Source organism: Amblyomma mixtum, chromosome 1 (assembly GCF_055824585.1).
Source record: "Amblyomma mixtum isolate Tamu chromosome 1, ASM5582458v1, whole genome shotgun sequence".
Taxonomy (NCBI): Eukaryota; Metazoa; Arthropoda; class Arachnida; order Ixodida; family Ixodidae; genus Amblyomma; species Amblyomma mixtum.
Window position 1 is genome coordinate 82,741,356 of NC_143012.1, and position 72,089 is coordinate 82,813,444.

At 47.7% G+C, this 72,089-nt stretch overlaps 1 protein-coding gene across 1 annotated transcript; it reads left to right on the forward strand.

Moving 5' to 3' along the window:
- Positions 1-11,175: 11,175 nt before the first annotated feature.
- On the forward strand, positions 11,176-45,326 carry LOC149366989 (uncharacterized). Its single transcript, XM_089572478.1, has 8 exons — positions 11,176-11,271; positions 13,669-13,763; positions 18,154-18,355; positions 23,744-23,795; positions 29,009-29,112; positions 35,431-35,492; positions 39,910-40,129; positions 45,213-45,326. The coding sequence occupies exons 1-8, from the start codon at positions 11,176-11,178 to the stop codon at positions 45,324-45,326; spliced, it is 945 nt and encodes a 314-aa protein (XP_089428604.1).
- Positions 45,327-72,089: the final 26,763 nt, after the last annotated feature.

A 72,089-nucleotide genomic window follows, 5' to 3' on the forward strand; every position in this document is an offset into this window, starting at 1 on the left:
CCATCTATTAATACCCATATGTCGCTTTCGGAAGTATAAACAGCACAATTGGCATTTTTTTGTTCAATTGAGGCCTGAATAGCCATTCTGTGCAACAAACAAAGGTGTTACTACAAGTATGCCCTTTCTGAGAGATATGATTGCGTATTTTCGCTAGATTATGCACAAAACACAATAAACCGCACCTCGCTGGGCTACTTTTGTGTAGTCTAGAGGCATGACCATGACAGCAACCTTGATCACTGCAAGCGTCTATTTGGACGATGCACTAAGTAATGAAACCTCCACCAGCTAGGTTGAACACAGCTTGGCCTGTTTCTTTTTTTCTTGAGACTGCTGATGATGATGGTGACGTAATAGTGGAGATGTGCGATTACTTCTTCCTTGTGATCAGTACATGATAAAGTCACCGTGTAGGAATCAATCACCACGTGTATGGTGTCCCAGTACACTGTGTTGCAGTCAGCATATTCAACAAAAAAACACTCTGTTTGCTTCAGAAGATAAAATATGTTGAGGTTAGGATGAGTAAGACCTCCTGTGGTCTCCACATTTGTGAGAGCTGCTTCAGAAAAAGAGTTAATTTGCACGCTGAAGGCCGATAAGCAAGTAGAGCAACTTGGGGGCTTTATTGGACCCTGCTCCGCAGCGCCTCCGCGTCGCTGCGGTCGGCGCATGTACTAAAGGGCGAACAAGATCTGTACGCGCTCTTCGCCGCGGCGGGCGGTCAGTGTCAACACTTAAATTATTCTTACGCCGTGGTTACGACGAATTATGCGTAAAGGCGCGTTTCCTTCAGCTGTGATGTATCCATGCCTTTGCATCATCAAAAGGATTCAATTGAGTGCCCCTGCCCCTCAGCTACTGATTACTTACGACCTCTTGTCACAGCAACCATATGCTGTACCTGCATTCAGTCCTCGTGCGCCGTGAGCAGTCGAACTGTACACCAGCTCTGCAATCTTGCGTCCACGCCGGAAAGTAGCCACACGATACGACGGGGACCGCGTCACGAAGCTTTGTAGCCTTATCTTATCTCTACAGGACTCCGACTCAAGGAAGCACAGAGCTGCTGTTGTGTCCTTTAATAGGTAAGTCCTAAACTGACCGGAAGCACACAGACTGCGTTATGAACATGTCTGAAAGGGGGAAATCAGGTACTTTCGTTGAGATTATTGTCCTTCCTTTTATAGAATAACTGAAGAACGCATTTCGTGGTACGCTGATCAGTTCATTTATTTGGTGAGTATATTGAAAGAAGGAAGTGTGGGATTATACCGGCAGAATTGCCGGTCTACAATAAGGAAGTGGCAATAGTAAAGAAAAAAAGCAAACAGCAAGGACGCATCGACTGGCAGCAACCAGTCTATTGCGTCGTGCGGATAGCAGGGAGCTGATATTTTGTGTTGAGAGAAAGATTAATAGAGGCGCACCATAGAAACTGGCGCCGAAAGGATGATGGCTGTGCGAAAGTCAGATACCATATAGGCACTCGCATTAAGGCGAAGTAACTTAATGTAAGGAGATTCCGCGGCTATCATTTTGCTGGCCAGTGAAGTTCGCTGACTTTTGCTGACTATCATTTTGCTGACTATATCATTGCTGGCTATCATTTTGCTGACTTCGCACTCATTCGAAAACATTTTCTCAAAAGTTAATGCGCTTGGTCGCGGGCCGCTGCATTCGTAAAACTTGCTGTGCTCACGTGATGCCACAGTGAACGCCGACATGAGCTAGTATGGGGAAAATCCCCCCCCCCCTTTCGCAAAAGTACAAAAAAAAACAGAGGAGGCACTTAATCTTCGCCGTAAGGGTATGTCGCGATAGCTGAATTAGTTTTTGTATCAACATTAACTGTCGAAGTATTGCAATCACAAAACATTGCAGAAGAGCTGGAAAAACATTTTTCTTCTATAAGCTAACTGAAACAAAAGCAGTGTTCGCAATCTACTATGTTTTCCTAATTTCTTCACTCTGTGATGTATTTTTCGAGTAAAAATTACGGGCCTGCTTGTAATTTCACATGTGTGGCTCTTGATGTTTTGTTAGTTACTGTGCTGGTGCCAGAATGTACTTGTTTGAGTAACACTGCTACACCCAGCATTGTTTTTCTTTAGTGTTTATTGTTGTTTTGCATTGTCACACATTTCACTATATCGCCCCTCCTGCTAGGGCCAGTTTTCGGCCTGCGGCATCAATCGATCAATAAATAAATAAAAAGTCTCGCCTTTTCGCCGTGGCAACAGCTTCGCCACGGCCGCACCATGACCTTGAGCCGTTGCCTAGCAACCTCCGCAGCTGGCGGCCGCCGCTCGCCGCGCCATCTGGCGTGACGTCACAGAAGGAGCCGGTGCCGCGGCGTGCCGGCGCAACAGAGTTGTCACAGCTGTACGCATGCGCCGTAGGAGGAGGAGGGGGGTTGGTGCAGCTGTATATATATAGAAGGCGGCTAGGTGTAGCCGTCGGTAAATATGGATAGAGAGTCGGAGAGACTGGAAGAAGCCAGGCTTCGTCGTCGGAATGAAACCAAGAGGAAGCAGCGACACGAGGAGACGGAGGAAGAATGAGCCGTACGCCTCTAGATGCATCGTAAGCACGACGCGGCCTGGCGAGTGGCAAGAATGGACTCAGAGGGTGCTTCGTCGTTTATTTCCACGTCTGGGGTGGAAGCCAGGGTTCTACGACGGAACGAAGGCAAGAGAAAGCGGCGAGCCGAGGAGACAAGGGAAGAGCCTGCTCAGCGTCTCGGAAAGAGACGGAAGAGCGGCATGGCTAGGAAAGCGCGCTAAGCTAAACGAAAAGGTGTGATCAAGTTTAACCGTACTCTCGCTACGTATATCCTGGCTTAGCTGAGCTAAGCCACTGCCATTTTTTTCCCTGACAAGAATTCGCCATTCTGTACTCTAGAATGGTAGTTCCTGGAGCTGGTCTTACCATTTCTGGCGCAGTGGGGCAGCGATGCACTCATCCCCTGCCTGAGATATCAAGCCCTTCCTCCGGTGGGACTAGTGAGACCTCGGTTACTCTTCCCGAGGAACCTCTAGCGACCAATCACTACTTTAACTCCCACCTTCCACGGTGGGCAGTTTTATCGCAGTCCGACGGGCAGGTTATACTTAATAACAAGCTCACATGACCTAGATAGCCCCCGAGGAATTTCCTCTGAGAATTTTTCCTGAATATTTTGTTCACGATCAACAACGCCGCCGCGAACACCGAGGACAGGTTTTTTGCGACATGAGGCCCATAACGCTATCTCGGTAAAATAGCAGGACGGTTATGAATGTGTAACGCGACTGTTTGAGTGTTAACTGCGGCGTGACAGTAAAGAATTTTTCAAAGCCATCTGTTTTTGTTTTTTCTCGTAAAGTCAGACAGTCGGTGGAGCATCTGGACAAGCCGAGGACTGAAGTGACACTCTTCCCTAAACTTTTTCGACCAATCATTAAACAGTCACAGTCGAAATACACATCTGTTTGACACGCTAGTTAGTACGTAAGAACTTGAAGCTGAGCCCTGGTGTGATCACGGTATTGATCACACCAGGTGCTCGAGATTGGGATTTTCCCGAAAGGGCCTCTACCAAGCACACGGTGCTTCGACTGCCAAGCGCAGGAACGGGGAACGCTTGTTCCTGCTCTTGTCCAGCGGTGGGATTCGAACCAATAACCTCCCGCAGCCAAGGGGGTCACGTAAGCCACTTGTCTACCACCGCTGTTCATCCTCTCCTTTCTTAAACTCTTCTCTCCTGAATGTTTAGCAACGAATTCTCCCTCTAAAGCTTTGCACCCTTAGTACCCTTCAACCTCCTTTCCTTCTCTCCCACTTTTTCTCTCTGCCTTCTCCCTTAAAAACTGTGAGGGGGATACCCTTTCTGCCACCTGCCTCCATTGACAGGCGGCAGGTGGCGCTGCGGACGCCAGCGACGACACGTGCAAGTACTGCGCAAAGCTGGAGAAATAGCTAATTAGAGATAGCTCTCTAAAACGGTATAATGCGCCTAATCAAGCATTCAGGCAGGATGCTCAGCAGCGCCAAGTGGGCGCTTTCTGCGTATACACGAAATTAGTTCCACCTGCCCAGGTCCGCGCTTAGCCGCCGCGGTGGCTCGGATGTTCGGTAACGATGCTCGGATGCTGAGGGAGAAGACACAGCTTCGATACCGGCCGCGGCGGCTGCACTGCGATGGAAGCGAAAGGCTAGAGGCATCTGTACTTGGCGAAGTGAGCGCACGGTAAAGAACCCAGGGCGGTCGAAATTATCCGGAGCCCTTAACCTTAGTTTGAATCGCTTTGAGACGTTAAAGCCCATAGACACCACGCGCCTCGCCGCGGAGCGCCGCCACCGTTTGGTATGACGTCACGCCGCTTGCCTCGTCGTTGCGCTCGCCTCCGCTCGCTTCGCCAGCTGTGTCGCATGCCTGACAACATGTCGGAGGATTGAAAAGGAGAGCTCGTGTGCGCCGCAACCACAGCTGAGGCGGCAGTATAGGCAGCGACAAGTCTGCTTAGCTTTCGCTACGCATATCCTGACATAGCCGAGCTAGCCTCTGCCAATTTTTTTGCCTTTATTCAGGTTAGGAATTTTCGCCTTTTTCCTTTTTTACCTCCTTTTTCATTCAAACCTTTTTTACTCAAAACTCGGCACACCAGTGCAAAGCATTATCGTTGTTCTGAACAAGTCCGCGCATCTAGTAACAATATCACCTGCGCTATTCCCAGCATGTATAGGTAATAAGTTCCGCGGATGACTTTTTAGCTGACTTGCGGATTTTGTTTGTGTTGATCGTTATTTTCAACATTTTGGTTAATTATAGCGACTTATTTAGCTGCCCTTCAGCCTGGTGCTAAGATGGAAACGGGGGAGGGCAGTAAATTAGATATTTTGTCTTCTCGTCGGCCTCCTAGGGAACCAAATTTTGTGCATTAATGATATAGCCACAGATATGAGTACGATCTTATTTTTGTAGTTATTGTTACCGAGCTCCTCACTATAGTGCGACAGATGAGAGAGAGTTCATGTTTCTTTATGAAAAGCCTCATTTATTGCGTAACGAGCGCAGAACACCGTATAATCTGTCTGCCCATCAACTGCGCTTATTAAATAATTTTGACGAAGCACTGTGTATTGTGGCGCTGTTCAGACACCGTATACGCGTTAATTTAGTTATGAAGGCATCACGACAAAGTTTGAAAGCTCCAAATTTTCCTGTGCAGCTAGAGGCAGTGCTGTCTTGCTCGTATATATCGTTCTTTGTGCTTTAACATTTCGATGACGGCGAACCAACGGCTCGCTTCCTTGAGCTATGAGATATCTCATAGCTTTTTATCACTCCTACTGAGTTTCTTTGGCACTTGCCTTTCGGCTAGTGATTACTTATGGCCTCTGTCATGGCAACCATATGCGAACCTGAACGGAGTTCTTGCCTATTGTCATCAATCGAACGGCCCACAAGTGCGCCGTATTTGCTATTTTGACGTCTAAGTGTATTTTTGCGCGTTTTTTCGTGTTTAATATGGTAACCAATTAAACCTCATCAGCCAAATTTTTCCCACGGCAGCATATTATAACACACTATCTGTCACAATCACACTTTGACACATTTATCTTAAGAGAACGACGTAATCGTGCGGACAAAAATTGCGGGCACGTTTTGCGGGCACTTTCTGCTGACGTGCCGGAGCCATATTATGCTTTCGCATTGTTGTTGTTGTTGTTGTTGTTGCGACTGAAAGAAGGATGAAGCGGAAAGTGCGCATGCCTGCCGACTGGCTCGAGCTGAGCCACAACCGTTGCCACGTGCAGACAGAGGAGAGTGAACGATGGCAGTGCAATGATTGAGAGAACGGACGCGCGTCGCAACCACCTCTGCCGAAGCGATGGCGCGGGCTGTTACAGATACCCCTCCCGCTATCACCCTCACTTTCGCGTTAAAAAAATGCGGGTATTGTCGCTGTTGTGACTGAGAGAAGGATGAAAAGGAAGTGCACGGGCCTGCCGACTGGCTCGAGCTGAGCCACAACCGTTGCCACGTGCAGACAGAGGAGAGTGAACGATGGGAGTGCAATGATTGAGAGAACGGACGCGCGTCGCAACCACCTCTGCCGAAGCGATGGCGCTGGCTTTGACAGATACCCCTCCCGCTATCACCCTCACTTTCGCGTTAAAAAAATGCGGGTATTGTCGCTGTTGTGACTGAGAGAAGGATGAAAAGGAAGTGCACGGGCCTGCCGACTGGCTCGAGCTGAGCCACAACCGTTGCCACGTGCAGACAGAGGAGAGTGAACGATGGGAGTGCAATGATTGAGAGAACGGACGCGCGTCGCAACCACCTCTGCCGAAGCGATGGCGCTGGCTTTGACAGATACCCCTCCCGCTATCACCCTCACTTTCGCGTTAAAAAAATGCGGGTATTGTCGCTGTTGTGACTGAGAGAAGGATGAAAAGGAAGTGCACGGGCCTGCCGACTGGCTCGAGCTGAGCCACAACCGTTGCCACGTGCAGACAGAGGAGAGTGAACGATGGGAGTGCAATGATTGAGAGAACGGACGCGCGTCGCAACCACCTCTGCCGAAGCGATGGCGCTGGCTTTGACAGATACCCCTCCCGCTATCACCCTCACTTTCGCGTTAAAAAAATGCGGGTATTGTCGCTGTTGTGACTGAGAGAAGGATGAAAAGGAAGTGCACGGGCCTGCCGACTGGCTCGAGCTGAGCCACAACCGTTGCCACGTGCAGACAGAGGAGAGTGAACGATGGGAGTGCAATGATTGAGAGAACGGACGCGCGTCGCAACCACCTCTGCCGAAGCGATGGCGCTGGCTTTGACAGATACCCCTCCCGCTATCACCCTCACTTTCGCGTTAAAAAAATGCGGGTATTGTCGCTGTTGTGACTGAGAGAAGGATGAAAAGGAAGTGCACGGGCCTGCCGACTGGCTCAAGCCACCACCGCTGCCAAGTGGAGATAGAGGAGAGTTAAGAGATAAAATGCGGGTCTTCTCATCATCCGCACGCTGCAGCAAGCACAGGAAAATCATTACCCGTCAGCGACTTATTTTCTATATTTGCCATACTTAACGGGAGCGAGACCTGTCCGAGCACAGTGCTGCAACCGGAACGTTGTTTTAGTATTTAAGCAGTGTTCGGGAACGAATTCCGTCAAATAACTCAACATTGAGAGCTATGAGAAAGCTGCAGTGCTTTAAGATTAGTTGCACTTTCTTACCTTTACAGAGCTTTGGCGCACGACTCTCGCGGCTTGTAGTGGTAAGTCGTTTGTTAATGGGAAGCACACAGGCCGGAACGATCAGCATGGTTGAAAATGGGGAAATTATGTACAGTCTTCGTCAAAAATAAAGAGATGTTTGCTTCCAAGCCATGTAGCGGAGCTCTTCAGCACATTTTACAGTTCTAAATTCGGGAGGGTTCAGGACTTAAGTTGTTCCTTACTTCGTTAGAAGGCACGGTGCAAGACTCAGAAGCAGACCCCTTAAGCAGTATACTTTAGAAAAAGACTGTAATTCCCTGCTGATCATTGTCATAAATGGTGTGGTAGGGGTCGGGGTCAGGGCTGCTCAAGCTGTTCTCACTGCTTTTGGCTGTCCTCCTTTTAAGGCGAAAGCATTTAATGCCTCATGCTCGCGGTGTCCGTCCGTGCGCCGGAATCGTGCCAACTGTGGCCTCTCCTCCGCACAGCGGCGCAACCTCCTCCCCTCCTTAGCAACCGGCGCGCCGGTGAGGGGCGCAGGTGTGCATAGCAACCGTGACGTCACACAGTAGCGGTAGAACGAGCGCGCGCGCGTCGGCGGTGGCAGCAGCACCACCGCTCCTTCGCCAGACGTCTCGTTGCAGTCGAGTGAGTGAGACGCATGGCTCCGAAGCGGCCCAGTGATTCCACGCCAAGCGGTTCGGGGAAACGGCAGCGGACACCGGATTCCCCAAAAACCAAACGCCAGAAGAACAAGGAGCGAATGCGCATGCGCCGACTGAACATGTCACCAGATGCGAAAGCAAGAGAGGCAGAACGGACAAGGGTTTCGCCAAGCACACTTTAGAATTTCCAAAGTGTTTTCGGTAATTTTTTTTAGCTCGGGAATAAATTCAATTTGATTTCACTTATTTGAATTATTGCAGACAGAGCTTCGTGACACGGTCTGTTCATTTTCTTTCGGTGAGCTGGTTCGAAAACACAGTGTGGGGCGACAGCTAATTACTGAGAGAAAAAGCGAGTTCGCCGACCATTTGCACGTGGTGCAAACCGTAAGAATCACATTTGCCATCAGATACAGGGTGTTTGACTTAGAACATTTACACAATTTTTAAAACGAGGATTTTTGAGTTAGGAGAGCATTTTTTTCGGTACAGCATTGCTGCGGTGTAGTACATCAAAATACAGCCAAGACGTGAAACTAACAGGATGGTTAACTAATATTGAACAGTTTACTGGTTAGCTATTACTGTTCGGCTCCTTAATTACTGAGAGAAGTGCAGCCCACCATAACTAAGATCAGTTTTTAGAATTTCAAGAACGCAGTTACCTTCGGTGCTGTGGCCAAACAAATTTTGGCTACATCGCGCCAAAATGCATGCGCTTTCGAGAAGCTTGCGGCAAAGCAACCTCTCCAGCACACGTAACTGATCACTTGCCGAAATATGTGGGGCCACACCACCGAGCGTTACCGCATTTTCGAAATTCTAAAAACTGATATAAATATTACGACGCCGGCTACACGCCTCTCAGTAATCATGGACCGTAACAGCACTACATAAAAGTTAACTATTCAATAACAGCTATAACCAGCCTTAGCATGCCCTAGCTGTATCCTATACTCCGTTTCATACATAGCTGTCAACGCTGCCAAAGGTACGAAAGTAGTCCTCTGCAAAAAACAAGCAAAATGTATCCGTCCGCCTCGCGTCGTGGCTGAGTGGTACGAAGCGCGCGCCTGTGTGTTCATTTTACAAGATGCCAAGGTTCGACTCCCGGCTTTTGCTGTTTTTTTTATTTCTTTTTTTATTTTTATTAAAATAATCATTAGGTAGAAAGTCGAAACTGTCAAACTCTAATGCCTACCTTTAAAAACACAGCGCTCTTTACTTGCTTCGAAGGGAAAAGGCAGTGTAGTCTATTGGCGACGGACGTGATTGCGAAGTGCTTTTCTTTAGCATGCGGCACACAAGGTGATCTTATTCCAGTAGAGAGACCTTTCTTGAACCTCGCAACTGTCCGAGGGCTCACCCCGGTCACCTCGCCCACAGTTTCGAGAACATCACGCGCAGTCTTCTCCGGGAAGCGCTTCCTTACGCTACAGTAAACGTTGACAATCACCTGCTTGCAGTCTTTCGAAATTTTCGGAGGCTTCAGCTTGGAGAATATGCGAGTAGGAGATGTTTTTAAAGCCGCAGTGGGCGAAGAAAACAAGCGAGTAGGAGATAGCGGTGCCATTTTCGCATATTCGGAAACCGAAAGACGAAAGCAGACGACATCGCTGGCCGGCCTAGCTGCGAAAACCTGATACAGGAGGAGCCGAAAAAAAACCAGAAAACTAAGGCACTCTGTTTTGAAGAACATTAAAGAAAAAGCAATCTTTCTGCAAAATAAAACACCATTATCATTATACTGCAATATTAATCAACAATAACTTAAATTTTCAGTTCATTACTCTTTTCACTTTCGACGCACTACATTACGATGCGGACGAGGAGCGCGAACAGGCGCCGTAGCCTTGGCTGCGTTGACAGCTATGTATGAAACGGAGTATAAAGTACTAAACTACTGACTATGCTATGCCGAAAAAAGCTCCCTTCTAACTGAAAGCCCCGCCGGTGTGGCTCAGTGGTTAAGACCCTCGTCTACCGAGCCGGAGTACCCGGTTTCGAACCCGACCGCGGCGCCGTGTTTCGATGGAGGCGGAACGCAAAAGGCGCCCGTGTGCTGTGCGATGTCAGTGCACGTTAAAGATCCCCAGGGGGTCTAAATTATTCCGGAGACCTCCACTACGGCACCTCTTTCTCTCTTTCTTTTGTTGCGGAAGCAACACTACGCTAGGTGTGAGCGATTTCGCGGAGCCCCGGAGAGCCCCAGCTGAGCATGCGCGAGGAGCGAGTGACGTCAGAGCAGCGAGGAGCCGCCGCAGACACCTCCGCTCAGAGGTGCCGTCGCCGCTGCGCCAGCAGTGCATTCTCCAGGAGGAGTGCCGTCACAAGGCGCACAGCTGCGGCGCTGGGGCCACCGCCGACTCCTCCGCTACGCGGGTGACTCAGAGGTGCCGCCGCCGCTGCGATTGCCACGCCGTTGCTTCCGCAATTCTATTCGGGATGGCTATTGGTCAAACCACAGCCACTTTTTAAGTGTCATCTTAATTTTTATTGCGAAAGCAATACTACTTGCACTTTCATGCCTTTGCCGTGCCGCGGCGGTGACCACCATCGTGCCTCGGCGGTGACCACCATTGAAGCAATACTACTTGCACTTTCACGCCTTTGCCGTGCCGCGGCGGTGACCACCATTGACCTTCATTAGACCTTGATTGCATTAGATTGGATTAGATTAGATTGGATTGGATTGGATTGGACTGGACTGGACTGGATTGGATTGGATTGGATTAGATTAGATTAGAGTAGTTTACATTGGATTGGATTGGATAGGAGTGGATTGGAATGGATTAGATTGGATGGGATGGGATTGGATGGAATTGGATTGGATTGTATAACCGATGCATCTCCACAAGTCTGACCACAAGCACCACCACCAGCTACACTACCAGCCGTACCATGGCGTAGGTACGGATATTGCTTTCGCAATTACCGGGCTTAACCAAGCTAAGCCACAGCGAATTTTTTTCTTCGTCGCCCTAGTTTTCCGTGCTACTTGATGTTTTCTAAAACTTGTTTAAACAGGCAGGTGCGTCTTGGAACCTCGAGTTGGTTTGGTTTAGTTTGGTTTATTGGGGTTTAACGTGCCGAAGCGACTCAGGCTATGAGGGACGCAGTAGTGAAGGGCTCTAGAAATTTCGACCACCTGGGGTTCTCTAGTTGGTGGCTACGTTGGGAATACATTTTCACAACTGGCGTTAATCACAAAGAACTGCTGTACAGCTGTGTGGAGTCTTTCACGCCAACTTTCAACATTACGCAGGGGATCGGATTGTCAAATCTTCGCTGCCTGCATCAACATGGCCGCTTTTGGGGTTCTGGCAGACATGCCCATAGAAGTCTTCAGCAGTCGAATCGAGGCCTTCCAGAGATACGGGTTGCACATGAATTTCCCGGTAAGTGAAATTCCTGATCACTTCATGTAGGTAGTTGTGCCGCAGGTAGTTGAGCCAAGAGGAGTAACCGTGCCACAGTAAGGACAGAGATAAACTGCCCAAGCAGCGCGGGTAATCGGCCCAGTATTGGCAAAATTGGCCCAATATTTTATTGCCAAAGACTAGTCCGACAGAGGACAAGAGTGAAGCCATCCATTTCCAATATTGGGCCGGTTATTTGTGCTGCTTGGTAGACATAGTTAAACAAGAGTCCTTCAGTACCTTTCTTGGTCATAAAGCTCTCGCATAAAGGGTCGGCAGAGCTTTGCATGCTGCCAGGAGTTGCCGCGCCACGGCGCTAAATCTCGCGTGGGGTTCCTCGGGAAAGGTGCCCGCCACTGGCACAGACGTGACGTCCTCGCGTCCTGACTGACTGACATGAAATCTCTTCAGTTCGTTCTGCGTAGTGCGTGTGCAATGCTACAGAGAATCTCGAAGACGCGTGCCGAATATTCTTGCGCGCCTAGCTGCCTTTTGAAGCGAAAAGCTACACTGGGCTCGTCAACACCGGGTCTGGCGTGCGCCGTGATCAATTTTTGCCACAGCTGCGCATGCGCGAAACCGAGTGACGTCACGCGGAGCGCAGGTGGCCGCTGCTGCCGCAGCCGTCGTCGCCGCCGAGCGCTGACTCCGTCGTCTGAGCGTCGCCGCTTCTCCTCCTCGCCACCGCTTTACCCTTCCCCGCTGCCGCCGTCCCAAGAGGAGAAGGTTCCTTCGCAAAGCGTTGCGAGAACGCGTGAGAGGCGGCAGCGGCCATAGAAGAGGCGGCCATCCTCTCCACCGTTTTACCCTTCGCCGCAGCCGTGCGAAGTACACATTTGAAAGGAGGGGTATATAAGGCGCGCTTGCCCATAGAACAGGCGCAGACACTCGCCATGGAAGGAGAAGAAGCAGCAACAGTCGGACGGCGCAGAAACATCGATCCTGAAGTGGTAGCTTGGGAGTTGGCTGAAAAGCAGCGAGAGCTTTTCGCTTATACAGGCTTAACCTTAGCTAAGCCACAGCCATTTTTTTGCATGCAGAAGAACGCACGACAGTGCATTGTTGTCCGCATTGCAGAGTGAATGCGAACTGCACCGCGCGCTGTATTGGTCCTCGCTTTGGCAGGAAACGTCGGCTGTTTGGAAACATTGTGCTGCCCCCCAAGAAACTAAATTGGTAACCTACATAGCTATAAATTCCTCCAGTTTTGGAGTATAGGTCGATAATCTGGAGTCCTCATAAACAGTCCGATATCAGTAAGCTGGAATCCGTCCAAAAGAAAGCAGCACGGTTTATTTGCCGACGGTATGACAGAAATTTTTCACCTTCATCCACTCTTCCTGCCATAAACCTTTCCCTCGTTTGTACTCGCCGCGAAAATGTGTGTTTAAAATATTTTCATGGTATTGTTCATTCATCCCTCTTTGCTTCATTGCCTGAGTATTTGCAATTTTCAAAATTTTCTTTTACAACGAGCTACCACCCATTGAATGTAACACCCATCCACGCTCGCACAGACGTGTTATCGAACGACGGAATTCTTTACCTGTTGATGTACGCTCCCTGGAATCAAACTTATTCTTCGATATTGCTACAAATCTCTAATTGTCCGTTGAATTATTGTTCTATATTTTAACGCTGTTGACTTTTTGAATATGTTGTCCCTCTCTTTTTTTCCTTTTTTCTTCCTCCCACTCCTACAGTAGTCCAATCGAGGCTGCAGTATGTGTAAATAAATAAATAAATAAATAAAAGGAGTAAACTTTATTGAGTCGCGGGGGCTTAGTTCAGTAATGCTTTCTGCCGAGCGAGTTGGTCCATTTTGCCATTGGGCAATAAACGAATATGCTTGCGGAAAACAGGGTAAAGAAAAGGGTCGTAACGACGGGACTGAGCGCAAACTTCCAACTAGCGTTATTTTTAACCCCACCTCTGCACTTATACCCGAGAGAAATCACAGCCATTGATAGTACCCGGACTCCGTTCGTGCGCACTCAGTACACTTAGATATGAAAGGACAACGTTCGTATCGTATCTTATCGAATTATGGGAATAGGGAGTCCATATGGTTCGAGAAAATGTACGGATGTCTGTACGTTTTTGTATGGAGTCCATAAACTTTGTATAAAATTTTCTTATCACCTCTATCAAATCTGCATGACGTCATATGGAGTCGGTAGGTTTCCATACGCATTCATTATAATCTACTTACCGACTCCAAACACTCCATACTGACTCCTATAATCCATATGGAAACATACGGAATTATGAAACCAGCCTTATGAAAACTTTCAGTAGGGAGCTTAATGAGCAAGGATGCTTTCTTTTACTCCTGTTCTAATTGCCTACTCGTTTCGTTTTTCTTCTGCTACTCAGTATGGACTAAAGCTGAAAAACCCAACGGCGAACAAAATGAAACCCCCCTTTTACAAAGGCCTGTCAATCCGTGTATTCTTCTATTCTCCCGAACCGTGAGTACTCACACTCGGCCACTGTGGTCCGGGATTGAAGTTTCCGCAACTCTATGCGTAGCACTGCACCAACCCGCATGTTCGCAGAGCACACTTGGCATATACGGTGGCATCTCATAAACTCAAATTGCTGACAATATCCTTTTGCGTAAGGTAAGCAAGAGATGTTCTTACTATTCCTTAGGGATGTAAATTCGGCTTAAACGTATGTGGATGGCGTATATCAACAATGCCCGCCAGAAGACTATTCCAGCGCTCTGTAACAGCTGTCAAAAAACAGGAGTCAAATGGTATTGTGCGGGCGAACAGATATAGAAGACTTTTTACGTAAGTGAACTACGGTGCTCTGTGGTAGGACTTTTTGTGGCATGAACGCGTGGTGACGGTTGACTATTGCGATGAAAGTTAGACTGGAATGAAGATTCTATACTCCATCTCTGTTCCTGGCAGCATTACCAAGCTTGCGATGATTGAAGAGGCGATGCCTTGGCGCTGCGGAATGAATTGCCAGTATAAAATGGTTTATTAGGCTTTTTAGGGCCTAACGTATCAAAGCGACTCAGGCTATGAGGGACCCCGTAGTGAAGGGCTCCGGTAATTTCGACCTCCTGGGGTTTTTTTAACGTGCACTGACATCGCACAGTACACGGACCTCTAGAATTTCGCCTCCATCGAAATTCGGCCGCCACGGTCGGGATCGAATCCGCGTCTTTCGGTTCAGCAGCCGAGCGCCGTAACCACGGAGCCACCGCGGCGGGTCTTTGCGCCATGACGTATGCCGACAGGTTTCGTCAGGGCTCCCGGTTCAAAGACGATCTCGGAGCACGTCATGGATATTTCAGATCTTGTGAACGCTTCCGGAGAGCTGAACACTGAAGTTTCACGTGAAGCAATGCCCATTAATAACTCACAAGACATCAAGCCGTCACCTACTGAGCCTCCAGACCCCGAGCCCCCGGGCTCTGGCCGGCTTCAGCATGGCTTCAAACTGATCTTGAGCTGGCTAAACGGCCGCGTTCTAGTGCGCAAGTGTCTCAAGATCTGGCACCGGAAGCTGCCGAGGAGCCAGCGGATGCGCGTTCAGACCAGACTGTTCCCTCGGTGCTGCGTCGCTGGGGAGGAGTACGCCGCGTATCGAGTCCCCCAACCGGCGTCTGCAAAGAGCTGCCGGCCGATCTTCGAGACGCGAGAGATGTGGTGCTCCCGACATCATGGGCGGAAGCCTCAGACACCTCAGAGGTCTCCATGGACAGCAGCGTGCCTCTGAAGCGTCCTGTCGTCATATGAGCCCTTGCAAAAAAAGTTTTAACAGTCTATAGAGTATCTATAGACTTCTGTCTTCAAAGTCTATAGACTGTCTATAGACAAATCCTAGAGAACAGTTTGTGGACAATACAAATGCTGTAGACAGTCTATGGACAGTCTATAGATGTATTGCCATACACTTTTAGTAGACATTTATCTATAGACAGTCTATAGACTATGAATAGACAAAAAGCAATATCTATAGAAAATCAATAGAGACAATGAGAACTCTATAGACTGTCTATAGACCATTCTTATAAGGGAAGATCTCGGTGTCAGCGGAGATCCGAGCATGGTATCAGCGGCGGACGGCAAAGGAAGGCTGGGTTGTAAAAAGAAGGCAATGACAGCCCGAAAGGCTGCCAGTTCAGCGCCGGCGCTCCCATCGCTCACCGGACGGAACTGAATAATGTACATGCGAAAAATGGCGGGGGTCATTGCATTTGAGGTCGCTAACCTTAACGTTAGAGGCTTGCGGAATTGACGGCGGCTTTACCAGTTAAAGCGCCTATTTGAAAGCTGTGGAATGAATGGATCTGCAATTCATTCTGCAGGTAAGAAGAGCAGGTGGTGAAGCCTGAGTCATGATTGGCATGAAAGCTTCCGTCGAAATCAGGAACCAGTCCACAGGTGTCATCTCTTAAAGACGGCGACTACTTCGAGCCTCGCCACTCGTCTGGACATCCGTGCCTTGTTTCATCTGCTTGCGGTCGGGTTTGGCCGCTGCGCCGGCTGTGGGATGCAGTCTGATTCTCCCAAAGTACTGCCATCAGATTCCACGAAATGATGACAATATAGGTACGTGCATAGGCACGTGTAACAGAAGGGCACACTTGCGCTAGGCTTAGCCTCGCAACCCCGCCCTCTACAGGGTGAAATTATGCCAAATGAAACAGCAAAATTTGCTACTATATCGTACATCGCGGGTGCTTGAGCGAACAGTTTTAAAATTCTTAACTATAGCCTGGTCCAAATAAAAATGACGTTTTTTTCAGGAACAAACGCTGACTCGGAGTTGGCATCTGTAAATTTGACTGATGCTAATATCTAAATAAATAAATAAATAAATATAGTCAGTAAAAATCTATTATCATCTCATTTGCCATGTTTCATAAATTGCTAATTAGCACGTTGATTAGTTTTATCATAAACCTACTTTTGAATTTTAGCGATGTCCATCGCGGCTTCTGAAAACTTTTCCCCTCCACTTCAGCCGTCAGTAACATTATTAAATCGTCTGCTGAAAAAGTGTGAAGCTAGAATATGCCATGGCAGCTTATACCTCGTGTCCCAGTGCCCGAACACATTCATCGAAACAGCTCAAACGATTGTGCTCGCATTATTCTCGCTCAAGACGAACTGTCAGCTTGAGTACAACAAAATCAAGCCTTCACTCTCGGAAGCATGCGGGCATAGAGCGCTTATTAAGGCGTAAGCCTTTAAGGCCCCATCGTTGTAAGCAGGAGTTGTCTCACAGAAATGTCACACTTTTCAACTGTTGGAAATGGTCGTGACGTCACAGAGCGCGAATTTCAAACCGGGCCAATTGTACTTTGGCTGTTAACCATGCAACCAATTAAAGGGATGGTATAGTGATGCTCCAAGTAAGTGTGACTGAGTTTAGTTAATTAGTTAATTAACCTAATTAACCACTCTAGTCAGACCACAAAAATAAATAAATAAAACCGAGTAGGAAATTGTTCGAGTTGGGAATCGAACCAGGGTCTTCTGTCTACATGCGCAAACACATGGATCGAAACAGCTCAAACAATTGTGCTCGCATTATTCCCCCTCAAGACGAACTATCAGCATGAGCACAACAAAATCAAGCGTTCACTCTCTGAAGCATGCGGGCATAGAGAGCTTATTAAGGCGTAAGCCTTTAAGGCCTCAGGGTCTTCTGTGCGAGATCAGCACGCTAGCCACTCCACCATACCAGCTCGATGGTATGGAATGAACAAAGGGGCGTCTAGTGAATACGGTGTCTTCGTTCATTCCCATCTTTATCCCTTCGCTTGCGGCAAGGTTCAGGTGTCCACCGAGACATGCGAGACATATACATTCTTTTCTTCAAAAAAAACAATTTATCGACGAGCAAGGCGTCCAACGTGGGTGGGTAAACATCCAACGCTGGTGGGTAACTCCGTTACTCGGGACACGTGTCCGGACCTTACCTTCACGAAAAACATAAGACACGCAGAATGCACCAACACCGAGGAAACCCTCGGCAGTGACCACTGCATACTCAACATCAGCGTCAGGACCAAACCACTGGCAAGATCCCACGCCCAAGCCCGCCTGCCCGACAGGACAAAATTCCGGCACACCTACACTAATTCGGCCCCTGTTCACGAACAAGGCTACCACTCGTGGCCACAAGAATTGGTTACACCTCTTTGTTCGGTACAATCTCAAGTTCAGCTATCAGAGGCCACGCCGGAGGTGGACAACCACCTCCTGCACCTCTGGGAGGCGCGGCATAGCCTCGTCCGCAGATGGCGCCGCTAAAAACACAATCGAAAACTCAAAATTCGCATCGCCGAGCTCACCCAGCGAGCGGCTGAGTATGCGGCCCAGCTCGCCGACTCGAATTGGGTGGACCGCTGCAATACGGCCGCTAGAGAGATGTCTAGCCGGAGCGCTTGGCGTCTCTTTCGCGCCTTGATCGATGCGACTAAAACCAGAGCCGAGACAGAAAAACTTCGCAAACGGGCTATCCATAGCTTCAGCGGAGATACCTCAAAATTAGCATGCAGATTACGCGATCAATACCTCTGCATCCAACAGGGCCCCCGAGGGCCAGCGTACTCGTATGCAGGTTATGAGAACGCGGAACTGGATCAACCGTTCCGGCTCCACGACCTGAAGGCGGCCTTGAGTAAAATGAAACGCGGAACGGCGCCGGGAAGGGACAAAATAACTGTGAAATTATTTGCCAACCTTCCCCACCCGGCCTACGAGGCACTCCTCGCATACACAAGCGTGTACGCTTCTGCATCGTCCTGTATTTCATGCTTACTCTACTCTCGGTTACGGGGGAGGAAGAGATTTTTTTTTTTAACTTCTCTCTGTCACCTCTTTTCAGAGCCCTAACGAAAGTAAAATTCGTTTACAAAGGTGCTAATGAAACAAACTGGAATGTAACGCAAATCGTGGATGGCACCAAAGTGCAGTATGACCAAGCGCGTGGTAGTGGGTCGACAGGAATCCAAGACCTCAAGAACGCAACATTTCAACCTCCTGGCTACTACTCAAGTGGAGTTGAACTCGACGGACAATATTTAAAAGTGAGTACAGGCGCCGCAACGTACGTTATTAGTGCGTTACGTGAGCGCTCGACCCCGACGCAGGTTGCTTGCTAAGAAATGAAACGGAGACGCTCCTCCTCCATTCTCTTTCCGTAAAACCTTTATCCACATGCACGAACTGCTACAAATATTCCTATTTTCCTAGAGCCATTACCGAATGGAACAACCTTGCAGGTCATATAGTAGAACATAATTATTTGTCCCATTTTGAGGCACTGCTGCAACAAGTGACGAATTTTTGAGTGTTCGTTTCCACAGTAATTTGTGCTGTTTTACTCAAAGTGCTTGATTATAACCTGTTATATGCTTGGCTCGATGACTACAGTGTATGTATTCTAATGTTGTGAAAGGATGCAGTGCGTTGTAATTCCGCTTATGGTGACGTCTTGTGTGCTCTGTTTTTATTTTTTTTATTTTTGTCCTTTGGAGTTATACAAATTACGTACCCACCTGCGATGGTCTTGTTGTTCAAGACCGCAGCATTTATAACTAAGTAAATAATAAAAAAACGTTGGTTCCGCAAACGCTGAATCCAAAAATGTTTGGTTTTTGGTTTATGGTCTTTAAAGTCCCAAAGCGACTCAAGCTAAGAGGGATGCCGTACTGAAGGACACCGGAAGTTTCGACTACCTGGGGTTCTTCAAACGTGCACTGACATCGCCCAGTACACGGGCCTCTAGAATTTCGCCTCCGTCGAAATTCGACCGCCGCGGCCGGGAGCGAACCAACGTCTTTCGGGTCAGCAGTCGAGTTCAATAACCACTGAGCCACCGCGGCGGCTGAATCCGCCAAGGTCCGAGTGAAACACTCGGACACACGGTTCGAATCCCTCTCGCGAGCTAGCCTCCAACCCGACTAAGAGACGTATATGCTTCATGGAACGATAAACCGTATGACACCCGCAACGGTGTACGACTCTATAGTTTGATCACAAGTTTAATACAGAAAATTGCTTTTGAGGAAAGTAGGTGGCGCACTAACTATCTCACATAAATACCAAGCAGCACAGGTAATGGTTTGGTTTGGTTTATTGGGGTTTAACGTCCCGAAGCAACTCAAGCTATGAGGGACGCCGTAGTGAAGGGCTCCGGAAATTTCAACCACCTGGGGTTCTTTAACGTGCACTGACATCGCACAGCACACGGGCCTCTAGAATTTCGCCTCCGTCGAAATTCGGCCGCCGCGGCCGGGATCGAACCCGCGTCTTTCGCACAGGTAATTGGCCCAGTCGGCCCAGTATTGGAAATGGCTGGCTTCACTCTGGTCCTTTGTAGGAATGACCTTTCCCAATACATTCCAATATTGGGCCGATTAGCTGCGGTGGGTCAGTGGTTATGGTGCTCGGCTGCTGACCCGAAAGACGCGGGTTCCATCCCGGCCGCGGCGGCTAGAATTTCGATGGAGGCGAAACTCTAGATGCCCGTGTTTTGTGCGATGTCAGTCCACGTTAAAGAACCCCAGGTGGTCGAAATTTCTGGTGCACTTCACTACGGCGTCTCTCACAGCCTGAGTCGCTAAACCAAACCGATTAGCTGTCTCACTGGCGCCTTGGTTACGGACGGATGGATAAATGGATAGGAGCGCCCCCTTTGAAACGGGGTGGTGGCATTTGCCACCATGCTCAGCTTTTCTTTCTTTATTATTTTTTTGGTTACTGTGTTGGCAATTCTCATTAAGAATCGCCATCATCTTTACCTACGGTTCCTACAATTCTAACCTTATGCCACATCTCTGCTTTTCAACCACCAATCCTCCAATCGCTTTTTGCTAACTTCCACTGCAGATTTATTTACATGTCCATTGTTATCTTTAAACCCTAGGGCCTCAGGAAGAGTGCCTGCGCGTGCATCGACATCCGGATGGATACCATCACATTTGATTATGAGGTGTTCAATTGTTTCCACAGATCAACCAAAAACTGCACATGTGTCATCTTCTTCGTTAAATTTCTTTTTGTAGCTGCGCGTTCTAAGACACCCTGACCTAGCTTCAAAAAGTAGGGCACTGCCTCTTGAGTTATCATAGAAAAATTCTTTCCTGACCTGCCTTTTCCAGTATCGATATAGTTCTCCACTATGTTTCTCTTCCATTGAATTCATCCAATTTTTAACTTCCGCGTTTTTAACCTGTCGTTTAATGTTCTTTCCTTCTCCGTCCTCATGACCGGCTTACATAATGGTTAGCTTTCTAGTTCTTTTCCGCCACTGTGAATCAACGCGCTTTCTGTAGAAGTATTTAAATACCTTAGCTGCCCACCTACTATCGTCCAATTTCCTCAGGCGTTCTTCATATAGTATTTTACTCTTAGCTTCCCGCGCTTCGAACGATGCCCAGCCCATACCTCCTTGTACTGCCTCGTTTGTGGTTTTGCCGTGGGCACCTAGTGCTAATCTTCCAACAACTCTCTGATTTACGTCTAATCTCGACTGAACTTCTGCCCTTAAGCACAGAACCGCATTGCTAAAAGTAAGTCCCGGCACCATTATTCCTTTCCAAATACCTCTTAGTACTTCATATTTGTTGTACCCCCATAATGCCCTATGTTTCATTATCCCGGCGTCTCTTCGTCCTTTTGCCCGAAGAGCCAGTTCGTGCTTTTCCGTGTATATCTGCCCTTCGCTTAGCCATATCCCGACGTATTTGTATTCGGCCACTTTGGGTATTTCGTGGCCTTGTATTGTAAGCACCAGGCTTTTACGTGGTGTCTGCACAGAAGTGCGGGTTCAGTTTTTGTTCAAATAAGAGTTGGAAGTTCAGCGCTCTAATGCTATCTTCTCCTGCTTCCTGTCCTGTATTCGCGCTGCTGATACATAATGATCCTCGTTGACTAAATCGATTGATCAGATTTTCAGTGACTGCAGCAAGCGGGCATGTGTACTGTAAAGTAAGAGGCAGTCGGATTCCTCCAAAATTACATTTGGTAGAATTCTTTTAGCGTGCGTGGGCTTAGAAAATGTTCGCGCTCAAATTTATAGCTCGATGGACGTAATTCTGCAAGCAATGCGGTGACGGTCGAAGGGAAATTCCTGCCGGTGTGACTCGGCGCATCGTCTGGCAACAGCGAGCGACCAGTCAAGGTAACTGTTCGCTGTTAAAGAAGTATAGACACCGAATTTGGTAGCATATTTTCTTCTCTACAATAATGCGGAATATACTACTATGCATGAACCGCCATGTGGTGTTGGCCTACGACCGCTAAATAATTTATAATCTAATTTTTCTGCAATGCTGTTTCTGTTTCGGTTTCAAAGGCCTAACGATGGCTGTGACGTTAAAGAGAAGCTAAGTGACATGAGGTCCACATATCTATAGGTCACGTGGACACGTGGATATAGGTGACGTGGTCTACATACTCTTCTACCCGATTGTACTTATCCTTTTCTTCGTCTGCATAAATATTGTCATGCATGAATAAAACGGCATTTGTGACTCGCTAATAGAATAAGGACAACCATAGACTTCAGTCAACCAAATGATGAGCAGGCTTTTCCAAAGGCTGCTCGGCATTAGACCAAATCCACACAGTCAATCACGCTTCAAAGAAACGTACAGAATACCACTAAATATAGCCTTCATATATTGCGAAAAAGGATTTGACTAAGTATTAGCCTCAGCAGTCATGCAGGCATTACAGAATCATTTGGTAGATGAGGCTCATGTAAAATTATTAGAAGATATTTATGTCTCCACACCCACCATAGTCCTTATAAAGCCTGCAGTAAATTTGCAGAAAGAAAGGGTGTCAGGCAGGGAGACACGATATCGCCAATAATACTCACCGCCTCATTAGAGGGAGGCATTTAGAGGCTTGAACTGGGGGAAAAGTTTGTGACAACAATTAACGGAGGATACCGTAGTAACCTGCGATTACCTGACCAGATTGCCTTGCCAAGTCACTTCGGAGGAGAATTACAAGGCATGATCAATCACTTAGACAGGCACGCCAGAATGGTGGGTCAAAGATTTAATGCACGGAAAACCAAAGTGTTGTCCAACAGCCTCAGAAGGGAACAACAGTTTACAACTGGTAGAGAGAAGCTGGAAGAGGTAAGGAAATACGTCTACATAGAGCAGGTAGAGTGACCGCTGATACGGACCATGAGAGTGAAATAACTAGAAGAATAAGAATGTGGTAGAGAGCATTTGGCCGATTCTCTCATGTAATTAATGACAGTTTAGCAATATTCATCAAGAGAAATATATAAAACAGCTGCATCTCACCGGCAACCTTCTATGGCGCAGAAATGTGGAGGCCAGCTTAAAACTTCAGTTGAGAAAAACGCAGCGAGTTATGGAAAGGAGGATGGATAGGTGTAACATTAAGGAACAGGAAGATGGAAGAGTGGGTCAATAAACAGACCGCATTAATGACATCAGTGGAAATCAAGAAGCAATGAGGTGGGGCAGGCCATGTAATGCGAAGGCAAGATAACCGATGGACATTAAGGGTAGCGAACTGATTACCAATAAAAGGCAAGTGTAGAAAGGGGCGGCACAAAGATAGGTGTGCGGTTGAGGTAAAGAAGTTGGTGCGGGTAAAGGGGGTCGCAGCTGGCACCGGACAGGGTTAATAGGAGAGATATGAGAGACGCCGCTGCCCTGAAATGGGCGTAGTAAGGCTGATGATGATGATCGTGATTGCTATAGCGTCGTTTCCTATGTCCATTGTCGGCTCAATTTTTGCGTGCTTCCTTGAAACTGACAAAAGACGGTATAGGGACAGACTGAAATATATGTACCTAATATATCATGATATGCAGGGAATAGATAACGATGTGTACATTAATTTAGTTTCTAAGCGCCCAACACGATCTAATCATTCGAAAAAATTAAAAGAATTTTCTTGCAGGACTAACGTGTTTAAAAACTAGTTTTTTCCATGGAAAGTAAGTGAGTGGAATGCGCTCACCTCGAGTACAGTGGAATTCCCGACAGTCCAGTCATTCTGCGGCATGCTTAACAGTATTGAGACAAAATAGCATTACCATCGTGTTGTTATACGCAATTCCTTGAGTGCTTCATATGCATGATAGTTTTCATTGTCTATATGTTTCGTTTCTTGCTCAAATGATTGACCATGCGTGGTTGTATCGTGATGCTGTGTACGCGCCTTGTTGTTTTTGTGGCGCTTTACTTTTCTTTACTATTATTACTGCTTGATTTCGTCTTTCCTTCTCACTTGAATTCTTGTGATGCTTTTTGTTATGATCATTTCCATGACGTATTATTGATATGCCCACTCCTGGCCAAGGCTTCAAACTCAGGCCGGCAGTAGCTTGTAAATAAATAAATAATAAATAATAAAAGTACAAAGATTCTACAGCACGTCAACGCCAGTGGCACAATTTGTTTCTTCACATTTTTCAGGCCAAATTCAACAATATAGTTTCCGATCAGGTAAACCAGGACAGCATAGTGCGTGAGTATTATTTTTATGTCTATATGCAAAGCCTGTCTTACATTCTTCTGCTGAGCTCCGTTTTCACATTCTTTGTGACTGTCCTGCCTACACCACAGAAAGGCAGTCTCTCAGCCGTGCGCTGGAGCGCCTAGATCCGCGCCCACTCACGGAAATGAAGATTCTCGGCCACTGGCCGCGGCGGTCGTCGGCGGAGAAGGCCTCCAAGGCACTGCTCCGCTTCTTGAGAACTTCTGGCCTGCACGATAGGCTGCGACTTCAACGAACACTGACGTTTTAGAGTGACTTCAACTTTCTGTTACGCTCCTTTCTCTTTCTTCTTTATTGCGAAAGCACTACTGCTTTCACTTTCAAGCCTTTGCGGTGCGACGGCGGTGTACATGAAATGACCTTTCGCATGACCTCTGTGTGACGTCACGCCGAAGAGCTGGGCGACCCTCTCGCGCCATCCATGTGCGACGGCGGTGCACATGAACGGCGGCCTGACTGGACTGGACTGGACTGGACTGGACTGGACTAGACTAGACTAGACTAGATTAGACTAGATTAGACTAGATTAGACTAGATTAGACTAGATTAGACTAGATTAGATTAGATAGGATAGGATTGGATTGGATTGTATAACCGATGCATCGCCACAAATCTAACCACAAGCACCACCACCAGCTACACTACCAGCTGTACCATGGCGTAGGTACGGATATTGCTTTCGCAATTACCGGGCTTAACCAAGCTAAGCCACAGCGAATTTTTTTATCCCCTCACCCCCTTCCCTCCGTGTAGGGTAGCAAACCGAATATTCTTTCGGTTAACCTCCCTGCCTAAATTTCCTCTTCTACATCCTCCTCCTCCTACGTCGCACGTTGTTTGCCAACCTGCCCAGACCGGCAGCCTACCTAAGAACACGACACATTACTATGGGCACATGTCGGGCTATCTCTTGCTTAACTGATTTGTGAACTCTGCTGAAGAGAGCCGGAATATCTTAGTTAAAAAACTGTGCTTTCCTTTGACACCGAGGCTTTCGAACACGATCAATGGTTATTTTTACAGTTACGTGAGTCTGCACAAAAGGATGGATGTCAGTGCTTGTTTCAGATATTTCACCGTATAGACATTAATACAGACTTCAATGTGAGGTACCTCACTGAGACTTTGTCGCTCATTACTTTAACCACTGAAAATTATCCTCACAACCCCAACCTGTAATAGACCTATAAACACTGTTGTTGAAATCCAGAAAACTGTGGTTTATATAGTACTTCTGATATTTTGAGAATTCTTCGAAAAGAAGCTTTGACAATGTAATTCAATACTGATACCAGAGATCAAACGCGCGTTAATGATATCCTAGTTGAAATCAAGAGGAAGAAGTGGGCTTGGGCAGGGCATGTAATGCGAAGGCAAGATAACCGCTGGTCCTTGAGGGTAACGGAGTGGATTCCAAGAGAAGGCAAGCGTAGCAGGGGGCGGCAGAAAATTAGGTGGGCGGATGAGATTAAGAAATTTGCGGGAATATGGGGGCCGCGGCTGGCGAAGGACAGGGTTAATTAGAGAGACATGGGAGAGACCTTTGCCCTGCAGTGGGCGTAGTCAGGCTGATGATGATGATGATGACCTGAGGAAATGAAGGAACTATTTTATTTGTTGTAACTGGCAGCCCCGCACTGCGCGAGGCAAATCCTCTACTCTTCATCTTTCATCCGTTTGTTGTACGATTTCAAATGATCGCTATCAATTAGGTGGAATTTAGGACAAAGCCTTCTAGTTCTCTTTGTTTCCAACACGTGGCGCATGAGTTTTAACATTCAAAATAGCGCGTTAAGATAATCCGGGGCGTAAGAAAGAAAGTTAATGGCCAAATGACAGCTCAACAGAACGGGCTAGGCCACTGCGCTTAACGGCACCGGCTGGGAGCTTTCCCAAATTTCTGTTAATGCGTAGCCCTACAGCCGCGGCAGTGCAGTGAATCCGGATTAGTCAAAATGCTTGCCTCTGTACTCGAGGGAAGCTTAATGCGAGAACGTTTTTGCAGTCTAGTTGGTGCATTACTGGAACTAGTTGTTAGCGCAGAAAGACAGCGCAGGAAGGAACGAAGTTGACAGACGAGGTTTCAAGGACGAGGACACGGTCAGAGCGATACGAGCTCTGGTAGTCAGAAGAGCGCCGTACAGCCTACCGTGCCAAATCCTTGCATCCCAAGAGGTCGAGCAGGTAGAGGCAATGGCGCGGAAGGCATATAAGACAACGCTAGGCCTACCTCTTAGAACATCTACGTGCACATCTACGGGCCTGGTTAAGCAGCTAAGAGGCTTGGCCACTATCGGTGCGCTGTACCTCAATCTATCTCTGTAGTGCTACAGATCTGAAGCAATGGATCTAATTCTCACACCTACTGTTGACCAGGGAGAAAAACATTTTTCAAATTAAGATTTCACGGCTTAGTGGTGGGCGTATTCAGGCGTAGTAATGGCCTTTAGGGTCCGTGCGCGGTACTCCAGGGCTGAGAGAGAACCCTGGACCGTACTTCCACTAATTGTAAAATGGCATTGGTGACACCTGGTGGTCGGTGTGAATTAAGCGCGATGGAATTTTGATATCTGTATTGCCCCTGCTTCTCTCGAACGCGTGACGGGCACATCTTGTGAGCCCTGAAGAGGAAGGCGGGCCTCTGTTACTTGCATGACGTAGTAACCTTTTGCACATGTTTCCACGGTAACCCTCAGTGTGTTCACGCAGTAGTACTGAAGACGAACAGGTGCGGACATAAATGTACAGGCGCGGACAAAAGTAAACGGAGCACGCAACTGTCTTGGAATATTTTTCACGCGTCACCTAATTGAAATTTCCAGCAGTGGTGCGCGCATGTTGGTAGCGGAGGTTGGTGCGCTTTCCTGTAGACAAACAACGCTTCTTCATTACCAATGGAGAAAGCGTGATTGCACTTCGAACGCAGTAGCGTGCTCCGTTTACTTATGGCCGCGCCTGTACGTAGCGTGCTATTCCGTTCTAAGTGAAATAACGCTTTCTCTATCGAAAAAGAAGAAACACTCTTTGTCAATTAGAAAATGCACATGTGTCCACCGCACTACGCACATGTCACAGCTGGCTGTTTCAATTAGGCAGCACGTGAAAAATCCTAAAAGGAAACTTCTAGAACTAATTTACCTTTGACCCCAATTGAAAGACCGCGCCAGTAGTGCGTCTTCGTGTACGCCCACTGCTTCACTGCTTCCTGGCCTGCGGCCTGCCAACACCGCAAAGCACTCCCTATCGTTTCACTGGAGAGCTGTCGCCACTAATATGTCAGCCTAGACCTTTCGATCGCACTACAAATGATTTGCACGCCCCTGTTCAGTAAAGTGATGCTGACAACCGCTGTGTTACTGTCAGCGTTGATCCCCAGGTACAAACAATTGACAATGCCTTAGCTCTGCTAAGCCAGGATATATGTAGCGTAAGTGGCTCACCGCCAAGCGACAACCTCAGGGTATGAGGAAATGAGCTTTTCCAGTCTTCTCCGCCGACTGGCAGCGGCTCGACTCTCTTTAACATCCTTCTAGAGCGCACTGCATCAACCGCAGGTCCCGCGCATTACATATGCACGATGCGCCCTCCTCTCACATGCGCAGTAGCGGGTGGCGCGGCAGTCGTAAACACAGCGGCGGGCGCACGCGGCTCCGGCTCGTCTGCCCAAACTGTTACGTCACGCCTCTGGAATGCGCCGACCGGCGGAGCGTCGGAGAGGAGCGCGCGCTCCGGCGGCGCGCTCCTCTCGAGGGCGACGCAGCTGCGCCTCTCATGACGTCACGCGGCTGCCGCGCGTGCGCAGTATGGTCGGCGCAGAGGGCACACGAAGCTCCTTCCAACCCGCGTAGTGTAGCTTACGCTACAATGGGCTGAAACTCCATTGCTCCTGGCTGCTAAAGCACAGGATGCGGTGTCCTTCATTTCGTGGCGCTCCATGCTATGTCACAGAGCACCTCGTGAACTACTCAGGGCAGTGTACACGTGTACAGGTGCCGTCAAAAGAAATATTAACGCAAAAATTTAATCTTTGCCCTGCCAGTTCATGCATCCTTGAATAACACCATCTGCCGGGCTAGTTGGTGGCGATCCATATGTATCAGCAGCGCGAACACAACACAGGAAGGAGGGGAAGATAGTGCAGAGCGCTGAACTTCCAACTTTTATTTCAGCAATACTGAACCCGCACTTATATACACATACCGAGGTAAAATCCCACCAGGGGGGTAATCCTTGAATACATATGCGCAGACTAATTGTGACTATGCGAACTGGACTGTGAACCAACAAACATGGACCATTATGCTTTAGATTTAAAGAAATTACATTTTTTTGACAAAGTCGCCTTTCATTTACTTTTGACAGCGACTGGACTTATTTTCACGTCATCAAAGCCATGCTGGCCGAATGCAAGGTCCTTCATGGGATCTTGTGGTCCCTACCATCCGCAAATAGCCTCATCGAACAATTTCGACCCACCCTAGGGGACATACTGCGATATCTGTCACTTCCTACCACACGAACTGGGACCTCGTTCACACCCTGTACCACTTTTTCTTACAGTCTACTGCTACACAGACCACTACCAGCTTCTTTTTCTTTCTGCTTTAAGATCCGCATCGATCTGATTCCATCAGTACTAGTCTCCAATGCCAACCCAAACGCATTTTAGTGTCTTACTGTGTTCTTAGCCGCCCAACAGGCAGAAGATGCGTAAGACGAATTTAGACCCTTCTTTGTGTGGCATACCTTAGGGGCCAGATGTTGCACCACTTCATTCGTTTCGAAAATTGGTGAGGATGCGCACTTGATAAAAGGGTTGCCCAGTTTGCCAGGAAATCAGGCAGTGATCTCTTTACAACCTGACGCAGAAAAATTCATAGATTATAGTTTTTATTTTTGCAACTCTTATGTCAGGAATGCCACGTGTCATGCCCTGGTCTCATCTCCTTTGAGAATGTCGATGCTGAGCATCAATTACTTCTCACCTTCTCTCACTTCCCGATTGTGAGCGTTTGATTTTGTTTCATTTAGTCTGTGTACTTCTGCCGGCGGCGCGCTCTTTCAGGGAATTTTCGTTTCGTTCTTAACGACGGAATATGCTTCAATGCGTTACTCGTGTGCAGCACATGCTTAACATCACATAGGTTTATGTCATAAGCAATTTACTTTTTTCTCACCCTCAGCGAGCGGCCCTTGGTTTATTTATATTGAAGCGCCAAAAAGCTACATCTTATCGTTGCACTGGTCCGCCGAGGCTGGAAACCAAGAGCTCCCAGACGAAAAACTGGTACGTGCAATATTTTATCTTTATCGGGGAAAGATGCACCTTAAGACCCTGTAGCCTCAAATTAATGAGACCTCTCAGTTGCTAATTTACGGCTGTCCGGGACCGATCATAGCTTGTTCCGGGACGAGGTCAGTGCGCAACGCCAAAATGACATTTTTTTTTTTATAATGTCTGAACATCCGATGATTGCAGCCGGAGTGTGAACGGTTTGAGGTGGGTTATCACGTAGCCTTTTGCTAACCCGCTGCTTCTACAGCGGTACATTAGAGTGTGAAGATGGTCACAAAATCTTCACGATGACTCTCCGAAGCAATTTCTGTGATTGGGCGTCTGATAATTATTTCAACTAGTACAATACACGGCTGGTCGAACGCGGAATCGGACCCTTTTACCCTTTTTTCGCTCCTCTCAAAAAAGGTAAAAAAAATAAAAGAAAGAAAGCGGGTGCCCGTACCAGCAACGCTCTGCCGTGCTTAACGCCAACTGTAGATAAATGAAAAAAAATGGCCGTGGTTTGACCAGTGGCCATACCGAAAACAACCAGGCCAAACACACGATAGTTTCGGTGCCGGGACATATCGACATTACGGGAAATCAGCAGGCGGATAGGATAGCTCGAGGGTACGCAACAAACCGAGCATCCAACATTCCCGACATCGCTGAGGAACCCGAGCCGGTAGCCCAAAGCTACACAGACATTCTTAACTACAGAGGGATCAGATGAAAATACCCGCCCCCACACAAACAACTCAATAGAGAAGACGCCGTAGCATGGCGACAGTTACAAACGGGAACATTCCCGTGCCTAAACATCCTAAGTAAAATCTACCCCACACAGTACAAGAGCGAGTGCCCGTGGTGTGGAGACAAACAAACATTATACAATACCACATGGGCATGTCAGAAAATAGACAAGGTACCCATAATTGAAAACACGAGTGCGGAACAGTGGGAGAGGATGCTATCCAGCGACATCCTGAAAGTCCAACAAGGACTACTAAGGAGTGCACGCAGGGCAGCTACCCTCAGCGGAGCCCTGGACTAGGGGAACCGACCGTGATGATAAGATGGAAGACTCCATCTGAAGCCGGAAAAAAATAATATTGTAGAATAGAGCAAAAAATTACGAGGAACTTTAGCAGCTAAAGTGGTGAAAGGTGAAAGCCTAAGTGCTGCATTCTGCTACGCGATTGTTCACTGCACATTTTGTTGGTGCATTAATTAACTACCAATTAATGACGCTTAAGCTTCGCCTTTAAGAGTGGAACGCGACAGCGTGTTGTAGCGCTGCCACGGGGTCCAAGGAACGCCACCACCCGTTCTGCGCGATGCGTTGCCCTTTGAACGCAACGGTTTTTGAGGAAAGGAAATGGAGCTGTAATTCTCTGTCATCTCGGTGGACACCTGAGCCGCACCGTACAGGAAGTGAGGAAGTGTGAGTGAAAGAAGAAAGACGGGCCGTAATGAAGAAAATGAAAATTGTATTTGAGGAAAGGAAATTACGCATTAACTGTCTCACATATCTCAGTAGACACTAGTCGAAGATTGTATTTGAGGAAAGGAAGTTGCGCAGTAACTGTCTTGCATATTTCGGTGGACACCCGTCAAAATTCGCGCGCGGTGACGTCACGACAATTTGGACCAATCTTAAACGCGGTCAAATACGCCTTGCTCGTCAGTAAATTGGTTTTTGAGGAAAGGAAATGTATCTGTCTCTCATATCTCGGTGGACACCTAAAACTCGCCGTAACGGGAAGGGAAGAAGATGGGAGTGAACGAAGACACCGTATTCACTAGATGCACCTTTGTTCATTCCAAACCATCGAGCTGGCATGGCGGAGCAAGATATCCCAGTGGAAAACCGGGTCCCAGCAGTCGATAAAGACATGTTCGATGGTCTCGGGTTTTTTGCACAGTGTGCAGTCGACGTTCCATGGTACGAAAATGCCCTTATCGTTTAGCCATGTTTTCACCGGAAGGGTACCAGTGTGTAGTTTAAAGAAAAAGGATTTGACGTTCGGTCTTACCGGCATCTTCTTAACTCGATTTAGCACATCTTTGCCTGGGCCTCCGCAGTAAAAGGATCGGTATAAGGGTACAGGTATAAAGATATCTAGCAAATCCTTGTACAATTTTTTCCTGGGTACAGAAGTCAGATACTCTGTCGAAAAATGAGAGCTCAAAATGTGAAAGGCAGCCACAACTTCACGTAAAAAACCAGTTACAGCACGATTCGTGGCTGGGAAACTGGACACAACAAATTCCGGTAACACATTTCCTAAGCGCACCTGCAACATTGTGCGCAACAAAGGATCGGTTTGATCACGTAGAAACAAAAATCTTGAGACAACTTGTTTCAGAAACAAGTTGGAAAGTCCAAGGCCACCTCTTTTGACCGGTAGGAACAAATTAGCTCGACTAGTTCGCTCCCAATTCGAGCTCCAAATAAAAACAGCAAACACTCTATGCAGCTTCTGCACGTTGGCTCTGGTGATGAGCAAAAACTGCAAAAAATACCAAATTCTGGCTATCAAAAATACATTGCACACACTTGCACGCGCGAAAACAGAAAGGTCACGTCCTTTCCATCCATCCGCTTTTTTCCTTGCACTCTGCGTTACCTCACCCCACAACTCTGTACTGTTCTTATAGTGCTCTAAGGGTGCCCCCAAATACTTCGCAGGGGAGGTCGTCCATTGCATGTTAGCAAACACTGCGGGTGTGCTCTCCCAATCACCGTGCCAAAATCCAATGCACTTATCCCAGTTAACTTCGCACCCGGTCTTTTTGCAATAGGCCCGCGCAACTTTGACAACTTCTTTAACGCTTTCTTGGTCCGCGCAAAAAACAGCAATATCATCAGCGTAAGCAAGCACTTTTACTTGCACCGACTGAAGAGTGAAACCACAGATCCCATCATTGTGTAACAGCGATAACAGAAAAGGCTCAAGATAGATCGCAAAGAGCAGAGGCGAGAGCGGGCAGCCCTGCCTGACCGAGGAACAGACAGGCACAGGTTCAGTAAGCTGTTTGTTCACTATAATACGCGTAACACAGTTTTCGTACGCCATCTGTACACCTTGTAATATTACAGAGCCGACGTTGGCATATTCTAGAACGGCGAAAAGAATTTCGTGTGACACGCGATCGAAGGCCTTCGCCAAGTCAAGCTGCATCATGGCAACTCGTCCCACGAACGCATCGCAACATTCAAGAACAGTTCTAGCAATGTGCACATTCGTTCCAATGGTGCGACCTTTAATACCGCACGTTTGATGCGGCCCTACAAGGTCCTTTATAACCTTTTGCAGTCTATTGGCAAGAATCTTCATAAACACTTTATAGTCGACGTTGGTCAGGCTTATCGGCCGATAAGCCCCAACGGACAGCAGTTTAGCCTGGTCTTCACTCTTGGGCACTAAAACCACGTGTGCTGTTTTAAATGACGGCGGCATTTTCTTTGTTTCATACATTTCGGTGAAGACGCAGTGCAGAGCATAAGTGAGTTCGGCTTTGAAACTCTTATAAAAATCACTGCCTAGGCCGTCAGGACCAGGAGATTTTCCGGTACTCAGTTCTTCGATCGCTCTTCCCAAATGTGCGACCTGTCAGGGAAAACTTCATAGAAAGTGTAGTCTCTCTGAGAGATGTTCTCCGCAGTCAACCTCAACCACCGGACTGGGTGGCAGTTATGGACAAATTGATCGAAATGAAAATGTTTTAATCCGTCGCCTTAGCCAAAGTCTGGCTAGCGACTTTTTACGCCTGCGCATGTATTGTTTTCCGGCAATAAAGAAAAAAAAAAAAAAAGCTGGCATGGCGGAGTGGTAGCGTGCTCGACTCGCACTCCGGAGACCGGGGTTCGATTCCCGAGCGCGGCCAATTTCTTACTCGGTTTTATTTATTTATCTGGTCTGACTAGAAAGGTTAATTAGACTAATTGGTTAAGTAAGCAATTGACTAAACTCAATCAAATTTACTTGGAGCATCACTATACGATCCCTTTAATTGGTTGCATGGTAGGTAGGAAATTGCATGGTATGTAGGAAATTAGGTAGGTTGCATGGTAGGTAGGAAATTCCGCGGCGGCTGGAATTTCTTTGGAGGAGAAATTCTAGAGGCCCGTGTGCTGTGCGATGTCAGTCCACGTTAAAGAACCCCAGGTGGTCGAAATTTCCGGAGCCCTCCACTACGGCGTCTCTCATAGCCTTAGTCGCTTTGGGACGTTAAACCCCATAAACCAAACCAAACCTAGGTAGCCAAAGTACAATTGTCCCCGTTTGAAATTCGCGCACTGTGTGACGTCACGACCGTTTGGACCAATTGAAAAGCGTGACATTTCTGTCGACAGCTCCTGCTTACAACGATGAGGCATTAAAGGCTTTCGCCTTATTTGGATTGGAAAACGTTTATTGTCAGCACTGAGCCCTAGTGGGCATTATACTAGGTGGCTTCGAGCCCATGGCTCTTGGCGACCTTGTGAGCCCACTCAGTGGCCCGGACTTGCGTCAACGGGTCTGAGCTGGTCAGTACAACCTCCCACCGCTCTAGAGAAGGGACTGGTAGTAGGTCCGCCGGTGGCGGCACCTTTTTGCAGCTCCATAAAATGTGGTCATATCCGGCTATCTCGCCGCATTGTTTGCAAGTAGCGTTGTATTGTGTTGGATACATGTGTGCTAGTCTCGACGGGCTAAAGAAGGCTCGCGTCTGGAGCCGACGCCACGTTACCTCCTGGCTTTTGTCGAGCTTTTTGTCTGGTGGCGGATAGATCCTCCTTTCCAGTTTAAACTGATTGGTGTATTCGTGAAATGATATGAATGCATCTCTCGTAAAATTTGGGGACTCGACCCGGCTCACTGCTCGGCTGACATAACCTCGAGCTATACTGTGAGCCAACTCGTTTCCCCTTTGCCTTAAGAAACGTTTTCCACCACCACCGCCCGAGTAGCATTGCGGAAGCACGGCGGCGGCATCTCGGGGGGCACTTTGTCCACAGTGCGTAGAGGCGAAAGCGTTTTCCGCACCACTCTGACTGCCTCTGTGGCACTGGTGACGTCACCAGTGGATGACGTCACACATAATAAAGGACTATTTACTAAGTAATGAAAAGTTACCAAATAATGGCTAATTACTATTTAATGACTAAATGCTAATTAACAGCTAATTAATTACGCTTAAGCTTCACCTTTAGGAGTGGAACGCGACAGCTTGCTGTAGCGCTGCCAGGGAGTCCACGGAACGCCACCACCCGTTCGGCGCGATGCCTTGCCCTTTCAACACAACGCTTATTGAGGAAAGGAAATGGCGCAGTAATTCTCTGTCATCTCGGTGGACACCTGAATCGCACCGTAAGGAAACAGAGGTGGTCGGAGTGAAAGAAGAAAGAGAAAGAAGGGCCCTAATGAAGAAAATGAAAATTGTATTTGAGGAAAGGAAGTTACGCAGTAACTGTCTCACACTCGCTCCTCGCGCATGCACAGTTGGGGCTCTCCGCGGCTCGACGAAATCGCTCACACCTAGGGTAGTGTTGCTTCCGCCACAAAAGAGGTAAATGCTCAAACGAAACAAAAAACGATTTAAAGAGAAGAGCAGAGCAGTAAAGAAAAATAAAACTCAAAAGGAGGGGATACAAAAGGTTTGGTTTGGTTTATGGGGTTTAACGTCCCAAAGCGACTGAGGCTATGAGAGATACAAAAGGCACAACAAAGTTAAGTCACAGTAACAGGCAGACAGACAAAGCACAGCTGCCGTCCGCGAGATATTTAAAAAAAAAAAAGAGAAAAATCAGTCACAGCATAGTAATAGTGTCAGTAACAGTCAAGACAAGAAGAGGTAAAAAAAAACAGTGCAGCGACGACGGACAAGAAGGAAGAAAGAAGGAGGACAATTAATTTTTATTTTTTTTCTTAATTCTTTTCTTTTTATAACTCCATCTTGAATTCCTCTCAATTCTTACTCAAAGTTACATCATTAACTTGGCAATCAAAGTTAACACATTAGCTTGGCACCAATCTACCTTCTTTTGGCTCTCTTCACTGAACCCTGGCCTATCCCCAGTCATGGGTATGTGCCATGCCACCAAGGCAACAACAACAACAACGGTAGTTAGCGGTTTACTGATCTGCAGAAATGAGCTGCAATACACGTGCAGCCATCAAATGTGATATTTGATAGTTATCCTGACAGTTCCTCCCGTGGTTACACTGGTTACAGCTGCAAGGACGCTGAGAAAGAGAGTTAATTTTTGTTTTGCCCAATTGTGACGTCAACTAACGAGTATGATTGATTGCCTTTCAGGGACACCAATATTTCATACAGAGCGTGCCGGTCACGGTGGGCTCTTTCTGTGTATACACGCTAGAATTCTCATCAGGCACTCAGTGAGTAACGAATTATGTAAACTCCCGCGCGCCGCTTTCAAACGTGGGCTACGCAACACGCCATCAGATATGACCCCCATCATCTGCCAGTCCGACCGTCATCTACACATATCCAGCAGTCCTGGACAACAGCATTTCTGGGCGGGAAACCGTTCATCACGAGAAATTTCGCAATAACAATCAATATATCAGTGGATCACCCGACAGCAGCCTTGTATTTTTAGTTCTATTTATTTATTTATTTATTTATGCCATATACTGCAGGCCTTGAGGCCCAAGCAATTTTCTGTATCCAAGCATGGATACAGAAACAGATCACAAATTGAGCAATAATAGCAAAGTGCAAACAGACAACGAGCAGCGCGAAATGACATGGAAGAGAAAGAGAAACTAACAAAACAAACTAAAAAACAAACCAACAATGGTCACTTCTCAGGTCAAGAGACCGTACGCACGAAGCTGGTAAGCTGTTCCAGTCACTGATGGTTTGCGGAAAGAAAGAGTGCTGAAATAAGTTAGTCTTTGCAAAGTACGGGGTCAGAGAAAGGAGGTGGGAGTGTCGGGTTTGTCTGGTGTTCTCTAGATTAAGATACTGCATAGAATTAATTCTAAGTTTATGGTTAAATTAAAGAACAACTGCGGCACTTTTTTGAGAATTTTGCGATAATCAAATCTATATAAGCTGTAGGTAAAGCATGCCAAGTGTTTCTGCGCTAGCATTTAAAATAGTGACGTAATCGACGATTGAATTTTGCGCTTCTCCTTAATGCACCGCAGGAGTGCAGAGGAATTCAGCGTGACGTCACAGAAGGTATGATTTCAAATTACCGCTGTCGTCAGCCACACCCTGCCCTGACTCGTTAGAAGCTGCCAAACAACTCTCGGCAGGGTTCGTCTTCAGGGGCGTTGGTTTTTTATCCTTAAAAGCAGGCGTTTGTGCGTTGGAAATGTACCGATACCTTCGATGACGTCATCATGCGCCCCCACCTTGCGCTGTGCGCTGCGGAGAAGCTTGAAGAATGTCCGGATTTAATCGGCCATTACTTGACTATTTCAAGCGCTAGCCCAAAAAGACTTCGCATACTTTACCTGCAAGTTTCACACATTCGACCCTCTTAAGCTCGTTGATTTCTAAAACCTATGCAGTTTCCCTTTAACGTTTTTTGCTCCCGTCGAAAGCGTTCCCCATTGGTTTTCTATGGAAGTCTTGACTGTTCGATGCGATTTATGGAAACACTGCAAAATAAGGAGTGTGCAATATATATCAGAAGTATGAACCATTACCTTTAATAATTCCGTAACAATATCTCACACTCTTCCATTTTTCAATTTTTTTTGTCTGAGAATGCTGGACATGTATGTGGCTGTGCACAAAACTGTCTAGTGCACCGATTCATGGGCGTCCGGAGGGGGGGGCAAGGGGGGGCGGCTGCACCCCCCTGGAAAATCACTCACTCGAACCGTGAGTGATGGCCGCACGCCAGGGGCGGTGGTGCGCTCAGTCAAAAGGGTAAAAGCAGCCCCGCATGGTCACATCTGCGAAATGCCGCGTCCGGGCGTGCGTCGTTCCGCCGTTTTCAAACCACGCCATCGTTAGCTCTACTGAAGGGCGACCTGTTCCAGACATACAGCGGCACCGGCGAGCATGTGTTTCGAGCCGCCTTGAGATGGGTGTCTGTTTGTTTGATCTCTAGAGAGATAGCGACACGGAGGCAGACAGTGCACGGGGCATCTTGTTTTCGCCTATCGTTACGCCGGTCACCGATGAATTCTTAAGGAGGGAAGGTAAAATCAGCCGTGTCCACCCCCGCTTTGTCGGGCTGCTCAGGGGCAAGCGGGCGATGAGTTGGCGCCGCCGCCGCTCGCTGTCTCCTCCGATCCACGGGTAGCGCAGTTCGGTAGAAGCGCCGCTTTCAGAATCTCCGGCAAAGGGGATTAGCTGCTTTTGTTCACGGCGACGCAGTCTCCCGAGGCGCCCCCACACCAGCGTTATTTGCGTCTTCTGCGAAAACCAGCGCCTTTGGTCAACGCAGCCCGATGGCGCCTGCCTGGCTCGCCTGTCACCTCTGGCTGGGCCTCAAATCACAACAGCGCCCATGTACTGTGCGTGTCAGTGCATGGTAAAGAGACCCAGGTGGTCGACATTACCCGGAACTCTGTACTACTCCATCCCTCATAGCCTGAGTCGTTTTGGGGCTCTGAACCCCATAAAAACACAAAAACAAATTTTCCGACTGGAGTGGCGAGTGTCCCTTCCCCTCGGAAGTTGCGCGGCGTTCCTTTCACCCCCAAAGTGCGCATTCGGGGATACTGCGGCAAGTAAGCCCTTGCACGTGTGCGCGCCTCTGTGTTTGTGCTTGGGTGTTTTTAGTGGCCGGTTGTCAGCGAAGCTGAGAACAACCAAGACAGCGGACGAGAAAACGACGAGCGGAGAGCAGTGTGTGTGCGGTTGCTCGACTGTGCGGATGCGCAAGCAAGATGGAGCGAGGTGTATGAAGCTGCGAGCGTGCATTTATCTTGTAAATAAGTTTTCGTTGTATATATAGTCATCTTTTGTTTTCAACGTACGCGTTCAACAGTTTTTCCAATCAATGTGTATGATGCGTGTGCACCGAGAGCGTGTAATGAAGCACAGAAGTGAATTTATCACACGTGTAATTACGCAATTCGCCCAGAAAAATCCGAGGCGCCTACAGTTGCTGTTCAAGGAAGACTGACTGAGTGACTGTAGTTGCGTGTTTGTGAACATATTGTGCTGTGTGCTGGTCATCAATCCGGGTGAGTCGAGAACCCGTATGCAGCAAGACTGAGCACTCTTCTCCACGAAGTGATATAGCATCTTTTTGCATTTTTATTAATTTTAGTTGTTTCTTCGTTGATAAACTCCAATGTACCTCTCCTAGCCGCGCTTTAATTTGCTGTTTGTAATTTTTCTTTCATGTGTGCATTTTGTTTAATTTTTATTTATATATAAATAAATAAATTTACTCCGCAAATAGCGCCTTTCTGCTACGAACATACCCCCCCCCCCCCCCCCGGGGCACCAACGGGGCCCCCCCCTGCAAAAAATTCTGCGGACGCCCTTGCACCGATTTATAGGGTCATAAGAAGTATGAACGTCAGGCTCCTGGACGTTGGCCTTATTGCTAGCTCGTCTATCAGACGCGGAACAAGACGTACGCGTTCCCAGTCGTGAGGAGAAGCCAATATTTTGAATATCTGCCAACTGGTTGAGGCTGCTTTGGTTTGAGAGAAAACTATCCAGGCTGCTACAAAAAAAGCATACGCAGTCGCAGGGACACAGTGAAGCAGACAAACCGTAAAAAAAATTCGCAGTGGTTTAGCTGTGGTTAAACCTGGAGGGTTGCGAAAGCAGCATCTGCATGGCTATTCCTGTTGTTGAACTCTGGCTGAGCCTAATTGTTGTTTCGCTATGTTTTCACCGAAGAGGCTAGAAGTGGTGATTATATATGTAGAGAATCGTTTATTCACATCTCTTCGTCTTGGCTGACCGGCACGATCGATACAAAGACAGCCCGATGGTCAGTAAAGTAGCATAGTTCCTACTGCGCACCAGAGAGGAGAGAGAGAGGCAACGGAGAGCGCGCGGCAGCGGCGGCGGCACCTCTGAGTCACCCGCGCAGCGACTGCGGCGGCGCGCTAGCTGCGAGCCGTGTGACGTCACTGCTCCTCGCGCATGCGCAGTATGGCCTTTCCTCGGCTCCGCGAAATGGCTCGGCGATTAGCGTGGTGTTGCTTTCGTAACAAAAAGACTATCTTATAATTATTATTATTATTACTATTATTATTATTATTACTCTGTGGTTCTTGCCTCTCTGCCTTCGTCTTTTTTCTAGCCAGTCTGCAGCGCTTCGCCTTAAAAATGAGGAGTCCTGTTCAAGCCCTGCTGAGCCTTCCTTCCCCGCCTCTATTCCACTGGTGGTCGCCTTAGCGTCTCCAGTTTCGTTGGAGTGCTGCCAATATGAGTATTCGCTAGTGGCGGTCGTGTGATACTATTTAGGTCAACTGAGTCCTTTTGCAAAGTTTGACTGACACCAGCTGCCGAATAATATAAGAAATGTCTTTATTTTCATCCATTTGTTTTTCCTGACAAGTCCGCAGGTAAATTGCATGAGGGGCGGCTTTAACCGTATGACGCGATATAGCGTAGTGGGTTAGGCTTCCAATTCTGAGCAGATTGACACCTTTAAACGCATTTTTTCATTTTTTTCGATCGTTTCAATTAATTCATGCATTAATTATACACTCTAAACTACCTTAATTTGCATCATCAAGCACTGGCTTTTCATTCCAGACATTCTGAAACTGTTCTCTAAAACTCAGAAACATTCTAAAAACTTTTCTAGTCACCACGTAGGAACAACACTCCTGAGTATGTGTTGAAATCGTATTTCAGGTTCCAGGTCATATTCAAAGACCCAAAAGTCGGTGACCTGAAGCACAACTATACAGTGAGCTTGACGGATAACGAAATTGTCACAGTGTTCATCCGCAACGGCGCGAATGGGTTTGTCGTTCAACCAAGCTTCGACGATACCACGACGTACATCGGAGGAGGATACCGCGACCTTTTAGCACCGGTTTTCAGCAACGCCAAAATATTAAAAGTTTACTTCGTGAGTACGCATAAGAGCACGCACTGCACGCAGCGAGCACTTTCTTCCAAAATTACGCACTTACGTCACCTTAGGGAGCCTTCCCACTTGTCCAAAAAATCCGGCAAACGAAGCTGATTCCCTCGCCGCAAAAACTAGCCCCTGTTCTCATCTGTCGACGCCCGGGCGAGGCTGAACCGCCGCGCCGCTGCTGTTTCTCGCTTGTCCACACCACGTCGCCGCTCGCTGCGTACACAGATACAGTGAGAAAAGAGCATAAATTTACGCTGTCTACGTACCATGAGCGTATGCATGCTTACGTCCGCTAAACGCAGGCGCATTCGCACTTTAGTTCAGTGTATGCTAGCAGAGGCGCAAAAATAAACTGCCTATAGTGGCGCCATGTGGTTCTCAGGACGGGAACCATTACTGTCAACAAACTGACTCTCCTCTTAAGCCTAGACGCGGCGGATTCATCGCTCAAAAAAAAAAATAAAGCAAATTTAGCATTTATGCGTTTTCTTATAGGCAAGGCGAGACGAAGCGAAACGCCGGTGCTCCGTCTACGGCCAGTGAACGCACTGAAAAAGGCAGCAACAACGAGAATTCAGTGCGAAGCGAGGCATCCGGCTTCCAAGGGCGCCGCCATGTTTGTCGCCGCGCGGCTAAAATCGGTCTGGACCGACCGACCTCGCCATGCCACTTTCCGCCCCGCTCGGCGTCAAAAGCGGCCGAATCCGCTTCGCTCGCCGGATTTTTGGGCAAGTGCGAACGCGCCTTTACCGGCGGAAATGCGCAAGCTATGTGCTCTGCGCCATCTGCGCCATCTGTCGGGCCAGCGCCGTACATTGCGAGGAGGTTTTTCAGTGCGTGCCGCATGGTGGCGCTATATGAGACTGCACGCTAAAGTCACTGGACTGCACGCCATGTGCCTTGATTCTGAAAGTAGCGCATTTCTTTCAACTTCGCCGCTGCGCCGCAAACCCTCGCACATCCTCCTCGCCCGTGTCTCTACTCGCGCTTTTCTGAACGATGATTGGCACCTCCGGCCGCCGCTCTGGATACGCGCATGATTGCTTGTTTGTGGCTACTTATTGGTAATAAAAAGTAAAGATTAAAGGAACAGATGTTGCTAGCCGTGTCATCTGCCATCGAAGCCTGAAGCACCTGAGCTGTGGCTAGCGGGAATAAAAGGATAGGGAGGGAACAGGGAGAGGGCAAGAAAGGGGGAGCGATAGAAGGAATTTTTTTTTTTTTGCTTGTGTTTTCATTTTTCGTCGGCGCCTTGTGCAGGCCTCCTGCCTCTGCTTAACTTTAGGTAAACTTAGCAGAAGAGGGAGGGGGGGACGGGGAAGTCTCGTTTTGATAGCACTTCACCGCGTGTCAGATGATAAGCTGAAGAGTCACCCCTTGGAAGCGCTTGTGCAGAGTGCTCTCGGCTCCGTAATGTCACATGACTTGGATGTACAAATTTCGTGTTCTGTTCAAGAAAAAAAAAATGCCGGAGCACTTTGACAACTAAAGTGTTTTTTCGAGTTAAGTGTTAATTACGCTTAATTTCACATTTTTCGATCTAATTTGACACAAATTTGACGTTTTCCGGACCATTCTGCGACAATTTTCAGTATACCATGACGACTTCCGGTGGATGTGACGTCACACCGTTCCCGTGGCAATATCGACGCGCACGCTATTTCGACGCAATTTCGACATTTTTGCCTATAATTAATTAAGTAATTAATGTATAGTCATGAAACTTTACTTCTCGGTTCCTTTTTTCCTCCTCCACCTGAAGCAATGATTGGTTTTCTTCTATCTTTCTTGGTTTACAAATTAAACGCGTGTGACACGCTTTATAACAGACGGCACTTTGAGCCTTAAAGGCTTTCGCCTTAAAACTTCAGTTGCGACTCAGGACACGCCTGTGGTGTCTCTTTCATTTGTGCTTTCGCCCGCTTAACACTGTGCCACCCACAATGAATCTACTTTTAGTGCCGTGTTATGCCCGGTTGCGGCGCATTGCTGTGAACATGCCGGCGGGAAAATGTATTCGTGCTGTTCACGATTCCTCGAGGAAAAGACGGCGGGAAAAGGCGAATCCTCAATATCGGCCGTAAGGACTTCGTTTCGACAAAGCACACCGTCGTCCGCGATCGAGATTGGTACTGCGCATTTCTTGGTACCTAAAGTGGTATACTTGAAACTTGTTGCGAGATCATCAGGAAGCTGATGATCTTGCTTAATTCGCTAATCATTGCAGGTAGTTTCGCACGCCATCCTTTCCATTTCATGGCATTGCGCTGTGTGGTCTATTCGCGATTGCAGGCGTACGGAATAGGCCTATAATAGCTGCTTTAATTTCTGGATCTCAGTATGGGTTTCCGCGGAAAATGTTTACATCGCAGACGATAATTTTTTTTTTTTTTTGCTAGCAAATACGCATCCTCCTGACGTCGCACAGAATAGAACACATGCTAATTTTAATGCGAAAGCCTTTAATACCTCATTGTTGTCGACAGAAGGTTGTCAACAGGAGATTGTCAGCAGCGATGTCACTCTTTTCGGTTGGTCGAAATGGTTATGAAGCCAGAGTGCGCGGATTCACAGTAATGAGGTCACCCACGGATGCCTGACTCCCCCTTTTGGGCACGCGACAACTAATAAAATATTTGTCGTCCGCTCCGACAGGTGGCGGAAAGTGTCCGTGGGTGACCACATTACATATCTCATTACTGCGAACAGAGCCATGAATACAACCGAACACATCGAAGCAGAGAGAGAGAGTCGTGCTAAAGAAGCAGTCAAAGTCGGCAATCAAAGTGTGTAGTTGTAATGTGTAGTCAAAGTTTGTAGTCAAATAAAGCACAATAGTACAGCGCTGACTGCGCGCAGTACAGCGCGCAGTCAACAGTCTCGCATTCAATGCCAAACAGTGTGCCAGGAAAGGCTTTCGCCTTGTAGCACGTTAGAGAGCCAAAGTGCCTCCTGAATTTTTTCGTAGCGTATGCGGCAATCTCTCTCTCTCGTGTGCCCCGGAGCTCTAGTGTAGCAGCTGTTACGAGGTTGTGGCATCGTCTGTCTAGGGTGTGGGGTTTAAAATCGGGGAGATAAACACGTTCTCCCTTTTTAAGCACGGCTGACACAGTTCAAAGCCGCGCGGACCCTACCCCGTGGTCGCGTACGCTACCGAGCGCACGCCGACCACGGCGGGCCGTGCTCTACGGGAACAAAGGAACGACACAATGTCTGACACAAACAAGGCATTTATTGCTATAGCAACAATAACGCCAGCTAGCAACAAAATACACTGAGGAATCTAGGATGTCCGACTCATCAGCACGGCTACGAGCGAACGTTCGCCCACGCTAGGGCAAAGGGAAGATCCGAGGCCAGACGGGACGAGCTGAGGGGAACAAGTTTCCACACGAGGACGCCCGCGGCACAGAGCGGAGCTTTGCGCGTGAACGTCCAACACGCTTCCCGATGCCGAGCAGAAGAGACCTAGCCTTCCCCCACGCGCGAGCGGCCAAACACGCCATCCGTGGCGCTGCTGTCGCTGCGACGCGAGCGCCCTCCCCTGTTAGCTAGAGTAACCAAACTAAAGGGAGTGCTTTTCGGGGGCAGCTAACAACAGTGGGGTGCAGTGCGGGAAAGTGAACGCAGGGGACGAAGGCGTCCCCACAAGGGATGATAGTTAATCTTTGAAGAAATTAAGGCTTTCGTTCGACCGTACCGACACCGCAACTGTACCGCGATTCCGACGTCTAACGCCGCGTGATGATGTGGGAATCACGAAAAAGATGCTGTTTAGGGCGAGATGTGACTCGTCACAAACGAAATAGTTATGATATACAAGAAATTGAACGAAGATTTCAAAATAAAAACAGACTCTTTTAGTCCGTAGTTTACAAAAAAACAGCACGAATTGTTTCCGTGAGGCTTACTCCGTCACAGAACGACTACACCGTTTCTGATCGTGCCTTTCAGTTCTGCATATTTATTCAGCACGGGCCTCAAGCGCACTCCTTAAATGCCTTCGAGGAACTAGCCTTCATTAGTCATTATCTTCTCTGCACTACTTAATTTAATCATCCGTTGGCACCAGCAATCATCCAGAAATTTTGAGCCAAACCATGAGCTTTGTTCCCTTCTGCAGCAGCCTATAAACTCAACGAAGAAATTAGAAAATAAATTTGTTCTCTTTCAAGCATCCCTGAAATTTGCATTGACCAGGCAATAGAGCCGTTGTTTGTGCATCACTGTGAGGAGCCAAGCTTTAATTTTTCTCTTAAACTGGCTAAAACAATGCATTACACGCGTTAAAGAAAGTGTCCCACATTTTCGAAGCCACTTTGGTGCTCCTAATACGTCACTCGTAAAGTGACAACTTTACCTAAATTACCGCGATCTTTGCATCGATCGAATGCAAAACGACAGCGTCATAAACAACAGTAGTTTCGCGAAAATGCAGCGCTAGGTGTAATCTGCATTTAGCGGGGGGCCAGTGTGCCGAAAAATACGTGATCGATAGCTGATCGATAAATGGTCGATAAAGGATAGACTTTCGGTTTCGCTGTCTCGACTTCCGGTCATGAGTCTCAGAGTTGACACCAAAAGTGTGGAAGTGTTATGTCGACATCTTGATGTAACGTAATAGGATGTGACGTCATGAAGCGTAACGTCATGCTTACTCATTTCCCCAATGCCGATGCCGCAGTGATCTCTAACGTTTTTGCTCGAACGGAAAAGCAGTAAATGTGGCTCGTGGTAGTGTCACCCATGTCGCATCACTTTCGAGTGGTTGTGGTCAATCATAGAGCGGGGGAAAAAGCGCGGACTTGGGTGCGCTAGCGTGTGCCAGCGATCACATCGGGCTGGCCAGCGTGCGACGGGCTTCGAAGCGTGCCGTGCGCAGCGCGTACAGCTGGCGGGCGAGGAGGAAAGGTTCATCGAGGAGGAGAGTGTCGCTACTTTCAGTACCAAGGGGCTTTAACGAAGCACGGAGGAAATTTACCGCAAAGTGAGAAAATCTGTTACTCGCTTTTGTGTTTTTGTATATGCATTTTCAAAGCTATTTTTCTAAATTCACAATGGACCTACGTAGGCGGCCGTTTCTTCTTCCTTAGCAACTTCTTTTGATCCCAGTTCAAATCTAGTCTACCTCGAGGCCTCGTCATCGTGTGGTCTCTACATCTCATCCTACCTAGAACCTCTATAACCTGCACTACGCCAGGATTCCCATACAATATTGTCACGTTGTAGCGACGGCAGTCCAGTGGTCAGGAAGACACCAGCCAGTCTTGGAAACGAAGCTCTTTATTCGGGCTGACTTGCGCCCGCAAAAGAACTGAATCACTCGGCGGCGGCGTAAGCAACAGGCGTACGACATGTACGACTTCCGGGCGTGGGCGGCGTCGCTGAGATGCTGTCGTGCCGTCGGGGATGACTTCATAGTCGAGGTCACCGATGCGACGGAGAACCCTGTACGGGCCAAAGTAGCGTCGCAGCAACTTTTCGCTCAATCCGCGGCGGCGAACTGGCGTCCATATCCAAACCCGATCACCTGGCTTGTAATGCGTGTCTCGTCGGCGCAGATTGTAGCGTCGGGCGTCGGTGTGCTGCTGGTCTTGAATGCGAAGCCGTGCAAGTCTTCGGGCTTCCTCGGCGCGATGAAGGTAGGCGGCGACGTCGAGGTTGTCTTCGTCGGAAACGTGCGGGAGCATTGCGTCGAGTGTTGTTGTGGGCTTCCTGCCGTATACCAGCTGGAATGGAGTAAACCTGGTTGTCTCCTGGGTGGCAGTATTATAGGCGAAGATCACGTAGGGCAGAATAGAGTCCCACGTCTTGTGTTCGGCGTCGATGAACATGGAGAGCATGTCTGCGATGGTCTTGTTCAGACGCTCTGTGAGTCCGTTGGTTTGCGGATGATAGGCAGTTGTCCTCCGATGACTTGTCTGGCTGTACTTTAAAATGGCTTGCGTCAGTTCCGCTGTAAATGCTGTTCCTCTGTCTGTGATGAGTACTTCGGGTGCGCCGTGTCGGAGGAGAATTTGTTCGACAAAAAATTTTGCAACTTCTGTTGCGGTACCACTAGGCAACGCTTTTGCTTCGGCGTAGCGGGTCATGTAGTCGGTGGCCACGATGATCCACTTGTTACCTGATGATGAAGTAGGAAAGGGGCCGAGTAGGTCCATCCCGATTTGCTGAAAGGGCTTAGTTGGCGGTGGTATGGGGTTCAGGAGTCCGGCTGGTCTAGTCGGAGGCGTTTTGCGTCGTTGACACTCACGGCATGTTTTCACGTAATGCGAAACGTCGGTAGCTAGCCGCGGCCAATAGTACTTCTCCTGGATGCGGTGCAACGTGCGAGCAATCCCGAGATGCCCTGCAGTCGGCTCATCATGACATGCCTGCATAATTTCTTGTCTCAGATTTTTGGGCACGACAAGAAGATGCACTGTCCTGTTGGGCGCGAAGTTCTTCTTCAGAAGGACATTATTGTGAAGGACGAAGGACGACAGTTGGCGCTTGAACCCTCGGGGAGGCGATGCGGTCTTGCCTTGCAGATAATCAACCAGGCTTTGCAACTCAGGATCCGAGCGCTGCTGCTGCGCGAAACTGCTCGCGCTTACCGGTCCTAAGAAAGCGTCGTCGTCTTCCTCTCCCGGTGCTGCGTCGACGGGGGCTCGCGACAAGCAGTCTGCGTCGGAATGCTTGCGGCCAGATTTGTAGACTACAGTTATGTCGAATTCTTGAAGGCGCAGGCTCCAACGAGCAAGGCGGCCGGATGGATCTTTCAAATTGGCTAGCCAGCACAGAGCATGGTGGTCGCTCACAACCTTGAATGGTCGTCCGTACAGGTAGGGGCGAAATTTCGACGTGGCCCAAATAATGGCGAGACATTCTTTCTCGGTGGTCGAGTAGTTGGCCTCGGCTTTCGACAGTGAACGGCTAGCGTACGCGATAACCTTCTCCTGTCTGCCATTTTTCTGAACGAGGACCGCTCCTAAGCCCACACTGCTTGCATCGGTATGAACTTCGGTTTCGGCGTTTTCATCAAAGTGCCCGAGCACAGGAGGGGACTGTAAGCGGCGCTTCAGTTCGTTGAAAGCTTCCTCTTGCGGCCTTTCCCATTTGAAAGGCACGTCAGCCTTGGTAAGTTGGGTCAAAGGTTCAGCGATGCGCGAAAAGTTCTTGACGAATCGCCGGTAATAAGCGCATAATCCAAGGAATCTGCGTATAGCCTTCTTGTCATTAGGCTGTGGAAACTCTGCGATCGCAGCCGTCTTCTTGGGGTCTGGGCGAACTCCATCCTTGCTTACGACGTGACCAAGGAACAGCAGCTCCTCGTAAGCGAAGTGGCACTTCTCTCGTTTCAGTGTCAGGCCTGAAGACTTGATCGTTTCCAGCACTATCCGAAGCCTTCTGAGGTGGTCTTCAAAGCTTGAGGAGAAGACAACAACGTCATCTAAGTAGACTAGGCAAATCTGCCATTTCAAGCCTGCGAGCACCGTATCCATTACTCTCTGGAACGTCGCTGGGGCAGAGCAGAGGCCGAATGGCATCACCTTGAACTCGCCTTTAAATTGAGCGATGCCGCGAGCGGCGGACATTCGTAGTTCGACGACCGCTGAGCACGCCTGTTGCTTACGCCGCCGCCGAGTGATTCAGTTCTTTTGCGGGCGCAAGTCAGCCCGAATAAAGAGCTTCGTTTCCAAGACTGGCTGGTGTCTTCCTGACCACTGGACTGCCGTCACTACAACGTGACATCTGGTGGAGGTGCGGGGTAAGCAAGAGGCGTGCACGGCGGTCGTCGAACTACGAATGTCCGCCGCTCGCGGCATCGCTCAATTTAAAGGCGGCAAGGAAACTTCCAGATAACAAGACAAGATCATCTACAGTAATCTAGAAAAACCTAGATGCAGCCCTTCATGGCTGCGATCAATCGAGATTAGTCTGGTCGCTTCTCGCGCCACGAACAAAAGTGATAACAACCCTTTCCTGCAGCCTTGAGCGTGAACGAACAAACACTACAATGATACGTGGCAATATTAAGGCGAAAGCCTTTAATGGCTCACGCTCGTGGTGTCCGTCCGTGCGCTGGAATCGTGCCAACTGTGGCCTCTCCTCCGCGCAGCGGCGCAACCTCCTCCCCTCCTCAGCAATCGGCGCGCCGATGAGGGGCGCAGCTGCGCATAGCAACCGTGACGTCACACACTAGCGGTAGAAATTGCGCTCGCGCGTCGGTGGTGGCAGCAGCACAGCCGCTTCTTCGCCAGACGTCTCGTTGCAGTCGAGTGAGTGAGACGCATGGCTCAGAAGCGGCCCAGTGATTCCGCGCCAAGCGGTTCGTGGAAGCGGCAGTGGGTTGACCACAAGGCTTTCGCCAAGCACACTTTAGAATTTCAAAGTGTCTTCGGTAATTCTTATTTGATTGATTAGCTGCTACCTAAGGGGTACGGATACAGAGAGACCGTCAGACAACGCCTATTTTTGCTAAACGGGTAGCAGTGCGCTTTTCCAGCATATGATCCTTGTCACCAGATGTATTAGTGCTTCTGATATCGCTTCTTCCTCTACTGAAAGCGAATCTTGTTTTTCAGGAAACCGGCCCGCAAGTCGAAGCCTATTAAATGCAGAAGCAAAAAAATCAGATTCGAATAAACTGGTATAAGTGGAACTTTAGCTTCTATTGTTTTGTTGATGTAATTGTTTACTTTATTCAATGGGCATTGTGTACCACGTCTGTAAATAGCTTACAACGCCGACGACACCGCGGCTGCATCTTTAATGCGTGCGTACCATTTCCTCGGACCATGCGAAAGAGGCAGATGAGAGCTGAGTTTTCGAGGTGCCGTTGTCGTTGTAAACGCCATATGCTGTAAAGCCAGAAATGGAACACAATTACACTGTAAACAGAAAGGAGTTAAAAGGGAGTAAAGTGTGCGCTAGAGGACAGCTTTGCATCCTTTTTACTCCCATATATTTGTATTTGTGTTTAGAGTGTAACTGCTCGACTCGCGGTTTTCCCGCCGCCAAGTTCTCGTGGTAAACAAAAAAAAACGAATCTTTAATGCCCAGTACGCCAACGATTTGGAGACGTAGAAAATGGGGGGAAAGAAATACGGAGAAACTTAGAAGGAATGCGAGAGAAGGCCACGGTCCTTACGTGGAGCGATGCTAACTGGCCAAGGTCGGGAAGGGTGCCGGAGCATTAAACCGACCGCTTCCCGTCTCCCGCAAGCGCTCGCTACCCGGCGATAGTAGGCACCAGACACCTTTAGCATACCGTGTACCGTGTTACCGTTACCTTTACCGAAGTACCGGGAGCCCGCCAACCACCGCTGAGCGCGCACTGATTCGTCCTGATGGCGCAGGCGCGCGCGCAGGTGCTGGGCACGTGGCGCCATCTGGCGCCATCAAGACGATTTGCGCATGCGTATTGGCTGCGCGCGGGCTCCCGGTACTCCGCTACCGGTACCGGTAACCCGGAGTACCGGGAGCACGCGCGCAGCCAATGCGCATGCTCAAATCGTCTTGATGGCGCCAGATGGCGCCACGTACCCAGCCCCTGCGCGCGCCTGCGCCATCAGGACCAATCAGTGCGCGCTCAGCGGTGGTTGGCGGGCTCCCGGTACTCCGGTAACGGTAACATGGTACGCGGTATGCTAAAGGTGTCTGTACCGGGAGGGAGCGGTGTGGCCTTGACCCTCCAGCGTCGCGAGCGGTCGCGAGCGGCGGGAGAGGGGGGGGGGACAAAATCGTCGCCGCCGCATTGCGACATGCCTGCGAACCACCGGCGCCGGGGCCACCTCGGTCGCAAAAGAAAAAAGAAAAACAAGGCATGCAGACACTTTGTGACAAGCTGTTAATAAAGACGCAATGAGACCCATCACTTGCCTTCCCCGCATCACCCTGAACGTGGCGCTAAAACAACATGCACAGCTGAATACACTAGATGAGCTGGTGCAGCAACGACGTGATGCTCGCCGGCTTAAGTCTTACCTCACACACGCAACGTGTGGCCTCAGGGCATATGCTTCATCGCACTCCATTCTACAGCCGCCTCCGCCAGTTTTCCCTCCCTGGCGTTTTGTGCCGCTAAGGGACAACCAACCCACTGATCTACATCTGCCCTCATCTACCCTCGCGGCGTCGTCGTTTCGCGAACGAGCCACAGAACAAGACGCCCATCTGCAGCATGGGACCAACGTTTTATGCGTTGTCGCAAGCATCCAAGCCTGCGAAACAATGACTGCAATTTTCTGCCCTTGGCAGCCTGCCCTGAACAAAGCGTCCATATATCGCCTTCCAGAATCTAATGCTCAGCCCTGACCCGGGGACACAGATCAAGCTCCTCCAGCTGGCTGAAGACGCCGCCGCTGTCCGAGAGATAGCACTGTTAAGCGGGGGAGGCTTGGGGTCGCTCCTCTATATCCGCTGGAAATAAAGTTTCAACATTACCACCAACACCACCACCACCCAGAACCTCCTTCCTCCTTCTGTGCGGAGATGCTTGTGGGTCAAGAGGCACTTTGCTCTGTGACCGCCGTTCCCCTGCTACCTACGGCCCGCGTTGTCAGTCGTACCGTCTCCCTTCACGTCACAAGCCTACTGCGACGCGTCAGTCGCACTCCAGGAATTTTCCAAGGCATCAATCGTCTCGCGGCACGCATCCCGCAGCCAATCCCTATTGAGTGGGTTCCACGAGACCTCAGCTCCCAAAGCCGTGCAGATTCTGCGACCAGTCTTGCGACCCCAACCTCGTCTTTGCCTCGAGTCCTCACTCTGGATGACACCACCCTCCTTTAAACAAGAAAGGAACACCTCCGGCAGCGCACACGTGCTCTAATTCCTCCGTGTGCGGTAACCCTCCCCCGCGGTCTTACCCGTAAAGATAAGATTGCGCTTTAGAGGATGCAGGCCGGTTTTTTTTTTATTAATTTATTAGTGCCTCAAAGGCCCACTAGGGTCATTACATGATGGGTGGGCATACATATCATTTAAATAAATCAGTGATGAAGTATTTGAAGGATTCCAGGCCAGGATGGATGAAAGCTTCAGCGGGCAGGTCGTTCCAGTCTCTTGCTGTCTGGACGAAGAATGATTTCAGGTGCGCAGAAGTGGATGCTCGAGGTGTATGAATAGCTTGAGGATGACTGATGCGAACTGAAAGGCAGTGTGCAGGGGTGATAACGGAATGACTCAAATGCAAATGATAAAACCTGTAGAAAAGGCGGAGTCTGGCTATTTTTCGACGGGATTCAAGGCTGGGGAGGTTAGCTTTTATTTTAAATGCTGTTACGCTCGTATGGTACAAATAATCAGGATATACGAATCTTATCGCGGGGGTCTGGACGGACTCAAGGGTTTTGGCTAGGTTAATTTGTTGGGGGTCCCAGATTGAGCGTGAATATTCCAGTTTAGGACGGACAAGAGTTGAATAGGCGGAAAGTTTTGCGGAAGCAGGTGCCAAACGTAATTAACGCTTTAGATAACCAAGAACACGTTTAGCTTCGTTGGTTATGTTCATTATGGGGGTGGTCCAAGAGAAACCTTGCGTTAGGCAAATACCTAAATATTTATGTGAAGATGCGGCTGATGTTATGGAACCGCGAAGGGTGTAGTCAGGAGTAGGATACGATTGACGACGACGAAATGATACTAGCGTTCTTTTATTAACGTTTAACGACATTAACCAGTTTGCGCACCACTCTTCCAGAAGTTTTATGTCGCACTGCAGATGGTAACTGTCTCTGCTACTAGTGATGCTCCGGTAGACGCCGCAGTCGTCGGTGAACGAACGAACGGTGGAAGATAGATTACTTGGGAGGTCGTTGATGTAAATTAAAAATAATAGAGGCCCTAAAACCGTGCCTTGTGGTACGCCGGAGGTAACAGGGGAGATGGAAGATGCGTGATTGTTAGCCCATACAAACTGTTGGCGGTTAGTCAAAAAATTTCGGAGCCAATCATTTACTAGTGGGTGGAGGTTTAGGCGCGAAAGTTTAAATAAGAGGTGTTGATGGAAAACTTTGTCGAAAGCTTTTTCAAAGTCTAAGAAAAGAGCGTCCAGGGGTGTGTTCGTGTCCATACTAGAACTGATGTCGTGAGTAAAGAGGGATACTTGGGTAGAGCAGGATAGGTTTTTCAGGAATCCGTGTTGAGAAGGGTCAAAAAAGTTGACAGACTGCAAGAAAGTCATGATGTGTGAGTAAATTACTTTCTCCATTAATTTAGTGGAAACGCTAGTGAGGGATATGGTACGGTAGTTCTTACTAGACAAGGGGGGGGGGGGGGGGGGGCTTTTTGTGCACTGGGATGATTTTTCCCACTTTCCAGGCGTGTGGTACAATACCGGATTTGAGTGATTGCTGGAAGATACGACAAAGAAGAACAGCTACAAAGTGTTAGTATTCTTGAGAACTTTTGTGTTAATTTCATCTATACCAGCAGAGGAAGTTGGTTTCATGGAATCGATCAACGCGATTATTCCGTTATGGTCGAAACGTATGTCAGGCATAGGAGGGTAATGAAAATAAGGATAGTCAGACATGTCGCCTACAGGATCGCGGGTAAAATTGGATGAAAATGTATAATTTAATGCTTCAGCCGTGTCAATGTGTGGAATCGGTGAACCGTGTTCGTCGCAAAGCGATATTGGCGGGGTTGGTTTTGGGTTTATAGCCTTCCAAAATTGCGTGGGGTTGTTGTGAAGCATATCAGGTAATGTGGATGGGAAGGTTTTTTTGGCTTGCGTTGCATGAGAAAGAAAGTTTTTTTGGGCAGCATGATACTTTTCCCATGCGCGGGCGTCATTAGAATGCTTTGCAGATCGAAAGAGCCTTTTCTTTTTGTTAATCAGCCTCTTTAACTTTCCGTTGAAACATGGCGATGATGACCGTGTGGTGACTGTTTTAGTAAGGATGTACGGGTGGATGAGCTCGCGCATTTTATCAATGAACAGAGACCAGTTAGTTTGGACAGAGCGATTAAAGTTTGAGAGGAGAGAGCTACAGAATTCCGTGAGATCGTTATTCATGGCATCGTAGTCACCTTTGTCGTGGTGAAATGCTCTCAGGATGAGTAGCGAACACGAGGTCAAGAACGTTAGAAGAATGGTTATCCTGTCTAGTCGGGTTGGTGACGAGCAGAGATAGACCAAATGTGAGGCACGAATTCAAAAAATCGCTCTCGATAGTATGCCTGTTTAATGTTGTTGCAAGGACATTCCACATTATGAGAGGGAAATTAAAATCGCCAAATATAAGCAAAGGTGTGCGCGGCTAAGAAGTGGTTATGGAATAGAGCGCATCGTGAAAGTGAAGGACAAAAGAGGCATCAGCGTCAGGAGGCCTGTAACAGGAGCAGATGATAAGGGGCGGATTAAATGCTTTGGAGCCAACGAACGCGATTTCCAAACACGAGGTGACGTTTATGGGGTAGAAGAGTAAGCTTTGATGGGTGGCAATTAAAATGCCACCGCCACGAATGTTCTCGCGATCGTGGCGCAAGATATCATAATTAGTGAACGTGGAAGACAATTCAGAGTTAGAAATGAAAGGATACAGCCAAATTTCCGTTAGTACCACTATTTTACTTTCAGTGGTGTCAATTAGGCTACGCAAAGAATCGGATTTTAATAAAATGCTTCTGATCTTTGTGTAAATGAAAGGTACATGCTTAGCATGGGATTCGGAGCGCGGGGCGGTCTCTAGCTACGGCTGATGTGGAGTAACAGTCTGACAGGGGACGACAGTCTGGGAAGAGTGGTCCAAAGCGTATGTGGTGTTATCTGCAATGAGTTTGTTATATCTTAATTTGTAAGTTGTCTTTTCGGATTTGGCGAATTCAAGAAGACATTTGCGGACTAGCCGGGTTCTAGATGAGTAATCTTCGGATATTGCATATGAAGAGCCTTTAAGGTTCTTGGCACGTGACATGACAGATTCCTTAGTTTTGAAATGAGCAAACGCTACAATTACGGGTCGATTTGTGTTACTTTGGTAGCGTCCAATCCTGTGTGCACGTTCGATGTCGGTAGTTTGGATGGTGATACCAAGTTTTTCTTCGCAGAGCTTAATTACGTGTTTTTCAGACTCGTCCCGTGTTTCCTGTGCTGCATCTTTCAGGTTGAAGAAAAGAATATTAGAGCGACGGGCCCTGTCCTCAGCATCATCCCTCCTGGCCGTCATGATAGTGATTTGTTCAGCGTTGTCTTCAGCAAGCGTCCTCGTGCATGCCACCTCAGCCTTTAAATCGATTAAAGAGGAGCAACCCTCTTCAATTTTTGCGAGCTGTTTGTTTATCTCTTCGATAGCTTTGTTGGTTTGCACCAGTTTGCTGTGAATAGTTTTTATTTCATTGAGGAGCGTAGTTTGCCCAGATCTAATCTCGTCCAAGCCGTTTAGCACTTCAGAAGACGTAGACGTGGAGCGGGTGCTGGGTCCGGGGTTAACTTCGATGTCGCCGGATATGGTAAGAAGACTACAAAGAATGTGAGCACAGTCGTAAGCAACAGTAAGACAGTAATTTGGCCTTGGCAACGCGAATAAACCACGATAGCGCGTACATGGGGCAAATAAGGAAAGTTGATTATTTGAAAGTTGATTGGGTTCACAATTAAAAGAGTAACCTAGATACTAGAGACCTTTAGAGCAGGGTTTCGTGCATAGGGGAACAGTTGGGGCAGTGCGCAGGCGCAGGACAATAGAGCCCCTCCTTCCGGTTATTGTTCTGCGCCTGCACACTGCCCCAACTAGTCCCCTAGGCGCCTAGACGATAGTGTTACCCCATTCTAAAGGTCCCTAATAAACCATAACATGTTTGTTTGGAACCCTGCTGTACAAACTGCAACACCTTTCTATCTTCAATGTCACTTCTGCCCTGCTCCATCAATGCTTCAATCTCCCCTCACTGCTACCCTATTTTTTTTTTTTTAATTTCATAAAGAGTCGAGAATTCATAAAGAAATATGCATTTCATATCTTCCTGGCTGCCTCGGGCACTAGGCGCCGCAGGGCCATGCAGTTGGTTAGAAAATGATTATTCATATGCCTGCTTTGTAATAACGGAGTAATTACTCATTGACATCTAACCCAGCGCAACCATACGGATACAAAGGAAAGCTAAGCAGCTTTCTCAGAAACTTCGTAGTTAAAGAAAAATTCGTCCTGGGTGGGGCTTCGAACCCGGGACCACCGCTTCATCGGAACAGTCGCTCTGCCAATTGAGCTAACTGCGTCGACAAGCTTGTGGTAGGGCAAGAGCGAATTGATCAATAACTTGAAGTTATTACAAAATCTACTCCACCTTGGGGGATTCCCCTAAACATTTGACCATATGCCTGCTTTACATGCAGAAATATCGTCAATGCCGTCTACTTTTAACTGGCTGCCCTTTTTTCTCACACATCGACAGTTAACCTCTGGAAGTAAAGAGCTTCCGTTGAAGTGGACCCATTTCACCGAGCACCGTGCGCCAGTACGACCTTAACGGAAGTACCCAAACGCTATCTCAGTTACGGAACTCCTGGAAACCGCCTTCGCGACATCAAGCTAAAGTTGGTGCATAAATTGGCACTAAACCCGCTCTTAGTAGGTCTCCATCACTGTGTTAATTCTCATCATCATCACTAGCCTCAGTACGCCCACTTCAGCACAAATCCCTCTCCTATGCTCTTCAATTAACTTGGTTAAGTGCTCAATGCAACCACCTTTTCTCCGCAAACTTCCTCAAAAGCACAGAGGTTACATATGGTTAGAAGCTCAGGACTGACAACGTGTTCAAAGAAGATAGCGAACTTTAACACTAATTTATAACACAGTTAAATGACAATAAAACAAATAAAGTCGAGCATGGTGGCAATCAACAGCAACCGGTTTCAATGAGGGCGCTCTTATCTTCCAACGGTCAATAACGACGACCTAATAATGGCGGTCTCCGACGGAATTTCGTCTAATGGGGCTAGTAATGTTGTCGCCGTAAAATGTTAATTACCGCCTGCACAATGATACCATCACAGCAGCAACTTACGTTCAGAGATATTGCAGGCGGCAAGTCATCAAGGCGTCGTGATGATTCACCATGACAGCGAACGGTCACTGTGCAGCGAATGAGTGCACGCTCCAAATTTCCGCCGCCAGGGTGGCTCAGTGGTTATGGTGCTCGGCTGCTGATCCGAAGAGGCGCGTTCGATTCCGGCCATGGCGGTTGAATTTCCATGGAGGCCAAATTCTAGAGGCAGGTGTACTGTACGGTGTCAGTGCGCGTTAAAGAACCCCAGGTGGTCGAAATTTCCGGAGCCCTTCACTTCGGCGTCTCTCATATAGCCTGAGTCGCTTTGAGACGTTAAACCCCTATACACCATACCAAACAATTTATCCTCTCCGTTCCTTTTCTCCCTAAAGAGAAATGGCAAACATGGTGTCGTGCGAACAAGCTGTCTTTTAATTACTCTATTACGGCTGCAGCAACCACCATCTGTCACTGCAACAGTGCAAAAAGCGAGGGCCTGAAATATTATTTCTATTTATTGAATTCCACTGAGTTAATGAGCAGTATTGGTATGTCACTCTACTGTAGCAAATGACGCGCAACTAAAACTGCCTCTGATTTTTTTTTCTGCCGCGATCCATTTCTCGGCAATGAGCAGTAGTGTCCATGGATGTTTCGTTGCGGCAACCGCAAGTCAGTGACGTCCTGCGGCCCGTCACAGTAGCAACCGAACTGACATCCGGTTCCGGTCTTTCGACTAATCAAATGAAACTGAAAATGACAGTTTAGATTATGACACAAACTAGTGGTACCGGCCACAATCCACTAAACCGAAACAAGAACCAAAACCACTTATACAACACTTGCATCAGTTTTACTCGGTTTCAACCAAAAAAAAGCTGATCCCTGCATATGATTCAATTTCATATCACAAGCGGAGTAAAAAAAGAAAGCGCGTGAGAGCGGCGCTCAGACGACGACGAAGAACCCCACTCCACGAGCCAGCCCATGCCTCTGGAAACCTCGTGCCTCTGAACGCTGAGACCCCGGCTGCCCCAACGTTCCACAACTCGGTTCCTCGACGCGTACGGGTCCTTGTTCCTGCGACTCTGTTCGAGGTCCTCTAGTCACCTGGACTGTAGAGCACGCTCTATCCCGGCATCACCTAAGAGGCCAACCAGGAGGTACGTAAGAGCTTGCCTACCCCGGACCACTTTCGGCTCGGTGGCTTTGTTCTTACGAGTTTTGGAATTTGGATTAATGTACTGCTTAACACCCACGGGGTGGCCTGAAGACACCACTTTTCCGGTGCTGAGCTTGAGTCTGCAAATTTCACTCCTTACTTGCTCGGACACATCTCGGAGAAAGAATAATACATCCCTTGCCTGCACCCTGGAAGTCAGGAGCACAAAAGGTTGTCCAATGTTATCCTCGTTGCCCTTACAGCCCGCAGGTGTAATATGAAACACCCCATTGAGTGTCCGCTTCTCGACAGTATGAAAGCACAGGGAGCAGTTTCTGCTAATAGGCATACCATTGCACATTAGCAGAGTGCGAGGACCTCAATAAGAATGTTTCGAAGCAATAACGTAACATCGACGCGTTTCCCTTTTCTCATTATTTTGCACAAATCATTTATCTGCCTAATTAGACCTAGTTATTCCAACGGTCTGCTTCTGCACTTTGTGTTCAACCTCTCCATTTCCTGTTCACCGATAGCTTTCAAAATCAGCCCTCTACTGGCTGTTGTCCTGGAGAGTATATGCCCGTTCTGGTGCAACGCCATCTTTGATCGATTTGTGAGTGGCTACCATTACAGTTACAATTTTGTTTTTGTTGTTTCAGAGCTGTGATCAACATTTCTTCTCGACCTTGATTCAGCTGACTACCCTGCTGTCAACCTCTTCTGCACTAGGACACCGAAAACCGGCCGAACCATGGGTGAGTACGTCGTTGCGACGTCGCCGCCCTTACAAAAGTTTTTTAGACAGTCGAAGTCTGTAAGCTGTCCATAGACAAATCGTAGAGAACAGTCTATAGGCAATAAGAATGCTATAGACAGTCTATGGAGAATCTATAGATTTATGTCCATACACTTTTAGTAGACTTTTGTCTTTAGACAGTCTACAGACTATGAATAGACTAAGAGAAACATGTATAGGAAGGCAGTAGAGTCTACAAGAAGTCTGTAGACTGTCTATAGACCACTTTATCTCGGATTAACTTAACAAAAAAAGCGCGAAGTGCCTGCTGTCCATAATGTTATCTCATAGCCTTTTTTCTGACAACAGACACGTGCCTAATAAGGTGATAATTGGGTGCTGCTTGTACGTAGACAGCTTGATAGTTTTCAGCTGAATGCAGAATACAAGTATTTAACAAATAAAACGCCTTACATATCTACCCAACAAAAATATTCACGGGTGATCGATGCGCTGATCGGACGGAAATGCATTTCAATAGAGTTTAATTCCCCTTATCGTTACACGACACATCACGCACGTTTCTTTACATCCACCTCACAAGCACCACACAGCAGGGTCAAACCGTGAAGGGCGGCTCGTACGAAACCACTTCACCGTCCCACCTCTTCGCCATACCGGTCAGATACACATGGTTAGCTATGATTAGGAGTTTCATTTGCACGCGAACGTGCGGATGAATCGGTCATATTCCACATTGCAAGGCAAAGCTTTCAGCATTTCATCTCGATCAACTGTAACGTTTACAGGCCCTTTGATGCCACACTCACCCTGGTTGCACAGCCGCCCGCACACCTAACACAAATGAAGGACAACATGGCTTACACTGACGCCAGCGCCATGAAGTGTTTGCCGCCTAGCGCAAGGTCATGCTCTCAGCGAGTTTTCGGGGTAGAATGATAGCTAGTGCGCAGTTTGATTTGAACGCTTTTTGATCTTGGGTGAAAACATCTATTCATGGCAAAAGGTAGCGCGAAAAAATCAAGGACCAAAGGAAGAGGCAAGACACGACAAGAGCGCTTAGAATTTTTCGGTCCGTCAAACAATTTCCCCCCAGCCGTGCACGGAGTAGGCCAGGGCCAGACCACTTCCCAAGAGCGAATCCCTATGATGGTTGACCCCCACACCAGAAACTGCTCTTGTGGTAATTTAGGTTTGGTCATCCTCGGGCTCGGAAGCCCTCCCATCGAGCGTGGTGAACTGGTCCGCCACGCTCGATGGGAAGGCAAGGGCTCATGCAGGGACTTCATGCGTGAGCACCCCGTCTGTTATTTGAGAAAAAGTAGAAAAAGCAGTGTGACGTATGACGTCACACCGCTTGCCTCTTCGCTGCGCTCGCTTTCGCTACGCATATCTGGCATAGCTGAGCTAAGCCACAGCAAATTTTTAGGCTGAAGGCTGCCGCCTTGTCCGCACACACCGCGAACAAGTCGCAGGTTGTGTCACGTGTCTGTTTGGTGCGGAGTGCACGTGGGGTGTCGTTATACGAATATAGTGCTTCGGCAGGGTGGTGGGAGCCACCTTGATGCACCCACAATATTGTCGACAGATATGTGCAGTTTGAGCCCGACTTACCCGCACACATTCTTCGCGAAGTCAGCGAGGCATCGTATTGCAAGCTACGCGCGTTTCCTTCAGTTAGTATGAAGACTGGCTTAATTTAGCCACTAGTCGAAGCAGGCTGGGCGAGCTGAAGTTGCACAACATTCCTCAGCATGTTCTTGTAATGTCTTCAAATAAAGACGAACTGTTTCTCCCGTCTATCTCTGGCTCACCTGAATTCCAGTGGAAAGAAATGAGCATTCGGATTAACCGAAGAAACAAACTGATACGCTCTTTTAGGAATGACACTAAGAATACTCACTACTGTTACCTTTTTTTTTTCCTTCAGGTGAGCAGTCACAAATGTCGGAGATGTCTGGTAAGTTTCACGGCTCCCGAAGCAGCTGGGTGCTTCCAGGCCCGTGCATTTCTGGTGGTTTTTTACTTCACTATGCTTATGTTATGTGCATGAGCTAAGTGTAGGTTATGCGCATGAGTTGTGTAGGTCATCATCATCATCATCAGCCTGATTACGTCAGCTGTAGGGCAAAGGCTGCTCCCATGTCTCTCCAATTAACCCTGTCCTTTAGCAGTTGCGGCCACCATATCCTCGCAAACTTCTTACTCTCATCCGCCCCCCCCCCCCCCCCCCCCCCCCCCCGCCTAACCTTACCTAACTTTCTGCCGTCCCTGCTACGTTTGCTTTCTCTTGGAATCCACTCCGTTACCCTTAAGGACCAGCGGTTATCTTGCATCCGCATCACATGCCCTGCCCAAGCCCATTTCTTCCTCTTGATTTCATCTAGGATGTCAATAACCCGCGTTTGTTCCCTCACCCACTCCGCCCTCTGCCGATCTCTTAACGTTACACCTATCATTTTTCTTTCCATAGCTCGCTGCGTTGTCCTGAACTTGAACTTAATCTGAACCCTCTTTGTTAGCCTCCACGTTTCTGCCCCATAGGTGAGTACCGGTAGGATACACCCGTTGTATACTTTTCTCTTCAGGGATATTGGTAAGCTACCATTCATGATCGGAGAGAACCTGCCATATGCGCTCCACCCCATTCTTATTCTTCTAGTTATTTCCCTCTCATGATCCGGATCTGCGGTCACTACCTGCCCTAAGTAGACATATTCTCTTACTACTTCCAGCACCTCGCTACCAATTGCGAACTGTTGTTCCCTTGCTAGGCTGTAGGACATTACATCGGTTTTCTGCATGTTAAGTTTTAGACCCACATTCTGCACTGCCTGTCTAACTCATTGATCATACTTTTCAGTTCATTTGCTAGTGGCTTAACAAGCCTATGCCATCAGCGAATCGCAGATTACTTAGGTATTCTTCACTGGCTGTTAAAGGAGAATGTGTAGGTACTCAACGAAAATCTGCTGGAGTTCGAATGTTAATGAGAAACTCATGCGTCGACAATGCTGTGTTATCTCCGGTTTGCCTTGAAAATTTCGCTTTATCCTCCAAACCTTGCGCATCCGAGTGTATAAAAAGTACCGAGCGCATCCGAGTGAAACAACTTCAGTTAGTGAAGCTATGTCATATTTCGTTAGAAACGCAAAACTTCTTGGTGTCATTTAACGCAGAGAGAAATAGTTGTTGTTTTAAGTGAAATTATTTGGCTTAGTATAGGAATGCTCGTTATGGTTTGAGCCATAGCCTTTGGTCTTCTTCTTAATGAATGCAACTGAGACGTTAAAGAACCCCAGGTGGTCGAAATTTCCGGAGCCCTTCACTACGGCGTCTCTCACAGCCTCAGTCAGTTTGGGACGTTAAACCCCAATAAACAAAACAAACAATTCAAATGAAAGCGGAGTATCTCCTGTTCCGTACGAGCGTATCACTGTTGGTATTGGCTGCGCCACTGAAGATACATTCCACGTCGGTGTCCTAGGCCAAGATTAGGTTATGCTCTCAATCTGAAAACAATCTCGAAACACCTGTCCTGTTGGTCGGCCATGACCGTCCGATGTGTCGACCAATAGGAGGAGCACTGCTTCGAGGCTGTTTTGAGACATTTTTCATATTTAGGGCTTAAGGTAATCCGGGCCCTGTACTTGCAATGTGTCGTAGCAGAACACGAGGTCCTCTTCTAACTCACGCATCCTACAGCTAGGACCTCGCGACATCACCAATTCTAAAATTTTCTCTCAACGCCGCATCCGTCATCTCCATCCCTTGCTAGTAATAGTAAAGATACTAGCACGAGCAACGCATATCTAAAATCGTAACTCAATCTCCCTTAGAAATTGCGGTTGATCACGAAAAGTTCGAAAAAATCAGGGGACACTTTCCTGACCTAAAGTGCGGTGAGGCGAAAGCCTTACCCGCGGTGTGGCTGTTTGTGTCACAGATGTGTGGCTAAGATGTTGAGCTTCGCCTCTAAGAGTGGAACGCGACAGCGTCTTGCAACCCTGCCAGGGAGTCCACCGAACGCCATCGCTCGTTCGGCTCTACGCCTTGCTCGTCGGTAAATTGGTTTTTGAGGAAAGGAAATGTATCTGTCTCGCATATCTCGGTGGACACCAGAACCCCGCTGTAACGGGAAGGGAGGAAGATGGGAGTGAACGAAGACACCGTATTCACTAGACGCGCCTTTGTTCATTCCAAACCGTCGAGCTGGCATGGCGAAGTGGTTAGCACGCTAGTCTCGCATTCCGGAGATCCTGGTTCGATTTCCCAACTCGACCAATTTCCTGCTCGGTCTTATTTGATTTTCTGGTCTTACTAGAAAGGTTCATTAGGCTGATTCGTTAATTAACTAAACTCACTCCCACTTACTTGGATCATCACTATGCCATCCCTTTGATTGGTTGCATGGTCACTAGACAAAGTACAATTGGCCCAGTTTGAAATTCGCGCACTGTGGCGTCACGACCGAAAAGCGCGACATTTCTGTCGACAGTTCCTGCTTACAACGATGAGGTATTAAAGGCTCCCGCCTTAAAAGGATGACGCTCTTCGCGTCTTACGAAATCCACGAATGGCAAAACGTGCGAAACGATGCATTTGTTCCGCAATTTTCACCATGGTCTAAGCACTGGAATCGGTCTCCTTGGTCCCATCGAAAGCGACTGCGAGCGAGCGCGGTTTAGCTGACGTCCTACGCCACAACATTCTTCCAGTGTGTGCCCCGAAGGATCTTGCGAAGGAAAAGAGTGGAGAGGGAAACATATAGAAACATTATCGCATATATTAAGGTAAAAAAATTGCGAGGACACTTTGGCAGCGAAAGTGTTGACAGGCGAAAGCCGAGGACACTATGCCGTGACGACTTACGGTGGATGTGGCATCACATCGTTCCCGTGACTATATCGATGCCCAAATTATACATCTTTCGGAAATATCAAGTGTTAATTACGCTTAATTACACATTTTCACATCTAATGTGACACAAATCCGACGTTTTTCCGACCATTCTGTGAAAATTATCACTATGCCGTGACGATTTCCGGTGGATGCGCCGTCACACCGCTCCCGTGGTTTATATTGACGTCCGCGCTATTTCGACGCAATTTCGACATTGTTGCCTATAATAAATAACTAACTACTCTACAGTCATAAAACTTAGCTTCTAGGTTCATTTTTTCCTCCTCTACCTGAAGCAACCATTGGTTTTCTTCTATCTTTTTTAGTTCCCGAGTTAAACGCACATGACACGCTTTGTTAACTGACGCACGGCAGTATGAGTCATTAAAGTCTTTCGCCTTAAAAGTGCCCGTCCGGTGCACCCGTTGGTTGATCACGCGCTTTAATAATGCTTGGAACCGAAATGTCTCTTTCCTTTCTTCGTTTTCAGGCATCGAATCAAGCCAAGTATCCAGTGAGTATTGCATCTTCGTCTTTGTAGCAAAGGCTGGAAGCACTCCGGGCCCATGCGCACTCTTATCTCCAGAGCGGATTTCGCGCTGGCATCTCCAGCCCTGAGTAACAGATACCATCAGTGTCGTTTAACCACTCTTATTCCATTAAACGTTAGACTCGTCTGCTCAGTTGCCATTTACGCCAAGACGAGACGGCCGTTTTTTAAGCATGAAATGCTTTTAGCTACCGTTGTCGGCAGTGCGGTGACTTCACTCCGAGACCGAGAGCCAAAATTCCGGGCACTGAAACGAGAGCATCCGGGCACCGTACGAGATTTAACGAGACTCTCTGAGAGAGAGGGCCGCGCTTCCCCGCCGTCCCCAAGATGGCGCTGCGGTCCCACACTCACTGCGGAGCCTACATGTTGCGCGCCCCTGCTGTAGGCTCTCTAACACTCACGCATGTAAAAGACCGGCCGCTGGGCGTTCAGCTCATGAAGGTTCCCCCTTTGGCAGGCAGATGTATACACGATCGCGGAGTATTCGAAGGCGCTGCAGATACATTCTTGTCAGGCCTGCGTCTCGTCGTGTCCGCGTAAGCTTCTGAATCGTCCTGCATTTCAATGCCGCCACCGTCACAGCTGCTTAAGCCGAGCAATGGAGCCTGACAGAAACCGGGTACAGCTGACGAGGCAGGGCGGAAGAGATTCCCCAGACACTCACAGGAAACGATTGCGTCCACATGGACCAGTGCGCAGTATGTGTGGTGTGGTGTGGTGTGGTGTGGTGTGGTGTGTTATGCCCGTAAACATTTCATGCTTACTCTACTCTCGGTTACGGGAGAGGCAGAGATTTTTTTCTCTACTCGACCAATTCTCAGGCTGCTTGAACCGCAAATCTATGGGATCTAGAATCTCTAACTATGCCCCTTAACGAAGCTGAAGCGTTATTAGAAACCAGATATATTTCTCTATATTACATTCCTCTCACGGTCTTCTTTTATTTCAGCCGGTGATGCAGGGTAAGTTTTACTGAACTCTGGAGACACTGCGATGAGCAGGACAACTACGAGGGCACGCCTGTAACCATTACGCGACGACGACAATGCCATTGGGATACTAATGATGAACCACTGACGTCAAGGGTATGGAATGATCCTGATGCGTCCCGAAAGGGCGTCTTCCTCTACAAACGCCGTCAGCAGTTGACAGAAAGTGAAGCAAGCCTTTTGTGACCATCCCTTCCTTTTGCTGCCGTCCCCAACGCTTTGCCCCTTACAATATGCTCTGCTTTTTTTCCTCTTCCTGTTCTGTGAGTGTCCCAGTGTGACCGCGAGGTGTATAAAATGGCTTGTAGTTTTTCTTTTCCTTCAGAAGTCAAATTTCTGCGCCTGCGCAATCCTTGGCCTCGTCGTTGAAGGGGGCAGGGTTTCAGTGTCCTTACGGGTTTCAGCAGGGTTTCAGCAGGGTTTCGGAAGGTGTAACTATCACCGTCTCTCCCTCATTCTAAAGGAAGGCAATAAATCGGCAGTAAAATCACCTCGGATTCAATGCGCGCTGCTACCAGCACGATAGTAACCAATAATACCTGGCTACCGGTAGCATATTTATTCTACAAGATGGGATAGCGTGTTATTACGATTTTATGGATCATCGCTATCGCAGATAAAGGAGCTGGGAAGGCATCACAATGTCTACGACACCTGTCTCGTCTTTTCTTATCGTCGTTCCACTTTTTTTCTTTTACCACTCCCAGCCCTCGTATCTCCGCTCTTTGCACAGAGCAGATATAGTCGCTACTCGGACGCCGGTGCAGTCTTGTGCTGTTTGCTCCTTATCAGTAGCCGCTCAAAACTACACTCTAAACATGAATGAGTAAAAAGTGAGTAGGCTGTTTTTTATCGCATTCCTTTTTATAAAAGGGGTGCACTTAAAGCAGCTATCTATATTTTTACTCCCATACAGGCGTATTCGTGTTTAGTTTGCTCTATTGCAGTGACAGAGTAAACTAAACATGAATACGCCTATAGGGGAGTAAAAAGGGAGAGAGCTGCTTTAAACGCACTCCCTTTTATAAAAACACGAATGCGCCTATAGGGGAGTAAAAAGGGAGAGAGCTGCTTTAAGCGCACTTCCTTTTATAAAATCACGAATACGCCTATAGGGGAGTAAAAAGGGAGAGAGCTGCTTTAAGCGCACTCCATTTTATAAAAACACGAATACGCCTATAGGGGAGTAAAAAGGCAGAGTGCTGCTTCAAGCGCACTGCATTTTATAAAAACACGAATACGCCTATAGGGGAGTAAAAAAGGAGAGAGCTCCTTTAAGCGCACTCCCTTTCATAAAAACACAAATGCGCCTATAGAGGAGTAAAAAGGGATACAGCTGCTTTAAGCGCACTTCCTTTTATGAAAGGACGAGTACGCCTAAAGGGGAGTAAAAAGGGAGAGAGCTGCTTTAAGCACACTCCCTTTTATGAAAGCACGAATACGCCTATAGGGGAGTAAAAAGGGAGAGAGCTGCTTTAAGCGCACTTCCTTTTATGAAAGGATGAATATGCCTATAGGGGAGTAAAAAGGGAGAGAGCTGCTTTAAGCGCACTCCCTTTTATGAAAGCACGAATACGCCTATAGGAGAGTAAAAAGGGAGAGAGCTGTTTTAAGCGCACTTCCTTTTATAAAAAACAGTAATACCCCTATAGGGAAGTAGAAAGAGAGAGAGCTGCTTTAAGCGCACTCCCTTTGCTGTGAAAGAGTAAACTAAACACGAATACGCCTATAGGGGAGCAAAACGGGAGAGAGCTGCTTTAAGCGCACTTCCTTTTATAAAAACACTAATACGCCTATAGGGAAGTAGAAAGAGAGAGAGCTGCTTTACGCGCACTCCCTTTGCAGTGAAAGAGTAAACTAAATATGAATACGCCTGTAGGGGAGCAAAAAGGGAGAGAGCTGCTTTAAGCACACTCCATTTTATGAAAGCACGAATACGCCTATAGGGAAGTAAAAAGGGAGAGAGCTGCTTTAGCGCACTCCCTTTGCAGTGAAAGAGTAAATTAAAAACGAATACGCCTATAGGGAAGGAAAAGGGCGAGAGCTGTTTTTTAGAAAGGGAGTGCGCTTAAAGCAGCTCTCTCCCTTTTTACTCCCCTATGGGCGTATTCCTGTTTAGTTTGCGCTATTTGAGTGACACTAAATTGTAAGAAGGTATTATGCGGCGTTGATTGTGACGCCCTGTTGCAATAGAATATTCCCGCGTCCATTACTTTGCCAGTCAAGCCTTTGCCAAGGTGGATTTTGTGAGCAGGCGTTTTCGAATAATGGAACCTAAGCCCTGTGATGCGGTGAGCTCAGGTCATGTGGGCCGCGACGTCAGCGCCATCGTGAGGCACTCACGGTACAACCATAGTCGCCATTTATTTGACGGGCTGGAAAAGTATGCTGGAGGCTTCATCTGCTATCCAATGGTTCATCTGGACAAGGGAGCTGCGGGTCTTACAGAGACGCTTCTGATATGTAGCGTTATTATTTATTTATTTTATTTATTCAAAACTGCAGGCCTTTACGGCCCAAGCAGGAGGGGCATACAAATGACATAATGTACAGAACGAAGATAGCAAATAATAATTTCAAAACATTTGTTCTTTGGGCATAGAACATGAGCAAAACAAGGACTAAACGAAATGCAAATCTTCGTTATCTTCGTATCTGTGGTCTTCGCGAGTCTAGGAATTGGTTCTTTCATGCGCTTATTTTAAAGTACGCTCCATACAATCTTCGCACACGGGAAAAAAAGTCAATTGTGTTGCTAGCGTCTACCTCTGCTTGAAACGCATCCCACGTCAGAAAGCTCTAAAATAGGTAGCGCGACTAGCGGTAGTCATTTAAGTGCGTTACCACAAACATTCGTTCCTGGAAAGGCCAACAATCGCCTCATCTGGCACTAAAACAAAAGGACTACCAGCCAGTCTTCGCAAGGCCTAACCATTGATCAAGTGGACCAAGTTAAGCATTTGATTCTGGTTTTGCCTTTGTTTCCGGTTTCCGTTCAGAGTGTAGGAAGATTTCAGTGGCTATTTGCAATACTCTGGTCTTTATTAAGACGATGGATTAATATCCGCTATAGGCAAATGCCTCCCCGTGAATGCTTCGCACCTCACTTCCACATGCCGATTGCTTTCAGTGAACGATAGGCATGTCAGATGAACGTCTTCGTCTCAATAAAGTTACATTAATGTTACATTTTGTGTGGAAAAACCGCGCAAATGGATTGAATACAAAGATGATAGAAACCACACGGACAAGCGCTGACTCACAGCTATAATTTATTCAGAAAAAACAGACATTTATAGTTAAGAAAAGTCACGTGACCTGACGTCGCCCACGCGCATGCGCAGAGTAGAACAGTCTGAGAACTACATCATGTGTCTCAAATCACATCTCACATATGTCAGTGCACGTTAAAGAACCCCAGGTGGTCAAAATTTCCGGAGCCGTTCACTACAGCGTCCCTCATAGCCTTAGTTGCTTCGGGACGTTAAACCCCAATAAACCAAACTAAACCAATCACATCTAAAAGAGCACTGCAAAGCTTGCAAGAACGAGAATAAGAAAGTGTCCAGAGCTTTAGTCCCGCACACACGCATTTTATTTCTCCATAAAGATAAGACGACAAGGGAGCTCACTGAGGCATATCATATTCGGAAAAGACGAGATGAATGCGTCAGTCAGGCTTCCGTATTGTTGGTAGATAAAGAGGTCTCGTTTCTCGACAACACGTAATGTTTTTTAGTGCTTTTGGTTTTTTTTGTTTCGGGCTGTCTCGTGTTTTTTCGGTCAGTCACGGTGTTCTGAAATCAAGTTGTAAGGCTTTTATTATTGACACATGATGTAGTTCTTACACTGTTGTACTCTGGGCATGCGCGCGGGCGACGTCAGGTCACGTGACTTTTCTTAACTATAAATATCTTTTTTTTTTCTGAATAAAAGATAGTTGTGAGTGAGCGCTCGTCCGTGTCGTTTCCTTCATCTTTGTCTTCCGTCCCTTCGCACTGTTTGTCCACCCAAAATGAACGTATACAAAGTCGCCCAACTTTCCATTCTACTTTTAAGTTACAATTTGTTTGTATAACCGAGTATCTTTTAAGTGTTGGTCTACTCTTGGTGTTAGATGGTACTCAAATCTTGTTTCTTTTCTCTATGTTTCCGTTTTATTTTAATATGTTTATTGCCCTGTAAATTGTTCTGCTTGCGGGCTGCCCTGTATGCCACCTTATTATTTATTTTCCTTTTGCACTAGGGCACAGGCACATTCAAACTACATAGTTGTAGCTTTTCGTCTGCGGTCTATCCTCTTTCAAGAGCAAATTAAAGTTCGTTCGTTACTTTGTTTATTCATTCATTCGCCGCCGCGGTGGGTGCTCGGCTGTTGACCCGAAAGACGCGGGTTCGATCCCGGCCGCGGCGGTTGAATTTCTTCGGAGGAGAAATTCTAGAGGCCCGTGTACGCACAGTACACGGGCCTCGCACAGTGCACGTTAAAGAACCCCAGGTGGTCGAAATTTCCGGAGCCCTCCACTACGGCGTCTCTCATAGCCTTAGTCGTTTTGGGACGTTAATAGAATGGAAAGTTGGGCGAGTTGGTATACGTTCATTTTGGGTGGAAAAAACAGCGCGAAAAGGACGGAAGACAAAGATGAAGGAAACCACACGGACGAGCGCTGACTCACAACTATTTTTTATTCAGAAAAAACAGACATTTATAGTTAAAAAGTCACATGACCTGACGTCACTCGCGCACATGCCCAGACTAACAACAGTCTAAGAACTACATCATGTGTCAAGATTAAAACCTTACAACGCGATTTTTAGAACACTGTGATTAACCGAAAAAACACGATACAGCCAGAAAAAAAAACACACAACGCCACTAAAAAAAAAAAAAACAAAGCACAAATCACGTGTTGTCAAGAAATGCGACCTCTTTATCGACCATCAATAAGGAAGGCTGACTGACGCATTCACCCCGTCTTTTCCGAATATGATATGCCTCAATGAGCTCCCTTGTCGTCTTATCTCTATGGCGGAATAAAATACGTGTGTGCGCGACTAAAGGTCTGCATACTTTTTTATTTTCAAGCTTGCAAGCTTTGCAGTGCTCTTTTAGATGCGAATAGTTTGAATCTGATAGTGAACGAAGATGCTCCCTAAGTCGAATATTTATACATCGGCCGGTCTGTCCTATATATACTCTTTTACATGAAAGAGGAAGTTCATACACAACTGAACATGCGCACTCTACACACCTTGATCTATGGGAAACCAAACAACGAAATGGGCTAATGCTTGATATATTGTCATGGCGGTTCCCTATCATGCGACAAAGCCCCCCCAACTTGTGTGGCGCAGAAAACACCACATTCACGTCAAATCTGCCCGCCACCTTTTTTAGATTATGAGCCGTTCGGTGCATATACGGAATAACAGCAAATTTTTTTCCCCCTCTGTCCAATCTTGTATTCAAGAAATCTTTTCGCACTGCCCTCACCAGCTTCTCGCAAGTTGCTGAAATCACCCCCTGTGGAAACCCTGCGGCTTCTAATCTACGTACTTGTAACATCAGACTGTCGGCTATGCAGTGATGGCATGAATTTGTGAGGCTTGAACGTAAGGTAGTCATTGCAATTCCATTCTTTACTAGCTTTGAGTGCCCCGAGGTAAAACTTAACACCGGTTTTTGGGATCGGGGTGAATGCATCCAGCAGATGTGCTCTTCCCTAAAAAACAACTTCAAACTTAAAAACTGTAGTGCATTTTCTGACGGCAACTCGAAAGTGAAGGACAGTCCTTTACCACATTCTTGAAAAACCTTTAGAATGTCATTCACTCTTGTATTGAAACTGTCCCTGTCTACTAAAACTAAAAATGTCTGTTTTTTCTGAATAAAAAATAGTTGTGAGTCAGCGCTCGTCCGTGTGGTTTCCTTCATCTTTGTCTTCCGTCCTTTTCGCGCTGTTTTTTCCACCCAAAATGGGACGTTAAACCCCATAAACCAAACCAGCGCCGTGTGTTGTCTGTCTTTCTGTGTCCTTGTCTCTTTGCGCTACGTTTTTACCTTTCAAACCAAACCTTAGCCCCGCCGCGGTGGCTCAGTGGTTATGGTGCTCGGCTGCTGGCCCCAAAGACGCGGGTTCGATCCCGGCCGCGGCGGTTGAATTTCTTTGGAGGAGAAATTTAGAGGCCCGTGTACTGTGCGAGGTCAGTGCACGTTAAAGAACCCCAGGTGGTCGAAATTTCCGGAGCCCTCCACTACGGCGTCTCTCATAGCCTTAGTCGCTTTGGGACGTTAAACCTCATAAAACCAAGCCAAACAAACCATTCATTCATTCATTCATTCATTCATTCATTCATTCATTCATTCATTCATTCATTCATTCATCGTGCAGGGGCGGCGGCGGCGGCAAGGGATCGATGCTTGGTGTCATCGCCCTTCTGTTTTGCTTGGGTATAGTCGGAGCTGTCGTCTTCAGTACTCTCGGAGCCGCCAGCGGTAAGAACCACTTCGTGAATCACGTGGCCAAATTGGAAAGAGCAGCTCCGGGGGGGGCGCGTGTTCGCCAAATGCAGCCGGTACAGCCAGCGATGACAGCGCCGCCCACCGGCAGGTAGTAGCCACATTAAGGCTGGTTATAAATATTCATTCAGAACGACGGCATGACATCGTCGCTATGTCACGCGTAAGAAATTGTTAAAAGATTTGCTCGACTCTGTCTTCCCGGAGCCAATCTATCGATCTATGTATAGTGGAGGCCAAGCAGGAAATGTTTTAAAAAGAGTACGAAAAATGTTGGTGCCAGCGGGTGTGAAGACGTTTTTCTTCAAGTTGCACACTGGGACGTTGCCGGTTAAAACATGGATGGAGGAAAAGGGATTGTTTCTACCATGGGGTGCTGACTGCTTGTTGTGTCGCAAACCAGAATCAATAGAACACGTTTTTATTGATTGCTGGGATGCGCTGCTCTTTTGGGACGTGCTCCAGCGTACAATAAAAAAAGACTTACCCCTAACGCCGTATGGGATACGATTCCTGGACATAGAGCCGGATCTTTATAAATATGATGTAATTTTTCTGCTTGGCCTGCACAGTATTTGGCGAAGCAGGATGGCTGTACGACACTGTGATGAAGATGCGCGTTCTGTCCGCGATTACTTCAAAGAAAACATATTTAAGCTACGTGAAGTGTACAAGGAGCTATGTTTTGGAGATGAAGTTATCGAGTTGATGGGAGAGTTGTGTTCCCTGAGACAGTTTTGATTTTCTCACGCGAGTGAAACACAAGTCCGTTCTTGTTGTTTGAGTGTGCAGCGCAGAATATCTGTTTATGATCTGTTGTAATCTGTCAAAACAGGCAATAAAGACAAAAAAAAAGTCGCTATGGCGCAGTGGATTAGAGGCACGTGTCGCGTATGGAAGGTCGGCCGTTCGACTCCGCTCTGTGTACTGTAATTTTATTGTTTTTTTAATTTCATTTTTTTTTCATTTTTTCCCTTTTAGGTCGCAAATCGTGATGCATAGTGGCATATAACGCCGTTTAAGAGGATTTATTATCCCTTTTAGGTAAGCCGTTGTGACAGTCTTCAGTCACCGTGATCAA

Bases quoted from the DNA above. Each gene is read 5' to 3' on its own strand.
- LOC149366989 (XM_089572478.1), top strand. From the start codon at position 11,176: ATGGCCGCTTTTGGGGTTCTGGCAGACATGCCCATAGAAGTCTTCAGC. The intron at 29,113-35,430 runs GTACGTGCAATA...TATTTCATACAG, and splicing joins AGCTCCCAGACGAAAAACTG to AGCGTGCCGGTCACGGTGGG. The intron at 35,493-39,909 runs GTGAGTAACGAA...ATCGTATTTCAG, and splicing joins GAATTCTCATCAGGCACTCA to GTTCCAGGTCATATTCAAAG.